The sequence below is a fragment of the Sorex fumeus genome, unplaced genomic scaffold (genome assembly GCF_029834395.1).
Source record: "Sorex fumeus unplaced genomic scaffold, SorFum_2.1 ptg000231l, whole genome shotgun sequence".
Classification (NCBI taxonomy): domain Eukaryota; kingdom Metazoa; phylum Chordata; class Mammalia; order Eulipotyphla; family Soricidae; genus Sorex; species Sorex fumeus.
The window spans coordinates 1-72,089 of record NW_026606288.1 but is presented as its reverse complement, the minus strand read 5'-3'; the positions used below and the strand labels follow the sequence as shown (position 1 = coordinate 72,089).

Here is a 72,089-nt window from a genome sequence, read left to right as displayed (position 1 = left end):
AAGGAAGGAAGGAAGGAAGGAAGGAAGGAAGGAAGGAAGGAGAAAGGAGAGCAAGAGAGAAAGAAAGGAGGGAGGGAGAGAGGGAGGAAGGAAAGAAAGAAGGAAGGAAGGAAGCAAGAAAGAAAGAAAGAAAGAAAGAAAGAAAGAAAGAAAGAAAGAAAGAAAGAAAGAAAGAAAGAAAGAAAGAGCGAGCACCAAAGAAAGGGGGACAGGCAGTGAGATAGTGCAGTGGGTAGGGTGCTCTCATTGCAAGCAGCTGATATTGGTCTGAGCCCCGGCAGCCCTGTGGTCCCCTGACCACCATCAAGTGTGGCTAAAAGAAAAAGAACTAACAGCAGGGTAACCCCCAGGCAGGCGTCCCTGCTCTTCATTCTCAGTCTGTTCCAGCTCAGAGCCATTTCCTCTTGAACTCTTCTGCTGTGGGTTTCACCAAGACCCACAGACCCCACTCCGTTCAAATCTGCTTTGTGCTCACTCCTGAGCAAGTGGCAGGAAGACCAATGAGGGGGACAATGTCGCCCCAAAAGCCAAGCAGCAAAACTCCACCCCCCCCCCAAGAATTCAGGAATCTCTGAAGTGCCAGAATTTTCCCACAAAGTCAGACTCAGCAGGGTTGTTGTTGTTTTGGGGTTAGGGGGTTGTTTGGGTTTTGTTTCTACTTGGGGGACTTGCCTGGCTGTGCTCAGGGCTTAGTCCTAGCTCTGTGCTCAGGCTTTACTCCTGGGGGTGCAGGGGGACCATGTGTGGTACTGAGCACAAGCAGATGCAAGGCAAGTGCCCTCACACCTGGACTATCTCTGGCCCCAAGCTTTACAGGGTTTTAGAAGAGAAGCAGCTGGGGTCAGAGTGATAATGCAGAGGGTTGGGTGCTTGCCTGGCACGCAGCTGACCCAGATTCAATCCTCGACATCCCATATGGTCCCCAAAGCAGCACCAGGAGTGAAGCTGATGCAGAGCCAGGAATAAGCCCTGAGTATGTCGGGTGTGGCCCATAAACAGAGAGAGAGAGAGTTAGAGAGAGAAAGAGCAAGAGAGACAGCAAGAGAGGGAGGGAGAGAGAGGAAGAGAGCAAGAGAGAGCAAGAAAGAGAGGGAGAGAGAGCAAAAGAGAGCGAGGGAGAGCAAGAGAGGGAGGGAGAGACAGTGAGAGAGAGAGGGAGAGAGCAAAAGAGAGTGAGAGAGAAAGAGAGAGACCAAGAGAATGAGGGAGAAAGAGATGGATGGGGAGAGGAAAGGAGAGCGAGACTGAAAGAGGGAGGGAGAGAGCGAGAGAGGCAGGTGTGGCACTTGCTCTCCAGGGGCTGAGAAGGCAGGGAGTGACTCTGCATGTGAGATCTGCTGGGTTGCAGTGACCCCTGCGCCATGCCAGGTGGCCAGGTGGGGCAATGGTCACTCAGGGCTGACCTGGCACTCCAGGGAGGACAGAGATGCTCCCGGAGGGCAAAGCCAGGCTGCTGGCCCCTATTCCGACAGCCACGTGGCTCCTGAAAGGAGGGCAAGGGTGCCTGTGGCACCTTTTTGGGTGGCTGACGGCAGCTCCCTCCAAGAACCTCATGAGACGCTGCAGTTCAGGGCTGGGCAGCGCTCTCTTGCCATGCCAGAGACCCTGGAAGATCTGAAGACCCTGTGGGACTCAGATCCCAGTCCCCCCCACTCCCTGCTCAGCAGGGCCACCGCAGCCAGTCACTCGCCTTTCTGAGATTGTTTCCTCCTTTTACTCAGAGATGGGAAGAGTCATCTGGAGCCCAAAGCAGACCCCGCTCTAAGGGATAGACAGGGCCCTCAGGAAAGTTCCTTTCCTTCCTTAACAATGCTCAGTAAATCCAGGACCAGAGTGACAGTGGTAGAACCAAAATGCAGCCATCTTAGTTGTTAGCAGTCATCTTGCTAGTCTGTATGAGTATGTAGCTGACAGCAGAACTGGGCATGAACCTGAGACCACATCCGGGGAAAGGCAACAGAACGAACAGATAGTGCCAGCCAATCAGTAAAAAGAAGGAATCTAGTGGTCTGCCAGGCGTGGAAAGAATAGAACACAGAGGCACCCACAGGTGGCACTAACCACTTAGCTTACAAGTCAGAGAGAAATAACAATGTTGTTTTAGGGTGCTTAGACCCTTCCCCGCAGTTGGTGGAAGTCATACCTCAACCGTTTATCTATGGGGTGTGGCCCTGGCCAGTCAGTCTGTACTGACTCTCTCTCTCTCTCTCTCTCTCGCTCTCTCTCGCTCTCTCTCTCTCTCGCTCTCTCTCTCTCACTCGCTCTCTCTCCCTCTCTCTCTCTCTCCCTCCCTCCCTCTACCTCTCCCTCCCTCCCTCTCCCTCTCCCTCTCTCTCTCCCTCTCCCTCTCTCTCTCCCTCTCCCTCATTAATAAAGTTGTTTATTAATGAGCAACTTTCATTAATAAAATCTTTGAAGTCCTTATTGGTGTCTTGTGTTCAAATCACAGATCCTAACAATAGTACAGTGGGGAGGGCGCTTGCCTTGCACTGCAGCTGACCCAGGTTTGATCTCTGGCATCCCATATGGTCCTCCAAGCACCGCCAGGAGTCATTCCTGAGTGCAGAGCCAGAAGTAATTCCTAAATGTTATTGGGGTATGACCCAAAACCCGGGGCAGGGTGGAGCACTCATTAAATCAAAACAATTTCCCCAAGTTGCCCCCCTCCATTCTAAGGCCTGGATTCCGTCTGATTAATAAATAGATAAAAATTCCTTCTGGAGAGGTCTAAGAGATAGTAGAGTCTCCTTGCATGCAGAAGACTCTGGTTTGATCCCTGGTACTGCGGAGGGTCCCCCTGAGCACCACCAGGCGTGATCCCTGAGCACCAGAGTCCAGAAGGAAGCCCTTGAACACTTCCGGGTGTGATCCAAATCCCTCTTCCCTGCTAAAACCAAAACCAAACCAAATCAAAAAAACCCTCTTTGTGGAAAGGAAGTGGGAAATAGGAAGTGAAGGCAAAGAACAAGAACAATGGCCTCTGGAATTTATTTCTTTGCAGCAGGGGTCACCCAGGCCATGCTCAGCGGGTCCAAAGGCCCCCACTATCCATCCCCAGACAATCATGGCAGGGCAGTTCACAGATCAGCGCAAGGGCTGAGGATGTGGTGATGCTGAGGAATGACCAAAGCCACACTGGGGTTGTCCAGGCCACCCGGGCAGTGCTGGGAGCCTCTGGGACACACCCAACGGTGCTCATGGACCCCTCGCCAGGCTCCCGAAACCGTGCAGTGCAGGAATGGAACCCAGGTGAGACACACGCTAGGCACGTGCCATAATCTCTGTACTCACCGTCTCCCATCCCTGGAGTCAGTCCCCAAGCAGTGCTCAGGGACTACCCAGGCCTTTCCCAGTGGTGCTGAGGACAGGCAAGGCATATGGTTTCAGGGATGAAACTTGGAGCTAGGTCTGCCCCACCTCCAATGAGCTGTCTCCCTAGACCTGGCTTCCAGTTTTGAGAAAGTTAGGAGACAGTTGACTTTTCCTGGATTCAATTCTCCCCCACAAACACACAAGGAGTCTCACTAGGTCATGATATTCCCTGCCACAGTGGTCCCCTGGCTGATTCCTTGGACCAAGAGCAGTAAACTGTTGACAAGACAAAGGTGCAGACACTACTGGGATATTCTGCCTATTGTAACCCATGTTTTCTGTGGGTAGAAAAGGCAGTGGCAGTTCACTGAATCTCTGGGGCTACTGACTGATGCCTTATGAAGAAGATGGACACCCAGGGCTAACCAACCACTGCAAGGAGGCCCCAGGCCTCGCTGGGGACAGGCAGATGCAGAGAGAGAAGGAATGTAGTTACCACATTCCCACCTGGGATGGAGCATCTGCAGGAGCCCTCTAGAGCCTCCCAGCTGGTCTGACTCAGCCGAAAGCAGCCCCCAGAACAGCTGGCGATGTCTGGCCACACTGAACAGAAGCAGCTTCTGCGGTGGGAGGTCCTGATCCCAGGACAGCCAGTCCCAAGTCGGACGTAAGATGCTTCTCTTTGCCCAGTCTGGCCAAGGCAGTTGCCCACAGACAGGAAGTGGGAGGCTTGTGCCAGTTGGAATTGCAAGGCCAGCGGGTGGGAAAAGACCCTTACACCTAAGTCCATCAATATCTTTCAAACCAATTAGTGCCTGGTACAGGACCTAAAACTGGGGCTCCCCTACCCCCACCAGACCCCAATCATGCCCCCACCAGGCCCCCACCAGGACCCATCACCTCATACATGTGTGTCTCTGCCTCTGTGCTTCCAGTTCTCTGGGCTACGAAGGGAGGTTATGGGGGGTTTTCTGGTGTGTGTGTGTGTGTGTGTGTGTGTGTGTGTGTGTGTGTTGATTTTTGAGTCACATCCAGCAGTGCTTACTCCTGGCTTCATTCTGAGGGATCACTCCTGGCAAGACTTAGAGGGCCATATACTATGCCAAGAGATGGAATCTGGGTTGGCTGTGGGCAAGGCAAACCTCTTACCCCTGTACTATCTTCCAGTCCCGAGGTGGGAGGTTTCGAGCAAGTGGGAATTCAGGAGCTCTTGCTCAGTGCACCCACTCTTTTACCCAGTCGAGGTCTCAAGCCCAGAGAATTCCCTCAATGTGCCTGTGCTCCTCTCGTTCAGTGGTGAGACCCAGCTCTAAACTGGTGGACGTCTTTGGGCAGAGTCCGCCATAAGGATGCAGGTTTCTCTGCCACCCAAGGCCACCCCTCGAGCTCATGCAGTGAAATTCCAATCAAATGGTGAAATGCAAGGGAACACACAGGCTGCCTAGGATCTGCTCATTAGGTAGTCCTTAAGGACCAGAGATATGGTACAGTGGGAAAGGTGCTTGTCTTGCCCGTAACCAACCTGGATTCAATTATCCCCCACAAACACACACTGCATGTGGTTCTACAGGTTCCACTGGGAGTGATCCCTACGCACAGAGCCAGGAGTAAGCCCTGAGCACAGCTGAGTGTGGTCCCGAAAGAAACAAACAAACATATGTATAGAGAAAGATGTATAGATATGGGTATAAGGATAAAGGTAACATCAAGGTTTAGACCCAAGTACCTAAAATGTGAGAGTAAAACACCCCAGGGATGTGTCACTTATCACCCAGTCTAAAGCATACCAGAATATCAGCTCAGGCCGGGAAGTGAATTCTACGCTATTTAATCCGTTCCAATTTGCTAGCCAGCAAGGTTCTTTGAATGTATAAGACGAAGTGAGTAACTCTTAATGGGCAGACAGAAACTCACTTCCCTTTCATTGATCTGAAAGCCAAAAATATAATTAGACCCTAAAAGACTGCCCAGCCCAGAAGGGTGGGGACAGCGGGGCAGGGCAGGTGAGGCCGCCACACCTAGTCTCCAAACCACTGCCAGGTGCAACCAGGCCTCCTCCCCCAAGCGGTGCGGTGCAGTTCTAGGATGCTTCTCAGTGTGAGAGGCTGAGCTTCCCAACCCAGAGATGAAATGTTCCAGACCCTCACAGACTGTAGCTGAGGCACTCCCAAACAGTGGTGGGCACCAGCACAGTATAGGGCCAGGACAGAAAAGAAAGGACCCTGGAGAAAGTGATAATTCATTCCCAATCAAGTTTGCATGGGCATATAATAGGGTGTTTGTTCCCACCATCATGAGGATACTGATTAAGCAAACTCTTTTTTTCTTTTTTTTTTAGGCAATGCACAGGGGTTATTCCTGGCTTTGCACTCAGGAATTACTCCTGGCAGTGCATGGGATGCTGGGGACCGAACCCAGGTCGGCCGCGTTCAAGGCAAATGCCCTACCCGCTGTGCTATCACCCCAGCCCCTGATTAAACAAACTCTTAACCATTAGAAATAACACATGCGGGACCAGAGAAATAGTACAGCAAGCAGGGTGCTTGCTTTGCAAGCTGTTAATCCAGGTTCAACTCCCCTAGAACCCCATATGGTCCCCTAAGCCCACCAAGAGTGCTCCCTGAGAGCAGAGGCAGGAGTATGCCCTAAGCACCACTAACGGTGGCCCCCAAACAGCAACTACAAAAAAGAGCAGATGTACACACAGAGTCAGAACAATCTAGAAAATAGTGTTAAGAGAAAAGTCTCAGCAACAGCACGGAGAGCAGGGCGGAGTACTTCTTCAGGGATGGGTGTACGGGGCACTGGGCCAGTGGTGGGGTACAGTGACTATACATCACGAACATTCAGTCTAGTGTAACCACGTTATTTAAATTATAATTAAAATGCATCAATGTCAATAAACAGAGGCGCTTGAGGAAGAGGGTGGTGGCGCCTGTGGTGACTGAGAGAGCCCAGTGACAGGATGGCAGGGCACAGAAATCCGAACTATTCAAAACAGAATGTCATGACTGTTGGGGAGTTCAAAATTGGTTCGATCTGCGGGCATCAAGTGATTCAATGGGGAGACGTGGCCAGCTTGGCTCTGCTGGAGAGGCAGTCGGGATGTGGACATTCTTATCTCGGGACACATACACAAAGTTGAAGCATTTGAGCATGAAAAGAAATTTTGCATTAAGCCAAAATTTCTTGGTTCTTCTGCCACTGGAGCACATGCCTTGGAAACAAATATTACTCATTTGTGTTGATGGACAGTCAGGCTTCTACAGTTATTGCTTATATATGTCCACTGGAGATGATGTGAAAATAGAACAAAGTGAACTACAAAAATAAAAGGAAGCTCAGATAGAGAAGAGAGTACCAAATGAAGGGTGTTGTGAGGGTCCTCCCAGGGTGGGAGAAGCATGCTAAAATAGTCGATAGACCAAACATGATTGCCACTCAAAGCCTCTCTTGCAAAACACAGTACCCAAAAGAAGAGAGAGAGAACAAGGGGGAATACCCTGCCACAGAGGCAGGATGGGACGGGGGGGGGGGGGATGAGGGTGGGGAGGGGGATGCTGGGACCCATGGGGATGGATGACGGGCACTGGTGGAGGGATGGGCACTTGATCATTGTATAACTGAAACCCAAGCACAAAATTTGTAAGCCTATAACTGTACCTCATGGTTTTTCACTAATAAAAAAAGAAAAAAAATCTTAAAGCCAAAAAAAATGCATAAATAGGAGACAGAGCAACAGTACAGCAGGTAAGGCACTTTCCTTGTACACAGCCAACCTGAGTTCAATGCCTAGCACCGCATATGGCCCCATGAATACTGCCAGGAGTCATTCCTGAGTACAGGGTCAGGAGTTAGTCCTGAGCACTGCTGGGCATGGGCCCAAAACCATAAGCAAATAATTCAAATTACTGTAAAGGATAAAGAAAATGTGTTTTATGGCCAGAATGTAAAACTTCTGAGCTATAATATATATATATATGTGTGTGTGTGTGTGTGTGTGTGTGTGTGTGTGTGTGTGTAAGTATAAGGCACACTGCCATTTATAACAACCTCAGTGGAACCAGAGGACAACACTGCACTAAGTGACATGTTGGACAGAGTAAAACACCATCTGATTCCCTTCAAATGTGGTAAAGCAACAAAACACAAATAAATTCAACTAAAATTCAACAAAACCAAACTTTCTGTCAATGAGAACTAGCATCATTATTTGAAAGAATGGGAGGGGGAGACGAATGACTCTGGTCAAATTGGTCAAGTAGCACACTGATGAGTGGAAAATAGAATTCTGGTTGGAAACATCATGTAGCATATAGATGTTGATTTCAAAGGCTATGTGCCTGAAATCTATATAATGTTACAAACCAACATTACTTCAATCAATAATTTTTTAACTTGAAAGATGAAGGTTAATTTAAATGTAAGTGGAACCTCTGAGATATATATTGAAAATCCATACTTGTACTTCTAAGAAAGGTTAGGGCCATGAGTCTGAGAATATATGATAATTAAATGTGATGCAGTTAGTGGGCATGTGATCTTGGCACACAACAGGATGGGAGATACAAACTAAGGGAAACCAAGGACATTAGGGAAGACAGTTAATGGCAACGTGTCAGTATTGGTTCATTAATTGCCGCAAGAGTGCCACAGAACTGCAAACAGAAGCCAGTGTTAGACAAATGCTGGAAAAGGAGTAGGTTAGAATTTGAATTTTTCTATAAATTATTCTTCACCACAAAGTCAATTATAAAAGCAAAGCCATAAAGCAAAAGCAACTTTCAGCACTTTTTTTTTGGCTTTTTGGGTCACACTCAGCGATACACAGGAGTTACTCCTGGCTCTGCACTCAGGAATCATTCCTGGTGGTGCTCGGGGGACCATATGGGATGCTGGGAATCAAACCCAGGTTGGCCGCGTGCAAGGCAAATGCCCTGCCTGCTATGCTATCGCTCCAGTCCCAACCTTCAGCACTTTTAAAAAACACAGAGCACTGGAGTGTTTTGCCAATGGAAAAAGCATCTGTGATGTATGGGGGACATTTAAATGAACAACCAGGGGCTGAAGAGATAGAACAGTGGGTAGGGCTATTGCCTTGCAAGGAGCCAGCCAGGGTTTAATTCTCTGTACCCTTATGGTCCCCCCAGTCCCACTAGGAATTATCCCTGAGCACAGAACCAGGAATAAGCCCTGAACACTACCAGGTGTGACCCTTCCAAAATATAAACAAATAAACAATCAGTGAGTCCTTACTGGACCAAGAATAACAACCTTCCTGACAGACAAGTCTGATGAAATCTACACTCTATCAGGGCAATGCCAAGAGCAATTTTTCAAAAAGAGAGAAATGATAGCACGTGACATTGAGGCTCACTTGAGTGGTGGGGGCTCAAATGAGAGAAGGTTCCTTAGGAGATTTAAAAAAAATAATAACCTAGAAAATCCTCCTGATGGAATTGTTCATATGGGTTGAGGCAGGGAGGGAGGTAATGTTGTCTACACAACCGGACAACAGTGCCAGGATATATACCCCCAACCCAACACAGACAGTCCTGGTGATCAGTTACCCCTTTCACCCCCCCACCTCTTATTTCCAGTCAAAGTTAGAAAAATCCACTTGTAACTCAAATGAAGCAGGCAGGGAAGGGGGGGCAGGGAGAGGAGCAAAGGGCGATACTGTGATTGGAAAGTACAAGTGTACCAAAACAGATGCAAGTGAATTTTTATATCAGCGATAAACAATTTTTTTCATAGAAGCAGGTTGATGACATTGCATGGGGCATACTTAGGCTAACGAAGTATTTAGTATTGATCTGAAAGTCCAATTTAATTTAGGCATCTTGAAACTGGCTAAATCTAGCAACTCTACATAAAAGGAATAATCACAGTAACTTTCGTGGTGGCTGCTCAGCTGCCTTGTTTCAGCCTCATAGCAACACAACAAAGCCTGGATAGTTATTTCCCTTTCATAGACTTTGACTTGATAGTACCGAGTTGCTTGCCCATGGCAGTGAGGTGAAGCTGATACCAGGCCTGGGATGGGAACATCTGTCTTCCAACCCCATGGCTCACCTGATCAAGCATGGTGCTGTTGCCAGCCTCTCCCCCTACTAGCCAAAGACAGCATGTGCTCTGCAGATCTCCAGGGCCCCAGAACCAAACATAGCTAAGACCCAAGCTTTATGAACCCTTCCCACCAGACCCCAACTGAAGGTGCCATGTAAACTTTGGGTCCAAAATAAAAGAAGTGGAAATCATTTAAGTGCATTAACGGCCAGGATTGAGAGACTCACAAATGAATCTTGGAATCAAGCAGTTCGCTGCAGGGATGGCTCTAGACCTCAATTATTTAAACTTTTAGAAGCCTAGGAGTGTGCAGCCACAAAAGCAGCCACACAATATCTCATACTATTTTTTTCTTTTTTTTTTAATCACTGTGAGATAGACCCTTATAGACATCTTATACTATTCATAGCAAGCAATACAAAATAAATTATCTAGCATGTGCCTATAAGCAGGCTTAAATGGAGGTGGGAAACTTTCATATAATGGTGGTGGGAAGGTGTAGTGGTGGTGGGATTGGTGTTAAAATATTGAATGTAATTGATTATGTGAACAAATTTATAAAAATAAATTTTTTAAAGTGAAAATCAACAGTCCTGCCAGAAGGAAGATTCCTGGGGCCCAGGAAGAGGGCAGTCTCCCTTTGTTGGAAAAAAAGACCAAAGATAGGAACAGCTTCTGGGTCAAAACTCAGAAGCAGCAACATAGGTGGGGTGACAAAGTTCTGCGCTGGTCCACATGCCATCTTGTCTGGGGACAGAGACAAATGCATGAATAACCATAGGGGTGCCTTCCAGTTTGGGAAGAGTATTAGCCTGAATTTTACAAAATATGTTTCCGATGATATGGCACCCCAGCTTTCAGGAGAACATCTTCTAAAATAATCATAATGAGCATTTATTGAGTGCCTACTAAATACCAGGCATCATCCCAGATGCTCCCATTGATGTAAAACTACATCTGGGCATCTGTTATTTTTCAGACGAGGAAACTGAGATACCAAGGGGTGACTTATTTATTCAGTGAACACTCATTGCGCACACACCCCTTTACTGTTTACACTGACTGGGGATACAGCAGTGAGCCAAATAAAATTCTTGCCTCCATGGGGATCCCGATCAAAATTTTAAAAAATTCTATCAGGTTAATATTTCAGGTAACAATGCTACATGCAATAAAGTAAAGCAGATTCAAGGAATCTCCAGAGTGGTAGGGGTGGGGTAGTTTAGCTAAGGTGGTGAGGGAAGATGCCTGGAAGAAGGTAACATTTGAGCAGAAGTGTAAGGGGAGCAAACAGGTATGCATAGGTCCAGGGAAGGGTTTATGAGGCCAAGGGACAACCAGAACAAAGCATAACTGACATATAATCAAGATAAGGCAACTAGACGAAGCTGGTGAAAGAGGGTGGAAATGATAGAAGAAGCACTTAGAGGGAATAACAAAGGCAGCGTATTTTAAATGATCACTGCAATATGGATAAATATATGGCTAAGTAAGTGGCCTCATGACTAGGTGAGCATCTGCATGGAAAGATGGATGGATAGACATATGTGTATGTGGGAGAGTGGAGGGATGGATGGGGTGAATGGATGCATGGATGGACAGATGGAAGGATGGATGGATGGATGGATGGATGGATGGATGGATGGATGGATGTGTGAATGGATGGGTGGAACAAATGGGTGGGTGGATGGAAGGATGGATGGTGGATTGTCAGATAAAATGATAGATGGATGGAAGAACAGGCAGAAAAATGGGTGCTTGGATGGATGGGTGGGTGGGTGGATGGATGGATTGATGGATGGAAATATCTATGAATAGATGAATGTGAGAGATAGATGGATATTGTAGATAAATATATTTCCATGGCTTATTTTAGATTGATATGGCACACAGATAAGAATATAAATTAAAAATATATTCTATGGTGCTGGAACAATAGCACAGTGGGTAATGCATTTGCCTTGCACGACGCCAACCCAGGTTTGATTCCCAACATCCCATCTGGTCCCCTGAACACCGCCAGGAGTAATTCCTGAGTTCAGAGCCAGGAGTACCCCTGTACATCGCCAGGTGTGACCCAAGGGGAGGAAATGATATATATATGTATGTGTATATATATATATATACATATATATTCTATGAACACACAAGTTGGTCAAATACGCCTGATTTTCAGTTCCCAAGTAATCAGTTCCCTCCAGGGGACCCAGCTAGACACAATCCTTAATGAAATAAATCCCCTGTAGGAGGATCTTGACTTGGAGTTCCAAAGGCAGCCCAGTCGTCACCCCAAGGAACCATTACTCAAAGGGATGAAGAGCCAGGAAAGACGCTCTCGCTTTTCATCTCAAACTAGATCATTCTCCATAGGGCAGAGACACATCCTCCCTGGTCCCCTCACTGCTGGGGATGAGGCACTAGCTCTACCCAAACACCTCCTCCAGTCCTGGGGCAAGAAAATCTGGTTTGTCTACCAGTAAGGCACAAGAAAGGGCCACCTGTGAGAACAAAGCCAGGGCATTCACAGGTGACCGGATGGCCAGGAGCCCACCCCCTTCCTAGGTCGCATGATCACCACACGCCAACCTCACCTCCAAATCCTTCTCCAGCTCCAGCCCAGCCTCCATCAGGTTGTGCTCAAACTCCTCTCGTTGCTCCTTCCTCACCTCCTCCTGGGCATCTAGTGGCCCCAGTTCAATGTCCCCCTGGCCCCCAGCATGGGCCTCTTTGCCCGTTTCCCCATTGGAGACAATGGCCGCGCCATGGCCCGGGGAGCCTGGGTGAGCCCCACGTTTCCGGTAGTGGTAGGCGAGCACATAGTCCACCTTTCTCTGGTTGTCGTAGAAGTGCATGCGGCTCTGACGGGCCTCCGAGGACCTGGGGTCATTGACATCCAGGTAGTTATTGATGACCTGGACAGAGACAAGAGAACAGGGACAGCAGGGTCACATGAGGCCAGGGTGAGAGGCAGAAAAGGCAAGTTGGGTGCCCTGGGCACAGGAGATGCCCTAGGAAGACACGCTTCTGGGCTCAGAGGACCCAGGTGCCCCCGAGAAAGAACAGAGCGGTCCAAGCTCATGGGTCACAGCCAACCCACCTAGCCCTCCACCACCCAGCCTGGGCATCATCAGTGCCCTCAGGCCTGCCCCAACCTACAGACACACACTATGCATGCACATAGCAGTTTCCACATGCGGCTGCACGGATACAGAGTCCCGTGTTCACACCTGCTCCACACAGCTGGCTCGGTTTAGAATACACGCACACACACACACACACACATCCGCACGCACACGCATACACTCACACATACACACACGCACAAGCACGCACACCAAACACACACATGCACACACACGCACACACATACACACACACGCACACACATGCATGGACACATACACACACACGCACGCACATGCACTCATGGATGCATACACACATGCACACGTGTACACACACACGCCCACACACACATACACCTACACATCCCCAAATGCACTGCTGCACACAGCAACCCCTCCACGCCCCAGGGCACCCCTGTCCGGTCCCCACCACCTTGCTGGTCTGGACCCTGTGTGCAGACACTGCAGGCTACACAGCCCATACGTACCGGCAGACGCTCTGGATCCATTGGAACAAAGGCCGGTGCCTGATGGCCTGGCCCACCACACTCTCACCCCACGGGATGCACTAGACACAGTGCCCCTCACAGCTCCACATCCTCCTCCTCCTCCTCCTCCACCTCCTCCTCCTCCACCTCCTCCTCCTCCTCCTTTTCTCCAGCCACAGACCCGGCCAGAGATGCCGGGCACTGAGCCTGCTCAGGCTGCTTCTGGAGGTGGGTGGAGAAAGAGCGAGGTGGAGAGGAGGGGAGGGGCCACTTCTTCGCTCCCTTTGGGTGTTTCCCTGTTTATTATGCCTTGATACCCAGCTGCTTGGCCGCCACCTGAGAGATCACCTGGGCAACCAGGTGAAGTGTCGGGCACAGGGGACTGCTCAGAGCCACTGCGGCAGAGGCCCAGCTGCGAGGGCCTGCAGGAGTCTGTGGAGGTCCTGGTTCTCATGTGTCCTCCTGCCCTGAGTAGCCTCGGACTGGAGGACCCTAGGGGTGTTGGGACACGATCATGGAGAGACCCTAACACACACACACACACACACACACACACACACACACACACACACACACTGTCCCCGACATAGAGAGCATCCCATCAAGAGTATCCCTGGGGTCCCCCAAGGGAGGGCCACACCCCAGCCCCCATACTCACAGAGCTAATACTCCTTCCACTGACCAGCCAGCCAGGTGCTTTGGGGGAACGGCCCGGGGTGCCCATGACTTGGGGAGTCGGTGCCTTGAGGAGCTGCTGTCCAGATTGAGGGTGCTGGGCCCCTCTGGCTGCTGCCCGTGGGCTCGGCCGGCGTGGGGAGCCAGGTAACATGGGGATATCTGTTAGGGCAAAGACCGGGAGGCAAAAAGCTTCAGGGAATGCAGACCACGGGCAGGAAGAAACGAGGGCACCGGGGGACAGAGAGATGTGTGTCTCCTATGGCTGCCTCCCGGAACCGTCCTCAGCCCCTCTGAGCCAGGCCCACCCTGGCCACAGCACAGGAGAGAATGAAGGAAGATCAGTGGGATCTCCGCCACACACACACACACACACACACACACACACACACACACGCACATCACACACATCAACACATGCATATATAATGCACAAGTGTTTGCGCACATGAAGACACATGTGTACAAATGTACTTAGTGGGGCACCCCCGATAGAGACTCCTTGAATGAACAGCAAAGGTCTGAGGGTCCAACTGGACCAGCTGGCACCCGGGCCAACCCCACACTCATCAGGAAGAGAGGACAGACCAACTGTGAGCTTGCCAAGAGCAGGGGTGACCTCAAAAAAAAAAAGACTTCTCCCTGCTTTGAGGGGTCTCCACACACCTGCTGTCCCCACCACACCTCCCTGAGCCCCTCTGTTGGAGCAGCCTCCCCACAATCTGCAACGGCTGCCAGCAGCACCCCTAAAGAGAGTGGTACCCAGAGGGTGCTGGACTCCCACACTACAGAATTAGAAGGGGGGATGGAGCAATAGAAGAGCGGGGAGGGAGTTTGCCTTGCACACGCCTAACCTAGGTTCGATCTCCAGCATCCCATATGGTCCTCCAAGCACCACCAAGAATAATTCTTAAGTGCAGAGCCAGGAGTAAACCCTGAGCATCTCCAGGTGTGACTCAAAAGGCCAAAAAGCTAATAAAAAAAATAAAAAGAAGAGGTTGAGGGCTAAGATGCTCCAATAGACAGACTAAGCACAACAAGGCCACACACACCATAATCCCTTCTAAGGAATATTCTCTTCCAGCAGCTGGAACTTCATCTCTGGCACCAGCTAGCTCTGAGACCTCTTGGAGCCTGTTTCTTCTACTGGAAAAGGAGGAAATCGATCCCAAATTCACAGGATTACAGTGATAAGGAGAGCAAGAGCTCTACGTGCAGACCCCAAGGGTAGACTGTGTGTCTATGGGTGTGCACTAAAAGGTGTTACAATTGCTCTTATTATTTTCATGTTAAGCTCCCTGTGGATGAAAGCTACACCTATCACACTCAGCTCAGTCCACAGGGCCTGCAGGATGAATGAATGAGTGAATGAATGAAACAGCCCAGGAACACCAGAGAGTTGGCTTTGTCTCGGTCACTGACCACGTGGTGATGCAGTTTCTGATAGGGGCGCAGCCCCTGCCGGACACTTGTGAGTGGTCTTGGACCTGGGCTCTCAGTATTCTGAAATCTGAGTCTTCCAACAAGCAGGTGGAGGCGACATGCAGGAAGCACAATGATGGCCAATGACTAAAGTCTTCATCTCTTAGTTCAAGTGTGAGCTCTGGTCGCTACTGTAGGAGCCCAGGAAGGCTGGACAGCGACAGCAACCTTCCAGAGGAACCACACTTGATGCTTGGAAAGATGAGTGTCTCCCACAAGACATTCCCTAGGGACAGGGCACAGAATGGCGTGTTGAGAGTGATGGGGGCGTTCCCAGCTTAAGGCATTCAGAGAGATACTTCCTTCCCTGCTCTCCACGTTCCTTCCTTGCCCAAGAATAAAAACTGTCTCCTCGGAGCTCCTGGTACTGTGCTGAAAAAGACCTTGGCAACCCTGCCGAGGAACTGCACAGGTGCTAAAGATGATACTTACTCAAGGCCCGTCTATCTCCATGGACATCAAGATCCATGCTTACAACCTTGACTTGGGACATCCCAGAGTCAATGAGCCCAAAGCATTAGCCAACCCATGACCAGGAGCCACATCCTTTACCAGTGCCACCTGGGCTCAGAGTTGGCTTCCAGGGTTCCCTGAGCTCTCCCAGAGGTGCCCTCTGCTGCTTTCTGGTGCCTAGATCATGGCTGTCCACTGTCATGGCTGCTCTCTGACCAATCCACACTCAACACCCAGTGCATGGTGTGTTCACTGCAGTTCTAGAAAGCCATGGCAGCCCATGATGCGCCCCCCGCCATGCCAGATTGCTGATTTAAATCATGAGATGAAGGGAGAAGGGAGGTGTGTGAGTGGGACTGGGCATTCGGGAAGAATAGAACTAGGGAATATGCCCAAAGGGAATCACAAAAGTTCTGAGAAGAGCGGAAGCGAGGTTGGTGAGACCTAAAGGGCACTGTTGACCATCTGTGGCCCATGTTCCTGTGGAAATCTTTGTTCCTTTGTTGCCCATTCACCGAATTCTCAGCACCTCTGTATGGAACATCAGATCCTTATATACTGGTGGTTTCACCTCCTCTTGGGCCATGAGGGCCATAGGTAGGCACATGCTTCCCCATTGTTCGTCCATCAGAGGAATCTCACAAGGCTTGAACTGGACTCCTCTTCACTCTTTCCCTGGGCTCACTTAATTATCACCTACATGTACATGATTCAGAATGTTACCTCATCCTTCCTCCAACCCCTGGCTCCATACACTCCAGCTCACCCCAGCCTGGTATCTCCACTTACATGCTTCAGATCCTCTTGAAACCAACACATCTGAAAGCCAGGTTATGCTGTCCCCTGCAGCATGATTCTTTCTCAGCTCTCCCTCTTGTGATAAATGCGTCCACCAGGTACTCAGCAGTCCGTGAGCTAGAAACTGAGCCTGATAGCTTCATTGTCTCTTACCCAATTTGTCACCAATCCGATGACGGATTTCTTGGGTTTCTCGCAAGAGTGTCTGTTCTTCATCATATCCAAGTCACCACTCATGGGCCAGAGAGATAGTGCAAGGAGGCAAGGCACTTGTCTTTCATGGACCAACCCCAGTGCAATCCCTGGCACCCTACAGGGTTCCCTGAGCACCACCAAGAGTGATCTCTGAGCACAGAATCAGAAGTAAACCCCGAGCATCGCGAATTATCATCCTAAAATCCAAAACAAAACAAAAGCACCACTCTTTTCAAAGCTTGGAGACAAGAGATAATACTGCAGGTAAGGTGCTTGTCTTGCATGTGGGAGACCAGGGTTCAATCTCCAGCATCCCATATGGTCCCCCAAGCACTGCTAGTAGTAACTCCTAAGTACAAAGCCAGGAGTAACCCCTGAGCATCTCCAGGGGTGACACAAAAAGCAAAAAAACAAAGAATATAGGGGCTGGAGCGATAGCACAGCAGGGAGGGCGTTTGCCTTGCACACGACTGACCCGGGTTCGATTCCCAGCAACCTATATGGTCCCCCGAGCACTGCCAGGAATAATTCCTGAGTGCATGAGGTATAATGCACATAATATAGGTATAACCCCTATACATCGCCAGGTGTGACCAAAAAAAATAAGAATATATATATATATATATATATATATATAGACATTCAGTGTTACTGATCCTTTTCTACATTGTTTTGGGGTCACACTGGCAATGCTTAGGATCTATTCTGGACTAGTGTTTGGGGGTCGCTCCAGTCAGTATTTAAAGGGCAGGGGCCATGGGGATAGGAGTCCTCCTCACTTCACACATGACTCCATGTAAGACTGAGCAAGATCAGAGGGCAGCTCTACCTCCCACCCACCTCATCGATACTGACCACTAATCACTCCTACTCCTTCACTCTCAAAGGGGTGCATATAACCACATTACCCCTCCCTCCATCCCACCCAAAACCCCTCCATGACCTTCCGTGACCAGGCCAGAGTTCTGACAGTGACCTGCAAGCTGCTCCAAATATTCCCCAGCCCAGTCCCTGTTCTCCTTCCCACTGACCCACCTCTTTGACAGTAGGGTTTTTCTGTATGGTTGTACTAGTTTGAGAGGAAGTGGAGGGCACAGGGGCAAAGGGAGTCAAGTCTGGCCATAAACAGTAGGTTAAAAATAATAATAATAATGAGGAGAAGGAAGGACATGGGGGAGAGGATGGTCCCTTCTGAGTATGGAGGGTGGGGAACAAAGGGAGGAGAGCATGTTCTGGTCTCCATCAACACAATGGGAGCACCTGCAGCTCCCCTGAGTGCAAGGCGAGGGTCAAGCCTCTCAGTCAGGCTGAGATAAGAAGCACCAGGTAGTGGCTGGACCACAGATGAGCTGCATCCAGTCAATCTAGCTACAGTGAACCACTGCAACCACGAAGTGCTCCTTGGTGCTCTACGCCCCCTCCATCCCCAGACCTGGCCATCCACATGCTATGCATGGCCACAAAATCAGGAAAATCTTGGATTGTTCTGAGTTTCATTTGTACTGCTATGATTTTTGTGGGCCCGGAGGGGGAGGTGGAGACATTTCTTGCCTCAGAGGGTTAGTGTAGAAACGTAGAGTGTTCAAAAGCTTTGGACATCGGAGTTGTAAAACATAGGCAGAATCATTGAATAACAATTCCAACTGGAGTTTCAGGACCGGTCCCCTTTCTTTAAAAAAAAATGTTATTCTTTTTTATTGAATCACTGTGAGATATGGTTACAAAACTTTCATGTTTGAGTTTCAGTCATACAAATGATCGAACACCCATCCCTCCACCAGTGCACATTCTCCACCACCAATGTCTCCAGTATCCCTCCTCCCTCCTCCCACCCCTCCCCCTGCCTCTTTGGTCTGCCCCCTTTCATCTCTTTTTGCCCTCCCCGACCTCTCCACTTCATTCCAGCCACTCTGCCCCAACTCTGAACATTCCCTCTAATCCTCCCCACCCATCTGTTGATGAGCTGCTTCCTTCTGGAAATTCCAGCCAGGTACAAGAAGCCCAGCCCTCCCTCTGGAGAGATACAAGGACACCAATTTCCTTACTCATCTGGGACCACCTCACACCTGGTTTTGCCCTTGAAACGCCTCTGGTTAGAGACAAACTAGTCCCTTGCTACTTGTTGCAGGGTAGCCAACCCCCACCATCACTGAAGGCAGCAGGTTAATAACACGGGCCAATGAAGAAAGTGCAGGACCCACCAGTCTGGAGGAGACCAAGAGAGCTGGAAGCGGCAACTCAGAGTGAAAATAGGGATAGGCCATGTTTTCAGAGCGTCTCACCTTCTTCCTTTCTTGCTGTCTGAGGAAAGTAATCTGTCCAAGGTTCATATGCCCAGATAACGCCCTTTTCTAGCTACACAGTGCCAGCCATGGTGGTCTTTAGAATCCATTTATTCTTTGAGGGCTGATTGTCTTGCCTCAGAAGCTATTAGAAATCAAAGCAAAAATAGCCCCACTGATCCCCAAGACAAGGTAAATGAGGTGTTTTGAAAACTCGGTGGCCAGGGCTGGAGAGATAGCACAGCAAGTAGGGCATTTGCTTTGCATGCGGCCAACCCGGGTTTGATTCCCAGCATCCCATAGGGTCCCTCAAGCACCACCAGGAGTAATTCCTGAGTGCAGAGCCAAGAGTAGCTCCTGTGCATTGCCAGGTGTGACCTAAAAAGCAAAAAAAAAAGAAAAGAAAACTCAGTGGCTATGTACACCTCCCACTCCTACCAATTTATAGGGCAGGGGAGGGACATACTTGCCAAGAGAATATTCTGCAAACATTGGCCTAGGGGGAACCCATGAGGTGGGGGTTGGGGGAGAGGTGCTGGCTGTCGAGTGCTCTTCTGAGACCTTTCAGATTCTCAGGCTCTCTGCCACTTTGTCTGGAACATTCTAGGCCAGGTCAGATTCAGAGGGGCATAGAAGAGACTGCGGGACCCAGGGAGGGCAGGAAGCTGGAGACTCGGGGGAGAAGGAGATACAGCTAAGAGCAAGCAGGGATGGGTAGGTGGGCATAGAACAGGAAGAGAGTTTGGACCAAGGCTCAGAGGTGAGTGAGTGGGTGAGTGAGTGAGTGAGTGAGTGAGTGAGTGAGTGAGTGAGTGAGTCAGCCAGGCCTGGGAGGATTCCAGAGCCTCCCCAATCCCCAGAGGAGGAGGTTTCCTGCAGGAGAGAGCCGGACTTCAGAGCAGGGCTCTCCCGAGCATCCCCTCATGGTGTCATTAGGCTCTCATTAATCACCACTGTCAGGGAAAGTGTGAAGCTCTCTGTATCCCGGAGCCGTTTAGCTCAGCAGCTTCTCACAGCCACAGCACCCGCAGAGCCCAAGGGGACACTGGGCAGTCACATTCTCCGGCAGCCAAGAGCCAGAGTCCAGGCAGCGAAGGCAACGAGGAGGGCTCTGTGGGGAAACTCGGAGAGAGCCTGGCAACTTTGGGACTCCCCCTGCATCCTCCCCAAGCATCCTGGGATGAACAGGTGCCCTTTCAGAGAGGCTTGTACTGATTCTGAGCTTCGACCTTGGCTTCCTGACTGAGTGTGACCCAGAGCAACAGTTAAAGTTGAAAGGGGCTGAGCCTTTAAAGGCTGGAGCCTTTGGGTCCCATAGCTGAAGCCCCATCCTCGGCTCCTCCTGAACAGTCTTTGAGAGCAGCCAAAGCAATGGGATGACCCTCCAGCCTCCTAGGCACAGCAAGAACCTGTGCTGTCTCTCTGCTCACCTGATTGTTCTGGCTCAAACTGTCCTTTCCCAAGGGCTTCACCCACCACCACCTGCCCTCACTCCGTAACTAGACGAGAATGAATGATCCTCTCATTGCTCCACAGCTTGGAAGCCAGCCTCACACGCTGGGGGAAAAGGCAGCTCAGATAGAGAAGGGACCACCAAGTAAAGGATGCTTAGAGGGCCCACTCGGGATGGGAGATGTGTGCTGAAAGTAGACTATAGACCGAATATGATGGCCACTTAATACCTGCATTGCAAACCACAACACCCTAAAGGAGAGAGTAAAAGGGTATGCACCTGCCACAGAGGCGGTGGGGGGGGGACAGGGGGGATGGGGTGGGTGTGGCGGGAGGGGGGATACTGGGAACATTGGTGGTGGAGAATGGGCACTGGTGGAGGGATGGGTACTCGATCATTGTATGACTGAAATGTAAGCATGAAAGTTTGTAAGTCTGAAAAAAAAAGTTTGTAAGTCTGTAACTGTACCTCATGGTGATTTATTTATTTATTTAAATAAATAAATAAATAAACCTGCCTTCAAATTTGTTCTTACTCGGTGACTTGGTTCCCGCATCATTCCCTGTTGAGAATGTTCTCTCCTGGGTCTATGTTTCAGCCACTGAAGCCCCATTCCTATACTCCTCCTTCCACCAAGCCTTCCTTTACCCCTAAGGGAAGTGAGCAAAAGTTCAGAAAATATTCCTCTCGGCAAGCTACCGAGAGTATCTTGCCTGCACAGCAGGGCCTGGCAAGCTCCCTGTGATGTATTCGATATGCCAAACACAGTAACAACAAAGTCTCCAATGGAGATGTTACTGGGCCCGCTCGAGCAAATCGATGATCAACGGGAGGGCCTTTACTTTACTTACTTACTTAAATATATATATATATATATATATATATATATATATATTCCTCTCATAGCACAGTGGTAGAGCGTTTGCCTTGCACGCAGCCAACATGGCCGACCCGAGTTCGATTCCTCCGCCCCTCTCAGAGAGCCCGGCAAGCTACCGAGAGTATTTCGCCCGCACAGCAGAGCCTGGCAAGCTACCCGTGACGTACTCGATATTCCAAACACAGTAACAACAAAGTCTCCAATGGAGACGTTACTGGGCCCGCTCGAGCAAAAATCGATGAACAACGGGAGGACAGTGACAGTAACAGTGATTCCTCTCATAGCATTGTATTCCTAGCGCATGACTCTACATGGAAGAGACTCTCAATACACATTTGAAACTCACGATGTAGAGAATTAAAGAATGCATCTTTAGCATGAATTTTGAAGCATGGGTTTCCCTCTGGATGAAACTCAGGCCTGTTGCAGTCATAACCACAGCTGATTATCTCAGCTAGGCACTACTGTAAGCACTTCACAAGTATGACCCATTCCATCTTCATGGGCACCCTGTGAGGTAGGGTTGCCATCCACATTTTACCAGTGAGAAAATCGAAGCACATAAAGTTCAGCTAAGTCACCCTAGTCACCTAATAGTGCTCTCAGTCCAGAGTTTAGGCACTCAGGTGGATTGTGGAAAGGAAGGAACCCATCAGACTACTTAATACATCCTCCCATCCTCAGTGAACTTTCCTAATGTCCCTCAGCCCTTTAAAGCCCCTTTCAGGGGCTGGAGAGATAACACATCAGGTAGGACATTTGCCTTGCACATGGCTGACACAGGCCTGATTCCCAGCATCCCATATGAACACTGCCAGGAGTGATTCCTGAGTGCATGAGCCAGGAGTAACCCCTGAGCAACACCAGATGTGACCCGAAAAGCAAAAAAGAAAAAGTAAAGACACCATTTCAAGGGGCAAGGAGTAAGGGCCCTAGGTACAGAAGTGGTGTAGAGGAGTGATATAGTTATATACTCAAACCACAGAATCAACAACACTAAAAGCATGAGATCCAAACCACAACAACCAAACTTAAAATGCTCCCTCAAGAAGGCAGACTGTGGTACTGGCGGAGAGGGAAACCTGGGGACACTGATGGAGGCAAGTTGACTCTGGTGGTGGACTGATGCCTGAACACTATATACCTAAAATTTTGGGGTTGTTTGTTTTCATTTGGGGACCACATCTGGTGATGCTCAGGGCTTCTTCCTGATTCTACACTCAGGGATCACTCCTGGCAGGTTTTGGGGACCATACAGGGTGCTGGGGATTAAACTCTGGCCGGCAGCATGGAAGACAAGCCCCCTGCCCACTGGCCCCTGCATACCTAAAAATTAATTATGAATCACTATATCTCTCTGGCCCTGTATCTCTCTGTAGATATTTATTTATAAATAATTGTGAATCCCTATATCTCTCTGGTTTCTGTTTTTCTGAACATTCATTACAAATAACTTTGAAAATCACCATGCCTTAATACAAGTTTAATAATAATAATAAAGGCACCATTTCACAAATGGCATCAACAGTCATTATTCAGAGTCAAATTCCTACATCCCAAGTCCAAGAAAGAGAAAAGAGTAAGAACTTCATTTCAGGGGATGCTTTCTTCAGTGACAAAAATCCACAGGCTGGGCATTGGAGGAACTGCCCAAGTCAAAGCTACTTGTTGTTTGTGGTTTGAGGCGTCGCTGATGAGATCAGAGTATAAACGTCCCTCCCTCTATGCCATGAGGAAGGAGCCCATCTCTCACACAATTGGTCGGAACTCTTCTGTTAGTTAATTCCAACCTGTCTTGCAACTAGAAAGACATGAAAGAGCATGACGATGCAGTCACCAGCCCCGTGTAATCCTCGCCCAACCCCTAAGCCCCTTGATATACTGCACACGCCTCGCTGCTGGGCTCAGTCATTCCTCTCCTGAGTATATATGGCAGGGCTTTCCCAATGCCCCTTTTCCTCCTCCATGACCCACAAACACTCCCCACGGATGCACCATCTCTTCCTTCCTCAGGGATGTAATCAAGATTAGTGGTTGCTTGCTTAGTCCCATCTCTTCCAGGAAGGTGGAATGGGTTTCTATTGCCCTAAAAAAACCAGGTCTTGGGTCAAATTCTAAAATACTTTAATCAGGCTGGAGTGATAGTACAGCAGGGTAGGCATTTGCCTTGCATGCGGCTGACCCAGGTTCGATTTCCAGCAGCCCATATGGTCCCCTGAGCACCACCAGGAATAATTCCTGAGTGTAAAGCCAAGAGTAACCCTTGTGCATCACCAGGTGTGACCCAACAAGCAAAAAAAAAAAAAAAAAAAAAAAAAAAAACTTTTATTCAGTCATACCATCTCCCTTCAGGCTGTGAAATCTGAATAAGTTGCTAAGGGCTATCAAGGGACTCAACAGATGCAAGGAATCTGAGTGAACCTGAGAATTGTAAGAACTATTTTGAGTTTAGTTTTCATTGGGAAATTACCCAAAATATCCTCTCCATTATAACTTTGTTCACTGATGTAAAATTTCTATCACACTCATAGAAGGTATCAATTGCTACACTGGATTCTGCAGAGAAAGTTGCCTGTCTTGGTTACCACTGTATCCTTGACCCCAAGCAAGGCAAATGGCATAAAAAGGGTTATGAGACCCTTCCCACAGCTTGAGAATAGAGAAGGTTCCATATTGAGCATACCAACAAAGATGACAACACCATGTGGAAACTTGGAGAATTGTTCATGAAAGCCCTTGAGATGCTGAGTCAGATCCTGTCTGGTTCAGCCTCTAGGGAAAACAGTATGGAGACTCCTCAAAACAGTAAGAACAGCGCTCACATATGACCCACCAATTTCATTTCTTGGCATTTACTTCCAAAACACAAAATCATTAATTTGAAAAGATATATGAACATTTTATTAGAACAATAGTCAGGCTGTGGGATCAACCCAAATTTCCAACAACAGATGAATGGATAAAGAATTTGTAAGATATTCATATGCGTGTATGTGTGTACACACAATGAAATACAATGCAGCTACAGGAAAAGATGAAGCAATTCAGTTTGCTACAACATGGATGGAACTGGGAGGGGGGATATATCATTTTAAGCAAAGTCAGAGGAAGAAGGACAAATACCAGATGATCTCACTCTTCCATGAAATAAGGAGCAGCAACCAAGGGAATAGATAGTGTCAAACAATTACAACCCCTAGACCTTAAATTACAAAACTCACTAACAAGCATTGGGAGAAGGGATGGGGTAGGGAATGAAGATCAGACCAGCAGTAACCTAGAACAGTGGAGAGGGTTATAGGCAGTTTGGTGTTGGTTGGTGTATAGTGACTTTTTATACAAATACTGTAGCACTGTAGCACTGTCCTCCCGTTGTTCATCGATTTGCTCGAGCAGGCCCAGTAACATCTCCATTGTGACACTTGTTACTGTGTTTGGCATATCGAATACGTCACGGGTAGCTTACCAGGCTTTGCCATGCGGATGAGATACTCTAGGTAGCCTACCAGGCTCTCCGAGAGGGGCGGAAGAATCGAACCTGGGCCGACCGGGTTGGCCACATACAAGGCAAATGCCCTACCCGCTGTTCGCTTCAGCCCAAATACTATTAACTTAAATACTATTGTAATCATATTACCTAAACTATAATAAAATTTTTCCAAATGAAACGATTATATTATTCTTTTAAAAGTCAGCTGCTTTGGTTTCAAGTAGGTAAAGGTAAAGGTAAAGGCCCTCCCGTTGATCATCGATTTGCTCGAGCGGGCCCAGTAACGTCTCCATTGGAGACTTTGTTGTTACTGTGTCTGGCATATCGAATACTCTCGGTAGCTTGCCGGGCTCTCCGAGAGGGGTGGAGGAATCGAACTCGGGTCGGCCATGTTGGCCGCTTGTAAGGCGAACACCCTACCGCTGTGCTATCACTCCAGAAGGGAACTAAATATTTCAAACTTAAAAGAAGTCTCATTAAGCCTTCAACATCATTTCTTAACTCACACCAGCCAGATACCACTTTTAACTTTTTAAAATTTTGCTTTTTAAATATTTGGGGGGCGGGGGATTGGTTTAGGTCATACCTGGTGATGATCAGAGGTTACTTCTGGCTCTGCATTTAGGAATTATTCCTGATGCTGCTCAGAGGTTGCTGGGAATTCTATTCCGGGTCAACCGCATACAAGGAAAATGTTCTACCCCACTGTGCTATTATTGCTCTGCCCTCTAGAATGCATTTTTTTAAAGAAGCAGCTGAATCTGTTGACCAATAACTATCACACCAGCTCACCATGAATTGATTCATTCAAAAACTATTTAACAAATATTTATCATTTTTGGTGCTGACTCTTAAAAATCTTAGAGCCCACTTGGGGAGACAAGTATGCAAAGCTGTAACTTTGATGCTGCAGTAAACTAAATGTGAAGAAGCTACATGACACATAGCATTTTTGTTGGTCTCTGTCACAGTCTTCTAGTGGCTTACCATATCAGGGTTTCCCCTTCTTCCCAGTTGGAACATTCTTTCTAGCTAGAATACACAACTAGAACATTCTAGCCTCCCTGCAACCCAAGAGGCCATGAAACTGGGCTCCACCCAAAGGATCCTGGGCAGAGTGAGAAGAGCTATCTCCAGGCCTGACTCTTCCCTGCGTGCTCCTTCCTCCACCTCTGTTCTCTCTCTCTCTCTCTCTCTCTCTCTCTCTCTCTCTCTCTCTCTCTCTCTCTCTCTCTGATCAGTGGAGTCCATCTCTTGGGCCATTTGGAACTCAAAGTGGAAGTGGGCTGTGCCTCCATCCCTCTGGGTCTCTGAACAAAACCCTCTCATCAATTTGTTTACTCACCCCAGGAATATTACATTGGCAAGAAGTACTTGCATTTGACTCATTCTTTTTCTTTTCTTTTTTTCTTTTTTTTTCTTTTGGGGTCATACCCATCGATGAACAGGGGCTACTCCTGGCTCTGCACTCAAGAATTACTCCTGGTTGTGCTCGGGGAACCACATGATATGCTGGGAATCGAACCTGGGTCGGTCACATGCAAGGCAAATGCCCTACCCACGGTACTATCGCTCCAGCCCCTTGATTCATTATTCTTCAGTCCATTTGTTAGGGCAACTAGCTAAGCACTTCCTGAATACAGTACCTCTCGTGACCCTTGTAAATAATAATAAATAACTGTATTTTATATGTGGAGAAACTCAGCTTACTTAGATGTCAAATACTCAAACTTTGGAGCTTTACTCCACATTTTTTCCAGCCTGACACATTGAATAACTTTTCACCTGCTTTTGAGAGGAGGGAGAGAAACTCAAAAGATAGGGACTGGGTATTTATTTGGGTCTTATAGCCACCTGGCACATAGAAAGTATTCAGTGACAATTTGGATTACACATTGACATTCTGAAAAGATGATCAGGGGGCTGGAGCGATAGCACAGCGGGCAGGGTGTTTGCCTTGCACGCGGCCAACCCGAGTTCAGTCCCCAGCATTTAATATGTCCCCTGAGCACCACTAGGAGTGATTCCTGAGAGCAGAGCCAGGAGTAAGCCCTGTGCATTGCTGGGTATGACCCAAAAAGCAAAAAAAAAAAAAAAAAAACACATTTTTTTAATTTTTAAAAAATGATCAGAGGGCTGGAGACATAGAACTTTCAGTCAGACACTTTCCTTGCATATTATCAACCCTAGTTTGATCCCTGGCACCACATATGGTCCCCTGAGCACTGCCAGGACTGACCCCTGAGCATAGAGCCAGGAGTAAACCCTGCGCAGTGCTGGTGTGGCCCAACCCACCCCTCCAAACCATACCTCCCCCCAAAAAGATGAACAGAGTGAAGTTACTGGGAAAAGCTATATCATCTCTGCCTTGAGGTACAGAATCTTGGAGCTTTGGATGAAATTGAACTCACATATTTCCGAACAGCAACAGCATTGCTTTTTAAAAGATTATAGAAGTTTAATCTTGGTCTACCAACCTATCCCATAATTCAACTCTCCCTCAAGACCCAAATTAAGGTTGGAATTGTAGCATCTCACCAAAGCTAACAAAATTACGCTCCTTTTTAGATCCCAAGGATAACTCTTGAATTCCTCTTTGAGAGTCCTGTCATTTCTAGCCCTTGCCAAGGAGCTCCATCTGAAACCATTTGCTAATAAGATACTCCTTGATTTCAATCCTGCTGGCGAGAACCCCAGCTTCCAAGAATGGAAAAAGTCCTGGTGCCGGAGGAGACATCCTTCCCCAAACAACTATAAAACATGAGTCAATGAAAATAAAATGAGTCAACCCTTTTCAGACCCCTCACCACCAGCTGCCAAGAAGGGTAAACCCCTAGAACAGATACTGACCCAGGTCATCCCTGAAGGCCAACTGGTTGACTGGGGTTCAGAGAACCAGAGTCCCTGGAAAGTCAGGTGAGCCCACTGGAGGAAGGAGGTAGGACCAAGGCTTGGAGCAGCTCACTTAGTTAGAGATGATGAACACCAGGGAGAAAGGACCTGGGCAGGAAGGTCCCTGGAGCTCTCTTTGGGGAGCTTTTATGAGTCATGGGCTGACCACAGGACACCCGACACAGAAGGATGATAAACGAGGCTGAGGCTGGAGGTCAAACCTTCCTGGGAGAGGTCAGAAGAACAACCCAGCCAAAGTGCAAGAGCCTGCTGGCACGGCCCAATACTCCAGTGTCCAGCTGAGACACCACAGGCCCACTTTCAGAGTAAGAACCAAACACAAGGGTTTGGTCAAAAAAGAAAAAAAAATATCAAACCCTGAAAAGATGACTCAGTAAAACAGAGTTGATCAGTTAGATTTTACCACGCTAGAGCATTTGGAGAAATGGGTCGTAGATGTCCCACAAAGTAGAAAAAAATAGTGTAAATAAGTGTCATGGGAGATCAGATTGTCATGGAAATGCCTGCTAGGAAAACAGAGAGAGAGAGAGAGAGAGAGAGAATTTTTCTTTTCATTTTTCTTTTTTTCCTTTCTTTCTTTCTTTTTTTTTTTTTCTTTTTGGGTCACACTCCTGGCTCTGCACTCAGGAATTATTCCTGGCAGTGCTCAGTGGACCATAAGGGATGCTGGGAATCAAACCCAGGTCAGCCGCATGAAGGGCAAACGCCCTACCCACTGTACTATCACTCCAGCCCTGAGAGAGAGAGTTTTTCAAAACATATTTTAGGGACAGGAGAGACCAGGATTAAGGGTCTTTCCTTCCACACATTCAACCCCAGTTCAAATCCCTGGTACCATATCTAGCTCCCTGAGCATAGCCCCTGAGTGCTGCAGGGTGTGGTCCAAAAACAAACCAAAATGAGTAGGATTAAAAATGAAGAAGTAAAAATATTTTTCACCCTCCTGAGAGGATAATAGTGTATCATACACCATATCCATTTAACCACCAAAATTGACCAGATCTACTCCCTTAAAAAAGACAGGAAACAGTGGTCCATGAAAGATGCCAAGTGAGGAATAAAATCTGGCATCTAGATGTTTCAACCTGCTCAAGAAACACCTGCAGCCAATTTCCCCCACCCCCACCTACTTGAAATCTTGATCAAAGAAGGTTCCTCAAAAGAAAAGGCTCCCATGCATTCATCTGGGGAACATAAAGTAACAAAATGGGAGACTAATACCCAGGAGTGGCCGAGATTAGTACCAGGAATTTTGCTCCATGACTTAGAGGCCAGCCACACGTGCTAGGGGAAAAGGAAGCTCAGATAGAGAAGGGAGCACCAAATAAAGGGTGTTGGGAGGATCCTCCCAGGATGGGAGAAGCATGCTGAAAGTAGACTATAGACCAAACATGATTGCCACTCAATGCCTCTCTTACAAACCACAGGATCCAAAAGGAAAGAGAGAGAACAAAGGGGAATGCCCTGTCACAGAGGAAGGGTGGGATGGGGGGACGGCGGGTGGGAGGGATGCTGGGACCCTCGGTGGTGGAGGATGGGCGCTGGTGGAGGGATGGGTACTTGATCATTGTATAACTGAAACCCAAGCACAGAAATTTGTAGGTCTATAATTGTACCTCATGGTGTTTCACTAATAAAAAAAAAATTAAGGGGAAAAAAAAAGGCTGGGCACAGCTGCTGGGTGGCATGAATCTCTCTCTCTCTCTCCTTCTCTCCCTCCCTCCCCCCCCCCCACACACACATGCGCGACCCCGAGTTAGGGGCTAGATAGGGGGTTTGCTGCATGATGCTGACCCAGGTTCCATCCGCAGCACCACATAGGGTCCCCAGAGACCCGCCAGGAATGACCCCTGAGCACTGAGCCAGAGGTAAGCCCTGAGCACTGCCGAGTGTGGCCCCCAAACAAAAACAGAGCCTGAGCCAATCAGGTGCCGACAAAGGCACTGAGGGCCTCTCTCATCACCCCTTCCAGCATCCACTGTCGTTGCATCTCAAATAAGCCAGAGATGATCCCACCTGGCACAGCCAGAGCAGCATCCCAGCAATTCTGCCAACTGGGCTCCCCAGTGCCACCAAAGACAGGATGTGCTCATGGCACTTGGGCAATGGTTGGGGGACTAAGCACAAGCATGAGGCTACGGGTCAGTCCCCAGAGCCTTCCATGAGCCCGGAGCATGGCCCGAGTGGCTATCCTGTCTAGGATGGGACCTGGGGGTGGGGGAAGGGTGGGCACAACAATGGTCTCTAGCCAACACAAGTGTGAACACCACAGCGACCCCTAGTGGGTGCTATGGCCAGAACACACATGAGTGCATGAGCCCCAAAACTCAAGTTGTGTGACCCTCAGCAAGTGTCGCAACCAGATTCATGGGCCCCACAGCCAACCTGCACATTGTAATGAGCAAAAGCAATAAAGGGGAGAGAGAGGGGGTAATTTAAAATGTTTCAATACGTATTAAAAACCTAGTCTTAGTAGTCCTCTAGATTGAGTTTCCCCATAAGGTCCTCTGAGCCCTGCCAGGAGTTGATCCCTGAGCACAGAGCCAGAAGTTCTGAATGCCACTGGGTATGACCCAAAACAAAATGAGATGTGTAGACGCATTTTCATATAAAAAATTAATCTTGACCCTTATCACACGGTCACGGTCACGGTCCCTGTCCTCCTGTTGTTCATCGATTTGCTCGAGCGGGCCCAGTAACATCGTGAGACTTGTTACTGTGTTTGGCATATTGAATACGTCATGGGTAGCTTGCCAGGTTTTGCCATGCTGGCAAGATACTCTCGGTAGCTTGCTGGGCTCTCCGAGAGGGGTGGAGGAATCGAACTTGAGTCAGCCGTGTCAGCCGTGGCCGCGTGCAAGGCAAACGCCCTATCTGCTGTGCTATTTAAGAGAGCAAAATGGCAAAGTTATAAAAAGGGAAAGCAAATTTATAAAATTAAATAATTATTAGGTCATTTTAAAATCAGGATTAATTGGGACCAGAGCAATAGGATAATAGGTACAAAGTTTGCCTGGCACAAAGCTGACCCAGCTTCAATCCCCAGCACCTACAAGGTTCTCTGAGCCCCACCAGGAGAGATTCCTGAGTACAGAGCCAGGAATAAGCCTTGAGCAATGTGGGTATGGACCCCCAAAATACGAATCAATCCCCAGATGTGTGTGTGTTTGTGTAAAATAAATGTCCCTGTGAATCATAATATTCTTTCTAAAAACTTACTCATGGGCCGGAGCAATAGTATAGTGGGTAGGGCCTTTGCTTTGCACGCAGATGACCAGAGTTCGAACCCCCACATCCCATATGGTCCCCAGAGCAATAGAGCTTCACTGGGTGTGACCAAAAATAAAATAAAATAATTTTTTAAAATTTCGAGTAGGGCGTTCGCCTTACAAGCGGCCAACATGGCCGACCCGAGTTCGATTCCTCCGCCCCTCTCGGAGAGCCCGGCAAGCTACCCAGAGTATCTTGCCCGCACGGCAGAGCCTGGCAAGCTCCCCGTGACGTATTCGATATGCCAAACACAGTAACAACAAAGTCTCCAATGGAGACGTTACTGGGCCCGCTCGAGCAAATCGACAATCAACGGGAGGGCCTTTACCTTACCTTACCTTAATTTTTTAAAAAACTTACTCATGGAACTACAATACATTATATAGGGAAATATTTGACAGAAAGATTACTGTGCCTGAAGTTGAGTGGTGATAAATTCATCCCTTGCATCAGACAAGAGATCCGTGGTACTTATTGTCCTTTTTCTGCCCGGGCTGTCAGGATGGACACAAGTTTTTCTCAGTAACTAGCTCTTCTTCATCTAGGTTTCATTAATATAGTCCCCTGATCCTAGTACCTCATTATTTGGTATGTGTTTTTTGCTTTATTGTATCTAAGTGTTCTCCTTTTTTTTTTTTTTGGTATTTTGTTTGAAGGTTAATGAATAACTAGAAATGGAAATACTATTTCTTTTATTGACAAAGACAAAAATGGGTTGAAATGAAATCACCTAATGTCCTAAAACAAGTGTGCAAAGGGAAAAATAAAGAGAAGAATAAATAATCAAAATATTTGGAGGAGGGGAGTCCTTCCTCCCATTGGTGTTCAGGGATATAGGGTCTATTCCCTACAATCTGGGCCCCCAAGTGGAGGTCTGATGGCTCCATGCTTGAAAAATGCTTCTTTGTCAGTGGGTTAATCAGAAAATAGGTCTGTGTGCGCAACACTTGTGTTTGTAAACAGTGAGAGTGTGATCCCAGCTCAGAGTGAGAACCGCCAAGTGTGGGCAATTCCAGCAGAAATAAACTGAATGAAGATCTATTACCAAACAGACTTCCAAGTTCTTCTTCTGCTGCTTCTGGAAGAGGAGCAGGTTGGTCAGTAAGAGTCATAGAAAGCCTTTTAGTGGGGCTTGAAATACCTGAAGTTCAGCCAGGACGACTTTCTGATCCATGGGGGTGATCTGGGTAAAATCCAGGTTTGACCCACCTGCTCCTTCCACATCTGAAAACAGTACCCGACATTCAGGTAGGTATGACTCCCGAAGTGTCAGTGTAATACCAGGAGCCTAGAATGTGAGGCCTTGTGTGTACCTACCTTGAACTGGGGGACCCAGCCCTGAGCAGACCAGTTAGCGTGGAGGAGGGTGGGGAGCCCAGAGGGTGCTTTCTTTTATTTTTTTTTAGTTACTGATTACTGTCCTCCCATTGTTCATCGATTTGCTCGAGCGGGCCCAGTAACACTGTGAGACTTGTTACTGTGTTTGGCATATTGAATACCTCACGGGGAGCTTGCCAGGCTTTGCTGTGTGGGCAAGATACTCTCTGTAGCTTGCCGGGCTCTCCAAGAGGGGCAGAGGAATCGAACTCGGGTCAGCCATGTTGGCTGCGTGCAATATTTTATTTTTGATTCTTACAATACTAATTTTCTCACAGTACATGCACACTGCATTTGTATGACAACCTTTATACAGAAAATGTGATGTAAAAAAATACTTTGAGACTAGGAGGATCCTCCCAGGATGGGAGATGCATGCTGAAAGTAGACTACAGACCAAACATGATTGCCACTCAATGCCTCTTTTGCAAACCACAACACCCAAAAGGAGATAGAACAAAAGGGAATGCCTTGCCACAGAGGCAGGGTGGGATGGGGGGATGGGGGTGGGAAGGATACTGGGATCGGTGGTGGTGGAGAATGGGCACTGGTGGAGAGATGGGTGCTCAATCATTGTATAACTGAAACCCAAGCACAAAAATTTGTAAGTCTAGGGGCTGGAGCGATAGCACAGCAGGTGGGGCGTTTGCCTTGCATGCAGCCGACCCAGCTTCGACTCCCAGCATCCCATATGGTCCCCTGAGCACTGCCGGGAGTAACTCCTGAGTGCAGAGCCAGGAGTAACCCCTGTGCATCTCTGGGGTATGACCCAAAAAAAAAGCAAAAAAAAATTTGTAAGTCTACAACTGTATCTCATGGTGTTTCTCTAATAAAAATTAAAAAAAAAAGAAGTGAGCTCCATTAATTTTTGCAAGTAAGATTTGGAACTTGGTACCCGCTGTCTGCAATAGGTCATCTCATCCAGAGACAAACATAAAACGCATCTTCAAAGTTCAACTTCCTCGGGGAAATAATCTTTCTAGTTGTATTGAACTGTGTCCTGATAGGGAGTTCTACTAACTTGCCTATCTGGACAGTCCTTGGTGAATAATTGCCTTACTTTAGCCATGTGCTTTATTTCCCAACTTAAGGAACATTCTTTCTTAGAGCACTGTAACAAGTCAACCTTACAATTCTTTCTGTCCGGTACACTGGAGGTTTAAGTTTGGGGAGGTTATACCCAGTGAAGCTTGCTTAGGAGTGACCCTTGGTACAATACTGTGGAATCGAATGAAAGTTGGCAGCGTGCAAGGCAGGTCAACCACAGAGGGTGATTTCAGGTCTAATCTAAGCTGCCCTTATTGTCAAGTAGCACTGTAGCACTGTCCGCCCGTTGTTCATTGATTTGCTCCAGCGGGCACCAGTACTGTCTCCATTGTGAGACTTGTTACTGTTTTTGGCATATAGAATACGCCACGGTGAGTTTGCCAGGCTCTGCCATGCATGCGGGATACTCTCGATAGCTTGCTGGGATCTCCGAGAGGGACGGAGGAATCAAACCCGGGTTGGCTGCACGCAAGGCAATGCCCTACCTGCTGTTCTATCATTCCAGCAAGAACCTCCCTGACCAACAGAAATGAGCCAGGTTGCTAGAGTCTCATCCGAGGCCTCCCTGGGCAGCCTTCTGTCCCTGGTGCTCTGGAGGTCAGTTTCCCAAGGATCTCTGAATCTGAGTAGCACCCAGTGTAAAGACAGTAGCACCTTCTCTTAGAAGCTCAGTTCTGACAGCCAGCCTTAGGATGCCATAAAAGAACTGAGTTGTGATGGTTCCAGGCTGGACACTGTGTCAAGGCATGTCTCACCTGGAACATGGCCACAACCTTTACTTAATCATCTTTCACAACTTTCTACCCATGTCTTCTGTCTCCACTTGCCAGCATCTATGTTTATTTCTAATGGCTTCTTAAATTTGTTTCACTTGGGGAGGTCTACCTGTTGGTGCTCAGGACCTACTCTTGGCTCTGTGCTCAGGAATCACTCCTGGCGGTGCCTGGGGAAATCCTAAGCAATGCCAGGAATCAAACTCAGGTCAACTGCATGCAAGGCAAGTGCCTTGTTACTCTGACCTATTTCTCTAACTCCTCGAATGATTTCTGATGAAGAGAACAAAAGTAAGGTGAGCTGGTGGGGAAAAGAAGCCAGGATCTCCACTTTCTCCTTTTATGACCATTTGGTGGTGACCAAAATCCAACTGGCATCTTTCTGAACCTCTCCACAGGTTCTTCTCCAATGAAATTAGCTTAATCCTGATCCCCAAGGAATCCCGACACCTAACCTGGGTCAGGAAAAGAAAAGATAGTTGATAAAGATGGACCTTCCCTTTCCCTTAGAACACCAAGAGCATAGCCTAAAATTCTAGACCTATCACCCTCCCTCGGGATCACTCTGCTTCAATCACCTGCTGTCCCCACTGCCCTAGGATACTTCTGGCCCAAAGTCATTTTCCTCTCCTTGCTGGATAGCTCCCTGGCTTGGCACTTCACTTAATGGCACATCTGTTCACGATCCTCTCTTTCATGAGGCCTCTCCTGGCTGTCTTGGTGACAAGTCGGGGTCAATTGGATCTTAGAAACTCAAAGCAATATAAGTGGATAGTCATGGAGAGTACCATGCTAAGTGAAATGAGTCAGAAAGAGAGGGACAGACATAGAAGGACTGCACTCATTTGTGGAATATAAAATAACATAATATGAGGCTGATACCCAAGGACAGTAGAGATAAGGGCCAGAAAGATTGCTCCATGGTTGGAAGGCTGCCTCATGAGCTGGGGGAGAAGGCAGCTGGGATGGAGAAGGGATGACTAAGTCAATGTTGGTTGGAGGAATCTCTCGGGATGAGAGATGTGTGCTGAAAGTAGATAAAGGACCAAATGCGGTGGCCTCTCATTTCTCATTATTGCAAACAATAATGCCCGTAAGTAGAGAGAAAGAGGAAAATTGTCTGCCATGGAGGCAGGGCAAGGGGTGGGATGAGGATGGAGTAGAGGGATACTGGGGATATTGGTGGTGAAAAATGTGCAATGGTGGCGGGATAGGTGTTCAATCAGTGTATGACTGAAACTCAAACATGAAAGTTTTGTAACCGTAACTCACGGTAATTCAATTAAAAAAATTTTTTGAAAAGAAACTCAAAGCAAGAGTCTCTAGCTGTCAACTTTTTCCCTTCTCCTCTTTCTAGGAGGGCCAAGATGTTTAAGATGAGACAAAGTTCCCTAAGCCAGTGAAAGCACTCACCTGCTGGATGGATTTCCAGAAAAATGCAGTCCCCTCAAGGAAAATTCTAGAAAATTCTAGTAGAGCCTCTACCAGAATATGGGAGAGAAGGTGGATGTTGAACTGTAAGCTCAGGTGAGTGAGGAAACTCCACCTATCTTTCACATGGCTTTATCCAGTCAGCCAGGTTGGGGGGAAACCCACCCCCAAATGATTGGTGAATGGCAGAGCACTGGCCACAGAGGTGCGGGGTGGGGGGGGGGGGGGAGGTGCTGGCAGGGGGGAATAGTGGCCACTGAGCAGGGCTCTGGTTTGAGAGGCCAGCACCAAGTCCAGGTTAGAAGTGCCCAGCAGATATGACAATCCTCAGAGAGAACCAACCCGCTTTCTGTCTAAACTCCACCCCGGCTGCCACTCACTCATCTTTGGGGTTCACTCCTCCCCGGCTCACTGTCCCAGACCAGAGCTATGTGGTCCCTGAGTGCCTCTGGGCCCCCACCTGTCCTCTCCATCTAGGGAGGATGACTTGATGTATGCAGGACAGGGAAGGCCCCCTCCCAAGGACCTTGCAGAAAACAGGAAAAACAGGAACTGAGGCCTGAAAAGACCCTCACCTACTTACAGCCACAGACCCAGAGAAGCTGATGCAGGAACAAAAGGCCAGGAAAGGAATTTCAAAGAAGACCATCACCATTCTTAATCCCCTGATAACCTCCTTAGCAATGAACTTTGACCTAGGTAGAAGCCCCACAAGGAGACAGGTTGGAGAAACCCTATAAAAGCCAGCTTGCACAAAGGAAGGGAGCACAGATGCTGCCCGAGCCCATGTGCTGCTTGCACCCAAGTGGCCGAGCATACTAGGTGCCTGAGCACATGTGTTGAGCACATGTGTCGCATCTCGCCTCTTGAGATGTGTACTTTCATGTCTAATGCAGGGATGTGTGTAGGACTCTCTGCCCTTGGAGAAGCCCTTGTTCTCTCTTGAGCGCCTCTCTTTCTCTCTCTCTCTCTCACACACTCTCTCTCTTTCTCTCTCTCCCCCCCCCAACACACAAAAACCCTCCAAATAAAATCTGTTTTACTTCACTGTTCATCTACTCCTGAAATTCCTTTCTGCGAGGTGAGACAAGAACCCAGTAACCCTGGGTCCCACGTGGCAGAGGCAAATCGGGAGAAAGTGACCATCTTTCTCCTCCCCGCTTCACATGAGCCACCCGTGGGGCCCAGCAACATCAGACTGACAGCCCCGGCCTATCCCTTTGCCTCACCGACCAGGTGGCCATCTCCCCTGGGTGCCCGCCTCAAAAGACCACCCGAGTCCATTTGCCAAACACACCTGTGGAGACAAGACCATGTTGGGGTGCAGAAGAACCACATCCTCCAACCCCCATCAAATCCCACTTCTTTTGTTTTTATTGGAGAGGTGGGGGTGTGTCACACCTGGCGATCCTTAGGGCTTACTCCTGCATCTGCACTCAGAAATTACTCCACACTGTGGTCAGGGGACCGTATAGGATACTGGGGATGGAACCAGGGTTGGAGCCCAGTGTTGGAAAGTGCTAGGCAAGTGCCCTCCCTGCTGGGCTATCAGACCAGCCCTCTCCCTCAGCCTGTTTTGTTTCCTTTTGTTTTTCCTACAGGATGGTCCTGAGTTTAGCATTTACCCAGGGGTGTTAAAACCAGCAGAGCCCTTCCTGAGGGCAGTGGGGAGGGTGAAAGAGACTTCCTGAAGCCACAGCGACACCAGGGAAGACCCAGGGGCAGGTAGAACCTCAACCCTCATCTGCTGCAACTCAGACCCTGCCCAGAGGTCCCAGAGAACTGCCCCTGCGGGAAGGGGAGAGAGGAGGAAGCCCAGACATTCTAGAAGGAGCCTCTGCCAAGAAGCAGCCCTCCTCTTCCTCTCCTCCTTTCTCACTTCTTGATTTTACTTATCTGGGGTTTGACTTACACCCCACAGTGTTCCGAGGCAATGATGGGGCTCACTCCTGGGGCTGCTGGGGGCTGGCACCATATGCAAACTGGGTCGGCTGTCTGCAAGGAAAGCACCTCCATGATATATTTTTTTTTCTTTGCTTTTTGGGTCACACCCGGCAATGCTCAGGGGTTACTCCTGTCTCATGCACTCAGGAATCACTCCTGGCGGTGCTCGGGGGACCATATGGAATGCTGGGAATCGAACCTGTGTTGGCCATGTTGGCTGCGTGCAAGGCAAACGTCCTACCCGCTGTGCTATCGCTCCAGCCCCTCCATGATATTTTTTAATTATTTTTTTAAACAATGGCTTCACTAGTGGCTTCCAAAAGCCATTATTATTTTTTTAATCGAATCACCATGAGCTACACTTACAAAGCTTTCATGTTTGAGTTTCAGTCATACAGTCATTGGACACCCATCCCTCCATCAGTGAGCGCACATTCCCTACCACAAATGTCCCCAGTTCCGCCCCCCCTCCCATTCCTCCCCCTGTGTCTATAGCAATTCCCCCCCCCACACTCTCTCTACTTTGGGCCATTATGGTTTGCAATACATATAGTGAGAGGCCATCATGTTTGGTCCTTTATCTACTTTCAGCACACATCTCCCACCCCGCGGGATCCCTCCAACCATCACTGACTTAGTGATCCCTTCTCCATCCCAGCTGTCTTCTCCCCCAGTTCATGAGACAGGCTTCCAACCATGAAGCAATCTTCCTGGCCTTGTCTCTACTGTCCTTGGGTGTCCATCTCATATGATGTTATTTTATATCCCACAAATGAGCACCTCCATGATTTAAAAAAGAAAAAAAAAAAAGAAACACCTGCAGGCCAGCGTGATAGCACCGTGGTAATACAGCATGAAAGTATAATATCAAGATAGTACAAAGATAGATAGTTCAAGGAAAGCACCCGAACCCCCAGGAAATCTCTCCGGAGCAACATTCCATGATTTAAAAAAAAAAAGAAAAAAATTTAAAAAGTGGGCCAGGGTGATAGCACAATGTATAGAGCACTTGCTTTGCACCTGGTTGAGGCTGACCCGGCTTCCAGCTCCAGCTAAGCACCAGCAGGGGAGATCCCTGAGCACAGAGCCAGGAGTACAGCCTGAGCAAGGCTGGGTGTGGCCCAAACACCCCCCACCCCTCACCCCCAAAATAAATAACAATAAATAAGTGCCTGGGAAATTGTTGAGTGGGGGAGCAGGGAGGAAAGAGATCAGCTTCAGGCTCCTGACCCCACCACCCTCCTTCCCATCCCTTAGGGGTCCCTCTTCCCCCCTCCAGCCCCTCTTCCGCTGACAACTCCAGAGATGCGGACCTGGGTCCGACCGACCGGGACACTCACCGCGCAGCCCGGGCGTGGCCATGGCTTGGGGCCGCTGCAGGGTCACAGAGCCCCGCTGGGCAGCTCCCGAAACCGCACAGCCGACCGCAGGGCTAATTCCATCGCGGCTGAGCCGGGGCTGGACGTGCCCGCCCCTCGCCGCCGCTGGCCACAGCCTCCTCCCCCCATCCCTCCCGGGGCCACCAGACCGGCGCCACCAGAGCCAAGCCGGGGGCTGGCAGCGCGGTCCAGGTCCCCCGTGCGCGCGCGCTCGCGGTGGGCTTAGTGGCTGGGACACACTGGGAACAGAGGGGACAGCCAGCCGGCCGGCGCTGCCCACTCGCTCCCACCCCCAGAGGGGCCTCCTAACGCGGGTGCAGGGGGAACAAGCCTCGGGATTATCCCATGAACCGTCTGGCTGATTAGTTTCCAATCCCCAAGGCAAAGCCTCCTCTGAGCGGCTCCCCTGCCCAGAACGTTTGTCACCCGGGATGGGGGAGGGAGGACCCCTTAGCAGCTGTCCTCACTCAGCTGGGCACCCCCGTTTCCAAAAAAAGAAGCAGGAAGGGCACATCTGGATGGATGCTCGTGAGGCCTGGCGGGAGGGAAGAGGGGCTGAGTTTGGGAAAAACCTGGAAGTGGGCATGGTGGAAGCTGGTGCCAGGACCCCCCCAGAGACACGCAGCCTAGGAGTGGGCAGGGCTGGAGCCCTCAGGGGACGCTCCAGATGGACGAACTGCCACTCCAGTGCCTGCTGTGGGACTTTCTTTTCTTTTTTTTTTTTTTTTGACCTTTTATCAAACAACTTTTTTTTTGTTTTAATGAAGGGCTAGAGCGATACCACAAGGGTAGGGCATTTGCCCTGCTTGCAGCCAACCCGGGTTCGATTCCTCCACCCCTCTCAGAGAGCCCGGCAAGCTATTGAGAGTATCTCGCCCGCACAGCAAAGCCTGGTAAGCACCCGTGGCATATTCCATATGCCAAACACAGTAACAACAAGTTTCACAATGGGGACGTCACTGATGCCCGCTCAAGCAAATTGATGAACAATAGGATGACAGTGCTACAGTGCTATTATAATTATTTTTAGGGCTATTTATTTTAATAAAATCACCGTGAGATACAGTTACAGACTTACAAACTTCCGTGCCTACGTTTCAGTCATACAATGATAGAGTACCCATCCCTCCACCAGTGCCCATTCTCCACCACCAATGGTCCCAGTATCCCTCCCCCCACCCCCACCCCTGCTTCTGTGGCAGACACATTCCCTTTTACTCTCTCTCTCCTTTAGGGTGTTGTGGTTTGCAATGCGAGTGTTAAGTGGCCATCATGTTCGGTCTGCTTTCAGTACACATCTCCCATCCCGAGCGGGTCCTCCAAGCATCCTTTACTTGATGGTCCCTTCTCCATCCCAGCTGCCTTTTCCCCCAGCTTCTTCCAAGCCATGGAGCAATCCTCCTGGCCCTTATCTCCAGTATCCTTGGGTGTCAGTCTCCCATTCTGTTACATTGTCACTGTCACTGTCCTCCCGTTGTTCATCGATTTGCTCGAGCGGGCCCAGTAACGTCTCCATTGGAGACTTTTGTTGTTACTGTGTTTGGCATATCGAATACATCACGGGTAGCTTGCCAGGCTCTGCCGTGCGGGCAAGATACTCTCGTTAGCTTGCCGGGCTCTCCGAGAGGGGCGGAGGACTCGAACTCGGGCCGGACATGTTGGCTGTGTGCAAGGCAAATGCCCTACCGCTGTGCTATCACTCCAGCCCCTGTTACATTATATTCCACAAATACTACAGGAGCTGGAAGGGAACTGGGGGACAGCCACTGACCGCTTCGTGTGAAAGGCTTTAATCTGCTCCACCAACGAGGAAGGTCACGGTGGCCGCTTCCCTGTGTGCTGGGTGGGACACCCAATACAGCAGCAGGGACAGGGTGACACAGCAGCCAAGCAAAGGGAGCAATGAGGGTGTGTGTGCCTGGTCGGGGCTCCAGGCATGACCTGGGCTAGGGGCCAGCAGGGCTGCCCGCTTGTCTGTGCTCATGATACTGCTCTCCCGTCTCCCCTCTCCCTTCCAGAACCCTCCTCTTTGTCTTTTCAATGTCAAGAGGAGGGGGGAACTTTTCACCTGGGTATCATCCATTCTCTCCACCCCCCCCCTTTCCGCTCACCTCCGCCTCCTTCCTTTACTTTCCCTCATTGGAAAAGGGAACAAAAATAGTCACTTTTGGGGGAACTGTGTCTCATCGGGTCTGAGCATGAGCAAATAAAGAGTCCCAGTGACCAAAGGTGGTCCCCGCATTTGGAATTCCTGCAGTAGGCGATAGGAAAGGCTTCTAAAATAGTCACACGCACATACACACACACACACACACACACACACACATTCACATGCACAAATGTGCACATGTGTGCACACACACACACACACACTGCCTCCTCTTTCTCCCTCTGCATCCTGTTATTCTTGTAACATAGCCATTGTCTCTATTTTTGTTTGGGCACCACACCTGGTGGTGTTCAGGGCTGACTCCTGGCTCTGGGCTCAGAGAATCAGTCCTGGCAGGGCTCAGGGGACCCATGTGAGGTAGTCACTGTACCATCTCTCTGGCCCCCGGATATTGTTTCCAAAATCACAATGTACCATTTGGGTCAACGTTTTCTTCTGGCAAGCGCATCGTCCTGTTCATAAATAGGAGAAATCCGGGCCGTGGAGCACAGGCAGCTGGAAAATTGACACCTGGGGGTGAGGAGGCCTCGCTTCAGAGTCTCTTGGTGCCTCCAATAACAGCCCATACCAGGTCCCAGGGAGCGTGTTAGGCGATCAGTCGGGAGAGAGACAGGTCATCCCCTAGCCCTGGATCTGGTTTCCTGCAGAGCCTTTAGACACCACGCAAAGTTGGAAGCAGGGTGATGGACGGATAATCCATCCGCGGACTTTAAATTATTGAGCGGTTATATAAAACGGTGTCCGTTCCTCCTGCCGTCCACACTGCAGAAGCCCCCACCACACTTAGCAGCACCTCTGGGCCCCTTGCTGGTACCCAGCGTCCCTGGAGGTTTAGCCCCAGCAGGAAGAGGAGCAGCTGGAACTGTAGAAATAACAGCGTCCCTGAGTCCCCCGACAGCAAGAACGTGTTCCTGGCTAGGTATTGAGGCTCCTGGGTCCTCATCCGGACTCTGTCCTGCTCCCCTGTCTCCCTTTGCAAAGACACAGATTTTCTGGGCTGCTTCCATCATTTCTCAAGGGGCAGGGGAGAGGTAGGGCTGTGGATTAGACTGTGTCTAAATCTGCTCTGGTTCCATCTTGCGTTTCTTTCTTTCTTTCCTTCTTTCTTTCTTTCTTTCTTTCTTTCTTTCTTTCCTTTCTTTTTTAATTGAATCACCATGAGCAACACTTATAAAGCTTTCATGTTTGAGTTTCAGTTATACAATGCTCAAACACCCATCCCTCCACCAATGCACATTCCCCACCACCAATGTCCCCAGCATCCCCCATCCCCATCCCACCCCTCCCCCTGCTTCCATGGCAGACAATTCCCCCCATACTCTCTCTCTACTTTGGGGCATGATGGTTTGCAATACAGATACTGAGAGGCTATCATGTTTGGTCCTTTATCTACTTTCAGCACACATCTCCCATCCCGAGCGATCCCTCCAATCACCATTGACTTAGAGATCCCTTCTCTATCCCGGCTGCCTTCTCCCCTAGCTCATGAGGCAGGCTTCCAACTGTGGAGCAATATTCCTGGCCCTTGTGTCTACTGTCCCCTTAGGTATCAGTCTCGTAGGATGAACAGGGGAGGTCTTGCTACTTTCAATGCGTTGAATCTCTCCTGCATTAATAAGATCAGGGATGAAAAGGAAAAAAGGAAAAAATAAAACTATCAATTCCCCTGCCACTTCCTGTCACATATTCAGAGCATCACCTTTATTCCCCAACTAGAGCCCCACCGTCTGGGCACCGTGTGTATGCCTGTGAACTTCCACGTAAGGTGTGCTGGGTCTTTTTCCTGCTTTTGAGGGCCACATCTGGTGATGCTTAGGGTCTACTCCTGGCCCCGTGCCTTAGGGTTCCTTCCCAGCTCTGCTCAGGAGTCCAGGTAGGGGCTGGAGAGATAGTACAGAGGGGACGGCACTTGCCTTGCACATGACTGACCCGGGTTCTAGCCCCAGCATCCCATAGGCTCCCCAAGCACCACCAGGAGTGATTTCTGAGCACAGAGCCAGGGGTAACACCTGCATATTGCCAAATGTGGCACCAGAACATAAAAAAGGAGACCATGTTGTTCCAGGGATGAGACTCAATGTGCCCCAGCTGTTGAGTCATCTCCCCAATCCCCACTATGTCCTCCATAGGTGTCCCCTCACACAGCCCCAGTTAGCGGCTTTGGGCCTAAGCCTCTCTGGGTACGGGGTCGGGTGCACCAGTTTTCCTGCCAGTAAATGATGTCTGGAGCTGAAGGGACCTTGTCACCCAACAGGAACCCAGGAGAAACTTCCTCTCCATAGCTCAGAGCAAAGGCCACATCCTTGGTTCTCAGCCATCAGACACTCACCCCTCTGAGCCCCAATGTCTCCATTCTGAGCAGGAGCCCGTTTCCTGGCCAGGGCCTGGGGACCCTGGTGCATTCAGAGCTACCGTGCTCCCCTCAGCCCAGTCTCCTTCCTTCCCAGCTCACAGACCTCTGCTCAGGACACACACACTCAACCACCACACACACACACAGAGTCACACACAACCATACACACAACCACACATACCCACACACACAAGCACACACAACCACACAACCACACACAAGCACACACACAAAACCACACACAACCACACACAACCACACAACCACACAACCACACACACAAAACCACACACAACCACACACACATAAGCACATACACACAAAACTACACACACAACCACACAGACACAACCACACACACAACTATGCACACATACAACCACACACACAACCCCCACACACAACCACATACACACAACCACAAACACAACCATACACACAACCACACACACAACCATACACACGAACACACAAACACACAACTATGCACACATACAATCACACACAACCACACACAACCCCTCACACAAAACCCCATACACATAAGCTCATACACACAAAACCACAGACACAACCACACACAACTATGCCCACACACAACCACACACACAAACCCCACACACAACCACATACACACAAACACACAACCACACACATAACCACACACAACAACACAAACATCAACCATGCACACATACAACCACACGCAACCACACAACCACAAGCACACACAACCACACACACATAAGCACATACACACAAAACCACACACAACCACACACACAACCCCTCACACACAAACACACACACAACCACACACACACACAACCACACACACTCCACCACTAGGCTTTTGCAAAAGAGCGCGGCCTTTATTGGGGGCCAGGAGGGCCCACGAGACCGAGCGTGCAGGGGGAGCCAAGCAGCGTCCTGGAGAGGGGTCGCCCGTCCAGGGGCGCGGCGGCCTCACTTGCTGCACTTCCGGGGGCTGCACTTGCACTGCAGCGCGTTGAGGATCTCGTGGTAGACGACGGAGCCATTGGTGCAGCGCAGGGGCACCCGCATGGGCTCCGTGCGGCTGGGCGAGCAGCAGGAGCACTGGTCCTGCACGTCCTCCGTGTCGATGGAGTACACGGCCTTGCTGGCACACTTGCCCTGCGGGAGAGCAGCGTCAGCCTCCCTGAGGGGCCCTGTGCCCCATCTGCAGCCGGGAAACCCAGCTTGGGGGGAGGGGGGTGTCTGTGAAAAGGGACAGCCCCCCAGATGCCAGCGCAGTCTCCCTCCAGACCCCTCCCCCCACGCGGTGCCCACGCCCGGGGTCTTGAAGGAACACTGCAGCCTCTGCAAAGGAGGTGCTGGTGTCTCTGGTCTCCTCTTCTTTGTTTTTAAAGTTCCTAATTGCCCGGGCCTCCTACCCCTGTTCTCTCTGGCCTTGGAGGACTGGTCAATGGTTGGAATCTATCACAAGTGTGTGTCGGGCAGAGGGAACAGAGGGCAGGTAAGATGAGAAGGAACCAATATGACAATAATAGTTTGGAATGATCTAGCTGGACAAGAACTGAGTGTTAAAAGGTAAAGGGATATTCCAGATAACCTGTAAATATCTATATTGCAAACGCTCAAGCAAATCGATGAACAACAGGAGGACAGTGACAGTGACAATGACCAAAAGGAGAGAGACAGAAACAAGGACAGAGGAAAAGAGGAGAAAAGTGCCTGCCATAGAGGCAGGTTGTGTGTGTGTGTGTGTGTAGGGGTGAGGGGTGGGGGTGATGGGAGGGAACCTGGGGACACCGGTGCTGGGAAATTTACATTGGTGGAGGGATGGGTGTTGGAACACTGTAGGGCTGAAATCTAATCATGAACAGCCTTGTAAGGGTCCATCTCACAGTGATTCATTTTTAAAATGAGTACTTCCAGGTGTAGCCTAAAAATAATAAGGAAAAAGAGGAGGAACAGGATAAGGAGGAGGAAGAAGAAGAGGAGGAGGAGGAAGAAGAAGAGGAGGAGGAAGAGGAGGAGGAGAAGAAAGAGCAGGCGAAGGAAGAGGAGCAGGAAGAAAGGAAGGAAGAGGAAGAGAAGGAAGAGGAGGAGGAGGAAGAAGAAGAGGAGAAAGAGGAGGAGAAGGAAGAAAGGAGGAGGAAGAGGAGGAGGAGGACAAGGAAGAGAAAAAAGAGGAGGAAGAGAAGGAGAGGAGGAAGAGGAGGAGGAAGAAAAGGAGGAGGAAGGAGGAAAAGGAGAAGGAGAAAGAAGAGGAGGAAGAGGAAGAGGAAGAAAAGAAGAAGGAGGAGGGAGAAGAGGAGCAGGAGGAGGAGGAGGAGGAGGAAGAAGAAGAAGAAGAAGAAGAGGAGGAGGAGGAGGAGGAGGAGGAAGAAGAAGAAGAAGAGGAGGAAGACAAGGAGGCTACTTGTCTTGCTTCTACTTCCACTTCTTTTTCCTGTGAATTTCTCGCTCCTTCAACATGCAACACAAGAGAAGCGAACAGCTAAGGATGCTCACTCTCCCCCACTCCCACCAGCAGGGTCCTTCTGAAGCCAAGACCCTCACCTGGCAGTAATGAATGTCCACTTCCACTTCCGACTTACAGCTCTCCACTTTGACATACTGCAGCCTGGCAGTGATGTCCTTGCACTCAGGTTCCTCACCTACAGAACGGGTGAGAGTGGGGATCTGGGGGGCCAGCCGGGCTTCTGTGGTACCCCTTCCCGCCCACACAGAGGGAGCAGAGTGAAATTCTCCCGTTCACTTCTGCTGGCCCCAGCCCTTCCTGTCCAGAGGCAGAGCTGACACTGGGTTTAACTCACTTATCGGGGCCATCTTAATTGCAGGCGTAGCCTAGATTCCCCAAGCCTTGATGAGGGAGATGGATGGATATTGGCTTTTACACAGTTGCAGACTCTAAATATCCAATCATGAGGGCAGCTAATGCCACTCTCTTATGCTTATAACTATATCCAGAAGCTCGTGAGCAATGAAAATAGCCAATAAGTAGAATTAATTTCTATCCACTCCTGCCTATAGAGAAGAGGCAAGGCCAATGTCACGGTCACATAAGAACAGCCACTGCCAAGACGATTCTCGGGAACTTCCCTCCCTACCCCCACCACAATGGACTCTTCTCTCTGGGCACTGTCTTGTCTGGTCACTGGACTGTGCTTCCTTCCAACCAGGGGTTAGTGGCAATCAGATCTAAATTCTACACTTGGCGCACCAAGATTTTTAGAGTTCTGAGACTGAATGCCAGCCTCAGCATGCCCTACCCCACCCCTTCAGAGCCTGGGAGTTTTTTCCTTTAGATTTGGATGGCTCCAAATCTAAGTCAATGCTAACTACATATTGGAATCGTTCCACTTCCAAGTAATTTCATTGAGAAGTGAAAGCCTGCCAAGGATATGAAGAGAACTAATAAATTTGCAAACATTGGGGTCAACAGGCTGTATTCCCTGGCTATTGATTTCAGCCCCTAAGCCTGGTCTGTCACCCTTTGGAGGGGCCTCTCAACAGGCCAACCTCCTGGACCAACAAACACCCCTTGTTAATTTTGCAGAGAGTGGTCTCCTTGCCCAGTTCCACGTGTGGTACACTGAAGAGAATTCATCTTCTCTGACCAAGTCCTGACTTGACACACTTAAACCCTTCAAAAAGAGATGCTAGAAAGATGCTTTCTGGGTCTCTGATCTCCACCTATCACAATTTGGTCGCAGGAATTGGTTTTCAGAACCATCAGAGTAAACACTCAATGACTAACCATCAAAGGGACACACAGTGATGATTCTGTAACTGCATCTCATGGGAATTCATTTTAAAATATTTTTAAAAAATTAAAAAACTTTGAGGGCTGGGGTTATAGTACAGCGGGGACGATGTTTGCCTTGCACGTGGCTGACCCGGGTTCGATCCCCAGCATCACATATGGTCCTCCAAAGCACCGCCAGGAGTGATTCCTGAGTGCAGAGCCAAGAGCAAACCCTGAGCATTGCTAGGTCTGACCCAAAAAGCAAAAAAAATTAATTAATTAATTAATTAAAATTAAAATTAAAAAAATAAAATTAAAAAAACTTTAAAGAGACACACATTCTCATTCTCCCTATACCCACTCCCCAAAAGGAGCGAAACAAAATAAAGGGAAGGAAACTAAATGAGAAACAAACCAAAAGTCATTCGTTAACCCAGGCAAGCCATCATTCTCTGTAGGAAAGGTTGCATTGACATTAGGATTCTGAAAGTCATGAGTGTGCATGAACCAGGGAGATGTGTGAAGTGTCCTTTTGGTATGCAGGCTTGTGGGATGCATCTCCAGAGCTTCTGCTGTGAGCTACTGGGATCAATCTCTGTAACCTAGCTGCAGGGTCAAGAGAGGCCAAGTGTGAGCAGGAAAGAGGACCAACTTAGACCCGCCTTACAAATCCTAGAGAGGGCAATGTTCTTTATAGCCCCACAGAACATAGTGGGGGCAAATGTTAACTGGTTAGTCTTCTTCATGCCCAAAATACCTGGCTGACATCCCATAAAGAATAAATGTGGGCAGGGCCGGAGTGATAGTACAGCGGGTAGGGTGTTTGTCTTGCACGCAGCCAACCCAGGTTCAATCCCCAGCATCCCATAGGGTCCTCCAAGCACTGCCAGGAGTAATTCTTGAGTGCAGAGCCAGGAGCAAACCATGAGCATTGCTGGGTGTGACTCAAGAAGCAAAAAAAAAAAAGAAGAAGAAGAAGAAGAAATGTGGAGCCAGAGAGATAATACAGTAAGGTACCTGCCTTGCACATGGCCAATTGGGGTCTGATCCCCGGCACCATGTATGTCCCCCAGCACTGCCAGGAGTGATCACTGTGCACAGAGGGTGTGGCCCAACTAGCAAAAATAAGGGAAAGTGTACTTAGTATCTGCTTTCTCAATATGGATCAAGTGAGTCTGTCTTCAAGGAACTCTCGTTGAAGAGAGGAGATAATTCTCTATGAGCAACTCAGATTCTATCTGGGAAAAGATCACTCAAGGCTAGGCAATAAGAAGGGAATCAGGGGGGCTGAAACGATAGCACAGTGGGTGGGGCGTTTGCCTTGCACTCGGCCAACCCGGGTTCGATTCTCAGCATCCCATATGGTCCCCCTAGCACCGCCAGGAATAATTCCTGAGTGCAGAGCCAGGAGTAATGCCTGTGCATCACCGGGTGTGAACCAAAAGGAAAAAAAAAAAGGGAATCAGGGAGGAGACCATGCAATTGTCTTTTGAAAGGTCTAAGCCAGGGGAAATCTAAGAGGACATTCAAGAACTATTCCCATTGATCATGATCACAGGCCAATGATGGAGAAATGGCAATTGATTAAGCTGACTCCAAAGATCAGTACCTGCACTTGGTCTGATGGTTTGCAAGAACAACGACTAGGGATGTACTTACAGGTGTCACAGCAGGTCCCGGGTATTTTCAAGACTTTTCCCTAAACAAACAGAAAACCCTCAGGTTAGGCACAAAAAGGACACAGGTCACTGCAGATCTCTGGGCTCACGGCCCTGAGTTTATGTCCCCAGACCTGAACCATGGTTTCCCAGGACAAATTTGAGCAGACAGATCTCCCCGCCTGCGCAGACTGAAACCATCCCGATTATGCTCAATCGCTCCCAATTTTGTCTGTGGGATAAGCATTCCCAGAGGAGCATGGAAATCCATTCATGTTCCACAGGCCCACGCAAGGATCTGAGATTCAGTCTCCTGGGGCCTGGGAGGGGAAGCTTATAGTTCTCTGAAGCACTGTGGAGCATAACGTTTTTGTCTCTCTGTCCAACTTTGATATTACAGTTTCAAAAAAATTTCAAAATAAGTCAAGGACCTCCCCGAGCCCCTGAAAAATCCCGTGAGAGCTGCACTGCGTGCTGTTGCCTGGGACCCTGTTCTGAGAATGGAAAGTGGAGGCTGACTGGGGAAAGCAGAGCCTGAGCTCCGCCACTCACCCCCTCGGCCAGACACTTCTGCTCATCAAAGGGAGGGCAGCCCGTGACCCTCTTCTCCCAGATGTACTCTCCTCTCTCATTGACCTTGCAGAAGTGGGTGTCACAACCATCCTGAAGTGTCTCATCACGCTGAAAGGAAAGAGCAGAAGTGGGGCCGGAGTGTAGTACAGCAGTAGTACAGTACAGTTTGCCTTATATGCGGGCAACCCGGGTTGGATTCCCAGCATCCCATATGGGCCCCTGAGCACTACCAAGAGTAATTCCTGAGTGCAGAAGCAAGAGGCAACCCCTGAGCATTACCAGGTATGACAAGAAGAAAGAAAGAAAGAAAGAAAGAAAGAAAGAAAGAAAGAAAGAAAGAAAGAAAGAAAGAAAGAAAGAGAGGAAAGGAGGGAGGGAAAGAGGAAGGAAGGAAGGAAGGAAGGAAGGAAGGAAGGAAGGAAGGAAGGAAAAAAAGGAGGAAGATAGGGAGGGAAGGAGGTAGGGAGGGAGGAAATAAAGGAAGGAAAGAAGGAAGGGAGGAAGGGAGGAAGGGAGGAAGGGAGGAAGGAAGGAAGGAAGGAAGGGAGGGAGGGAGGAAGGAAGGAAGGAAGGAAGGAAGGAAGGAAGGAAGGAAAGGAGGGAGGGAGGAAAGAAGGAAAAAAGAAAGGAAGGGATGGAAGAACGAAGAGAAGGAAGGAAGAAAGGAAGGAAAGAAGGGAGGAAGGGAGGAAGGAAGGAAGGATGGAAGGAAGGAAGGATGGAAGGAAGGAAGGAAGGAAGGAAGGAAGGAAGGAAGGAAGGAAGGAAGAAGGAAGGAGTGAGCATAAGTGAGTAGGGCACACTCCAAGAAAATACTTGGGTTCCAAGGTTTCTTCAAACCATGATCTTGACTCCTTGGAGGAGTTTGGAACAAAAGAGAGACAGGGTTGCATCTACACACCCAGGAAATAGACTAGAGATGGAATCCCAGTTGTCCAATACATTTACTAGAAACAGATGCATAAATAGAGTGTGTCCCCAGGACCTCCGGGCCACTTGGAACCCTCATGACTGAATGCACAGGAAGAGCTAACATCATAATCATAATCAAGATCTGAACAAGAGTGTTACTCTTGGGTGATAGTGCCTGCGTCACCAGCAAATTCAGACTTTCATAGGTCAGAGTTTACTTCACCCTGATTGCTTGTCCAGTCTCACTGACAAATCAAAGCTGGGAAAAAAATCTAAAATCTCAACCAACTCCTGGGGGTATGGTGCCGCAGCAGGTCAATCTGTACCTGTGAGGCGAGTGCATCAGCAGCCTGATGGCGCCTTCAGACTTCCAGATACCCCAAAATTGCTGCTGTGCCTTTGGCCAGACCCCAAAAACTTGGGGCAAAGTTTACCAAGAAAGTAAATGGCCAAAAGTTAGGTATGTGGGAGACACACCCACAAACCACCTCCAGCTCAGCTATATAATTGGAGGCATGGCCTCTCTGGTTCCTGATTGAACTGCTTAATGGCCATGAACCCAGAGACTCAGAAACAAATCTCGAAACCCTGAGGCTTTTGGCAGAAATGTGTCCAGTCCCTGCAGTAGGTTACTATGCTGGGCCAACCCAGGTGGGAATAGATTTCGTGCCTTGGCCTGTTCCCCCTGACGGCCCAGTGGCCACCATCCTCCAGAGGCCACTGGACAGTCAGATTTGGGCCAGCAGTGATGAGATACGCAGGGCCTCATGGGATGGGGGTGGAGCCGGTCCTGTCCTCCCCACTCCAACAAGACCCCAAGTCATCACCCACAAACGGCCTCTCTGGCTCCTGATCAAGCTGCTTAACGACCATGATCCCAGAGGCTCAGAAACAAATCTCGAAACCCAGCGGCTTTCGGCAGAAATGTGTCCAGGCCCCACAGTAGGTCACTGTCGCCGCGTCACCCCAGGGGAGAAAGGGTGTTGTCACTCTTCCTACTCCCCCTTGGTGGTTCGGTGGCCGCCATCCTCCAGAGGCCATTGGACAGTCAGGCTTGGGCGCACAGTGACGAGACACGTTGGACCTCATGGGATGGGGGCAGAGCCGTCCTGTCCTCCTCACCCCAACGAGACCCTAAGTCATCGCCCACAAACGACCTCTCTGGCTCCTGATCAAGCTGCTTAATGGCCATGATCCCAGAGACTCAGAGCAAATCTCGGAACCCAGCAATTTTTTTGGCAGAAATCCCTCCATATTTAAGTGTTAAAATTTCAAAATTTCAAAATCGCTTGGCCACTACTGCAGCCACGCAACATCATATGTTATTCATAACCAGCAATAGAAAACAAATTGTCTACTGTTGCCTTTTCAGCAGATCTGAGTGTTGGGATAAAATCTCAAAATACTGAATGTGATCAAAGTAGAGAGAGAGTAATGTGGAAATTATCTGCCCCACAGGTAGGGGGAGGGTGTGGGAGGGGGGTATACTGGGGTTGTTGGGGGTGGAGAATGGGCACTGGTGAAGGTGTGGGTATTTCATTGTATGACCAAGACTTAGACCCGAAAGCTTTGTAACTGCTCTCACAGTGATTCAATAAATAAAATTATAAAAAATGAAAAAAATATGTAAGGTGGAGTTCATGCACAATTCAATCAGTTAATCAGTGGCTGAATAAATAGCAGTACTCCTACATTAAAAAAAATATCAACCAACTCCAAGTCATGGGACCATCCACCAACTACCCTCTTGTTGAGAAGAATGACACAATCACCAAAAGATGAAGGTCTATGCCTTCTCCGAGTGAGCCATCTTCTCTTTGCAAAATCAAAATGAAGCTGAGATGCACCCAAAGTTTGCCAAAGAAAAATTTTGTCCCATTCTCTTGAAGGAAAAAATCCCCAAACAGGAAGTGGATGGTGACAGGAAGTGGAGTTCCTATGCTCCCACCTTCAGTGTGAGGGTCTGTCCTCCCCGAAGCTGAATGGTGCAGGCTGTCGGCAGGCACCTTCCACAGCATTCTCCTTGGACCTTCTCTTCCTCGTAGGCCTGGCTCCAGGAGAAACAACAGGCTTAGTGATACTCCCACCTGAGGCCAGTTAGATTCATTTTGCCAGTCTCTCATCTTTCTCTCCCAGCAATTTACTAGATCTTAGAATGCCAACACCCAACTTCATCACATGTCCCCAAGACAGCTTTCCCTCCCTCCACCTGCTGACACTGCTTACCCTCCTATAACCTGAACTCTCCATCACACCTCCCCCTGGGCTCCAGACATACAGATTCAGTTGTTTATTTAACTGGCATTTCAAGAATTGTGTCCAAATTAGAGCTTGACCTTTTCCTCCCCCAAACCTAATCCTTCTTCAGTTTTTCCAATCATTCTCCTATCTCAGTGAATGGTCTTTATCTCCAAGTTGCTCAAGCCAGAAATCTGGGAGTCATCCATGACTCTTCCATTTTTCTCAACACAAAATTTAGAAAAGTGCATTTCAAACTCATCCACCGTTTGGTCACAACCAAAGTAACTCTGACACACCCTAGTTCAAGTAAATATATCCTACAATGGACTCTGTAATCATATTGATTTGTCTTCAAATATTGATTTATGCCCTTCTACCAGATGTTTCCCCATGTAATGGCAGAGTAGTTTATATTAAAACCTTATATTTATATTATAGTTATACTTTATATATTAAACTTACACGAAACTTCTGCACATAACAATTATAAACTACTAACAATGTTTTTCTTGCTTTTTTGGGTCACACCTGGCATTTCACAGGGGTTACTTCTGGCTCATGCTCTCAGGAATTACTCCTGGTGGTGCTCAGGGGACCATATGGGATGCTGGGAATCGAACCCAGGTTGGCCGCATGCAAGGCAAATGCCCTACCCACTATGCTATCGCTCCAGCCCTAACAAAATATTTAAGACAATTATGTAAAGACACTGGGTAGCCCAAATCAAGGATAAACCCTAGAAAATTTGATCATTGAAATAAGAAGTGATATTCATATTTATCTACACAATGGATTACTATGTCACAGTCACAGTCATGATCCTCCCATTGTTCATCGATTTGCTCCAGCAGGCCCGGTAACGTCTCCATTGTGAGACTTGTTGTTACTGTGTTTGGCATATCGAATATATCACGGGTATCTTGCCAGGCTTTGCCGCACGGGCGAGATACTCTCGGCAGCTTGCCAGGCTCTCTGAGAGGGGCAGAGAAATGGAACCCGGCTCAGCCGGGCCAGCTGTGCACAAGGCAAACACCCTACCGCTGTGCTACCGAGAGTATCTCGCCCACACAGCAAAGCCCGGCAAGCTACCCATGACGTATTCAACATGCCAAACACAGTAACAACAAGTCTCACAATGGAGATGTTACTGGGCCCACTCGAACAAATCGATGAACAACAGGAGGACAGTGCAGTGCTACAGTGCTCTTCATATTTAAGTGGATTTCTCAATGAAGACAGATTGTGTGTCATGAGACAACTGGAAATCAAGCACAAATCTGTCATTTTTATTTACCGGATGAGTCAGGGGACAGAGTTTGAAATGTCTTGAAAAGCTGGAAACGGAAGGGGCAAATCTCAGGAAGTCAGAAAAGAATACCCAAGACCATGCACAAAAAAGTCATTCAAATATTTGATTGAGCCCTGATCTATAAAAGCATGGGGGAGGCTCAAAGGATCTCTGGGGAGAAAAAAAAAGTGAGAGGTAAACATCAGAGCAAACTGAGCAAAATTTCCAGCTGCGACACAACGTAGAAGGACGATAGTTTACAGCCTGCTTCCCACCAAGCTCGAGGGGCTACAAAGAGTTCAGGTTTCCACTAACATTTCAGAAAGGCCAAACCTTAGTAATGAAGATGAGATAACAAGACAGAAAAATTCACCTTTAGACAAGAGGAATACTGAAATAGAGGCTCGCAAGATAGCTTAAAATCTAGCTTTCTTGAGTATGAAGTGTACTGTACTTAGAATAATCTAGTCACCAGCTAAAAATCAGTTTTAACATTCTTCAAAAGAAAGAAAAGAGGCGGCTGGAGTGATAGTACAGCGGGTAGGGTGGTTGCCTTGCACGCAACCAACCCGGGTTCGATTCCCAGCATCCCATATGGTCCCCCGAGCACCGCCAGGAGTGATTCCTGAGTGCATGAGCAAGGAGTAACCCTGTGCATCGCTGAGTGTGACCCAAAAAGCAAAAAAAAGAAAAAGAAAAAGAAAAAGAAAAAAAGAAAGGGAAAGAAAGAAAGAAAGAAAGAAAGAAAGAAAGAAAGAAAGAAAGAAAGAAGGAAGGAAAGAAAGAAAAGAATCACGTCTCATCAGCATGTCCCTCATGGTAAAATGTTTTATGCTAAGAAGTTGTTTAAAACATGATCTAGGGGCTGGAGCGATAGCACAGCGGGTAGGGCGTTTGCCTTGCACACAGCCAACATGACCGACACAGGTTCGATTCCCAGCACCCCATATGGTCCCCTGAGCACCGCCTGGAGCAATTCCTGAGTGCATGAGCCAGGAGTAACCCCTGAGCATCGCCGGGTGTGACCCAAAAGGCAAACAAAAAAAAATGATCTAAGTTTCAATCTTAAGAAATTAGTAAAAACCCACAGTAACTAGAAGTAGGGAAAAAATAAAAGTAACAGAAATAATAATAGAAGAGAAATATAATCAAAGGTTAAAATGACTAAAATAGTTTTGTTTTTCAGATCTTTAAAACCTTTGAAAAGATAAAGATAATAGATCTCTAATTTGACTTGTCAAGAAAAAATACAGATTACCAATTTAAGAATGACAACCTTTACATAACTACAAAGGACACAGATATTAAAAGTATTCAGGAGGCATAAGGAAGATATTATGTAGTACTGCAGCACTGTCCTCCCGTCGTTCATCTATTTGCTCGAGTGGGCCCAGTAACTTCTCCATTATGAGACTTCTTGTTACTGTGTTTGGTATATCGAATACGTCACGGGTAGCTTGCCAGGCTTTGCCGTGCGAGCAAGATACTCTTGGTAGCTTGCTGGGCTCTCCAAGAGGGGCAGAGGAATAGAACCCGACTTGACTGGCCAGCTGTTTTCAAGACAAACACCCTACCACTGTGCTATCGCTCCAGCCCAAAATTTTATGCGAATAAGCTTAGTTAAAATAAACAAATTCCATGAAAAATATTTAGCCAACTCAAGAAGAAATTAAAAAAAAAAAACCCTAAGGACTCCATTTTGTTTACAAATTTTAATTTTTGTTTGTTTGTTTGTTTGTTTGTTTGGGGGCCATACCCAATGATGCTCAATGGTTAATCCTGGCTCTGCACTCAGAAATTACTCCTAGCAGTTCTCAGGGGACCATATGGCATGCCAGGGATTCACCCTGGGTTGAGGGCATGCAAAGCAAGCGCCCTTCCTGTTGTACTATCTCTCTGGCCCCAATTTTAAAATGTTTGTTTTTTGTGTTTTAGCTATGCCTGGCAATGTTCAATGCATATTCCTGGCTCTGCACTAAGAAATTACTCCTTGTGGGGCTCGGAGGACCATATGGAGATTGGACCCAGGTCAGCCACATGCAAGGCAAGCACCCTACCAACTCTACTATCTCTCCGGCCCAAATTTTAATTTTTTAGTACAAAACTTTCCACCTGAAAAGTCAGACCTGAGGATTAATTGGTGAATTTTATCAAAAATCTCAGAAAGACAGTGGCCTCACGCCAGTGAGATTGGTCTATAATCAAAAAGTCCATCAAAGTAACGTGATTGTTGGTGGGCCATAAAGGAAAAAAGAAAGAACTTTTATCCACTGCTGGGGGGACTAGAGTTAGGCTCAATTCCTCTGAAGGAAAGTTTGGAGATGTCTCAAAAGTTAAAAATTCCACATGTCCCAGCATGTCCACTCCTGGGCATCTACTACACCAAGAGCACACAAACCTGAATCTGAAGGCCATTGACACACTTATGTTCTTCATAGGTATGCTATGCTATTCTTTATATGGTATGCTATGCTTAGAGTATCATGCTTCACTCAAGTGAGAGAAGGAATCCGGAGTTCCAACCTCCATTGATGATCGAGGATCAGGGACGCTGTCTCGTTTACCAAGATGTCAAAAATCAGATGGGCTGGGTATGTAATGCAATCTGAAGACAACCGCTGGACTAGAGCCGTTACGGACTGGATCCCACGGGATGTCAAAAGAACGCCTGGCCGCCCACCTATGAGATGGTTGGACTTCTTTCTCAAGACCCTGAATGAATAGTTTGATGCTTTTTGTGTTCCTGGAGCAAGCAGATGCCATTGGGCTACACTAGCACTTGGGAGAGACGAATGGAGATGTTACTGGCGTCAGCTCGAGCAAATCGATAAGCAATGGGATGACAAGTGATACAAGTGAATTGATGTTATTCACCAAGATCTGGACACACCCAAGTGTCCAGCAATAGAGGACCAGACAAAGAAATTGTAGTATAAACACCCACTGGAATACTACTCAGCTCTGAGGAAAGATGAAATCTTGCAATTTTCTACAACTTGGATGGAATTGGAAGGAGTCCTGTTAAGTGAAGTGAGTCGGAAAGAGTATGGTGGGTAGGGCACTTGCCTTGTATACATAAATCCAGGCTCAATCCACAGCATCCCTTATGGTCCCCCAAACCCCGCCAGGTGAGATCCCTGAGTACAAAGTGAGGAGTAACTCTTGAGCGTCACTTGGTGTGGCCCCCAAACAGAAAACAGAAAGACAAGAAAAAGGCAAATGCCAGATGCTCTCATTAATACACAGTGTACAAAGAAATAGAGCAAGGGATTAGACCATCCTCAATGGAAACGAACCTTGAGATATGGTCAAGAGAACTATGCGTTAAGGATGCTAAGAGAGGAAGCTGAGGGAGGGACCATAGGATTGGTAAACAGAATGCAGCAGCACCACAAACACGAAACAATAATATCGGTACTCTTATAAAATAGCAACAATAGGGGCTGGAGCGATAGTACAGCGGGTAGGGCGTTTGCCTTGTACGTGGCCAACTCAGGTTCGAATCCCAGCATCCCATATGGTCCCCTGAGCACTGCCAGGCGTAATTCCTGAGTGCAAATCCAGGAGTAACCCCTGTGAATTGCTGGGTGTGACCCAAAAATAAAATAAAATAAAATTGCAGCAATAAATATTTTTAAATTTGGAGGATATAATAGCAATCTCACATAAACTCTTCGGTCAATAGAAGAGAAGAGGAAACAAGTCTGACATCTCTTATTGATTCCAGCATGGCGCTGGTACCAAAACCTCACAGATGTGTTCAAAGAGAAATAAATTAGAGACCTGTCATTCTTGATCATAGATTTAAAAAAATCTTTAATGCAATGTTGGCAAAAGGATCTTACAGCAGATTAAATTAAAAGGGATAACACATCATGGCAAATGGGATTTATCAAAAGAATGAAAGGCAGTTGGCAATCTAAAATCAATCAATGCAATTCCTCTTGTTAACAGAATGAAGGGAAAAAATCATACGATCATCTTTCTATGAAAGTAAAACTGCCTGACAAAATTCAATACCCATTCCAGAAAAAGAAAAGGTGCTCCATTAAATAAGGGATATAAGAGAGAGTCTTCAATTGGAGAAAAGGCACACAGATTTCCTATTTAATGATGAAATGTTGAATTAATTCTCTCCCTGGTCAGAAACAAAACACCCTCAATGCATCTAGTCAGCATTAGCCTGCAGGTAACAGCCAATGAAAGAGAAAAAAAAGGAAAATATACTGCAAAGGAAGAAGTGAAAACAAACGTTCTTTTACAATATTATCCAAAACATATAAAAAGTAGGGAATCATGTTTAACAAACTGTGTGCAAGACACCTACATTAAACCCCACAAATGACCACAGACGAATAGTAAAGGTCTCCATAATGGAGGCATGTGCTAAGTATGACCATATTGCCAAGAGGCCCACGCTTTCCAGATGGATTCAAAACAGTCCCGCACACCTCCAATGAAAGCACGTTTCTATAAAACTGGAGGAGATGGCTGCAAATTTATAGGGAAAGGGAATGGACCTAAGATAGACAAAACAATCTTGAAAAAAGAAGAAAGGTTGAAGGATTTCCACTTCTGGTTTCAGGACTTAACTATAAAGCTCCAGTAATCAAGACAATGTGTGGAGCTCACCAGGGGCGGGAGGCCAGGGAACTCAGCCAGGAGATCAGGAAAGAGCGTGGAGCCACAGAAGGGCACACGCAGAGCCAGCTCCAGCGTTTTCAACTTTCAGTCCATTCATTTTTTTTTTTTAAACAAAGGCGCCAACTAAACCCACTAAGGAAAGGGCAGACTTGGAACCAATGATGGTGGAAACACTAGTCACTGCATTGGGGCAGGAGGCAGGAATCACCTCAATCCCTACTGCACACAGTTACTTTTTAAACACAGAAACATTAATTCCTGGTGGTTCATAGACATGAAAACAATAGTACTTCTCCAATGAAACATAAAGGAATCTCTTTCTGATCTTAAAGTAGACCAGAATTTCTTAAATGGGAAATGAAAGTCACAACCTATAAAAAAAGAAAAAAAAGAAAGAAAAAAAAAGTAAACATTGATAAGCTAACCTTTATGAAAATTGAAAACTCTTAAGTCTTCAAAAGACACAATGATGTTTGAATTCATTCCCCACCCCTACACTTCCCTACACACACAGACACACAGAGAGATACACAGATGCGCGCGCGCGCGCACACACACACACACACACACACACACACACACACACACCACTAGGCAGACAAAGAGCAAGAAAAGACAGAGGCCAGGCGTGACTGGAGGAAGAACCAGAGGGGTAAGAGGGTGTGGAAGGGAGTAGAAGGGACCATGATTTTAGGAGTGCATGAAGCTGTCCACTGCAGAACCCACTCACACATTAAAGGGAATAGCCCTTCCAGTCATGGTCTACCTGGCGGAGGAACACAGCTTCACATGTGACAGAGGCCGGTCACCGTGGACGCCTTCACGCGTCCGTAGGCTGCCATAGGCAAAGAATAGTTCCAGGTGGCCTAAGGTGGAACAGTCAGATAGGAGTGGCCCCTTCCTCAGCCTGTGGACCCAGGTTCCCAGTCAGCCAGCGAGAGCACTATGGGGAACCGTTCCCCACCCCCCACAGTGAGCTCTGCCTTCCTCCCCTCCAGGACAGCCATCCCCTAAACCTGGGGCCGAGGCACTTCTTGGACTCCATGTTGTAAACTGGACTTTTGCTCAAGACCTTCTGGTCTTGTCTCTCCTGCATCTCTCTCAGTGGCTCAATTCCTCCCCATTTCTCCCCCTGGAAGAAGTCGACACTCAGGGGCCAGAGTGCTAGCACAGCAGGTAGGGCATTTGCCTTGCACGCGGCCAACCCGGGTTCAATTCCCAGCATCCCACAGGGTCCCCTTGAGCACCGCCAGAAGTAATTCCTGAGTAGTGCAGAGCCAGGAGGAACCCCTGAGCACCGCTGGGTGTGACCCAAAAAGAAAAGAAAAAAAAAAAGTCGACACTCAAGCCAAGACTCAAGGTAAGCGTGGGGTCGTGTCCCTCGGGATGCCTTTTCGACACTCCATGTCATCTCTCCCTTAATGTTCCTTGATACCATCCACCAGGGCATGCCACCCTCTGCAGGCCTTGTCTCAGGAAAAATTGTCTGCTTTGGAAGCAAGATGGGTTCTGTGACACCAGGTGTTGATGGCGACGCCCACACTTTATCCTAACGAAAGCCCTTCCAGCAGAGCTGCTCTCTCCACTACCCGACACTCCCAATCCGTAGGAGGCCTCCGTGAAGCTTTTTCTGGCAGAGGATCTTGACCAGGTTGATGCAAAGGTATTTAGAAACCGATGTGGAGGGGCTGGAGTGATAGCACAGTGGGGAGGGCGTTTGCCTTGCACATGGCCGACCTGGGTTCAATTCCCAGCATCCCATAGGGTCCCCCGAGCACTGCCAGGAGTAATTCTTGAGTGCAGAGCCAGGAAGAACCCCTGTGTATCGCCGGGTGTGACCCAAAAAGCAAAATAAATAAATAAATGATAAAATATTCTAAAAAGAAAAATAAAACCGTTGTGGAGGGTGGAGAAAATTGTATCACCTTCTGAGCTGGCAGGCTGCAGCTCCCTCCAAGGCTGAACCACATGGAGATTAATCCCCTGGTCCCCTTTCTCTCCCCCTTGATCCTCACTGCTCAGTGCTCTCTGAGGCAGCATGGATGCAACTCCCCACTCAAGCCCAGATGTAAGTATTCAGGGGCGAGGGGTGGAAGTGTGTTACATGTAACATCAAACACACACACCAGCACATCCCAAACACTTAAACACTAACTGAGTTTTTTTGTTTAGTTTGGTTTGGTTTGGTTTGGAGGCCACACCAAACAGTGCTCAAGGCATACTCTTTTTTTACTCTTTTTTTTTTTTTTTGGCCTTTGGGGTCACACCCGGCGATGCACAGGGATTACTCCTGGCTTTTGCACTCAGGATCCTGGCGATGCTTGGGAGACCATATGGGATGCTGGGAATCAAACCTGGGTCGACCTCGTGCAAGGCAAATGCCCTACCCAATGTACTATCACTCCAGCCCCACAGGGCGTACCCTTGACTCTGCTCTCAGGGGTCACTCCTGTAGTGCTCAGGGGACCATACAAGATGCCAAGGATCCAACTGGGGCCGGCCATATGCAAGGCAAGGGCCCTTCCACTGCACCATCTCTCTAGGCCCAACTTGATTGTTTTAATTTTTTAAAAAGGGAGCGGGGAGAAGCAGGTCCTTAACTGGAGTTAGCATCTGAATTCACGGAGGCAAGCACATCGTCTCTGGAGCATCCAACCAGAAGCGAGACTGGAGCAATATATTCTTCAGGGACTAAGGTGCTCACCTTCCAGTGAAGGGGTCTCTGGTTTGATCTCCAGGGCTCGCTCCTGGGGCTGGAGCGATAGCACAGCAGGTAGGATGTTTGCCTTGCACGCAGCTGACCCGGGTTCAATTCCCAGCATCCCATATGGTCCCCCGAGCATCACCAGGAGTAATTCCTGAGTGCAGAGCCAGGAGTAACCCCTGACCATCGCTGGGTGTGACCCAAAAAAGGGGAAAAAAAAACACTCCAGGGTAGCTCCTGAATCAGGAACAACCTATGAGCACATTGGGTGGGTGAGGCCCAAATTACCACCACCATCACCACCTCTCCCTAAGAAAAAAAAAAAATTCACTGTGGCCCTATAGATGCATTTGCTCCCTGTGTATCTTTCCAAGACCGTTCTCAGAACAACGCCGAGGCCATGAGGACTGCAGATGAGAAAAGGAGCTCCTGGCCCAAAGAGTCTCAAGGGCACCTTCCTGTAGGACCCACACCTGTCGTCCATTCCGCTACCTCTGGGCATCTATACTTCCTCCAGACAAATTGCCAGACGCCAAGCCCCACAGCACTGCGAAATGAGGGAAGTAAAGGGGAATTTTCCTCTGATTTTCTTCCTCCTCTGTGCTGGAGTGATAGCACAGCGGGGAGGGCATTTGCCTTGCACGTGGCCAACCTGGGTTCCATTCCCAGCATCCCATAGGGTCCCCTGAGCACCGCCAGGGATAATTCCTAAATTCAGAGCCAGGAGGAACCCCTGTTCATTGCTGGGTGTGACCAAAAAAGAAAAAAGTACATAAATAAATATAAATAAATAAATAAATAAAATGCAGCAAGAGCATGTCAGGAACTGGAAAACGCCCCGATAATCATTTCGACGAGGGGCAATTTGGGCAGGTGACTCCAAGTATGCCAGTGGCTCTGTCACACTTCCTCCGACGACAAGTCCAGCCGTGTCCTACACACACCCCACCTGGCCCGCCCGGTCCATGCGTCCCGAGTCCTTACCGGCGGGCAGGCCTTGCACGTGGTCTTGCTGCATTCCAGCTTGAACCCTGACACGACGCCCTCCTCCAGGGTGCAGTGGCAGGAAGTGCACACGTCAATCATCAGGCTCTTCCCGGGCTGGAAACACACACGCGCGGGGTTCAGGCTTCCAGCCCCACAGCCCTGATCATCCTCGGGTCCCACCTCAGGACAGCGAGGGCGAGTGGGTTTTGGTGGGAGCCTTACAGATGAAAAATAAGGGGGTGGCTCCAGCATCTCTGGAGAAGGTATCTGACTTTGTTTTTCTTTTGGGGTCACACCCAGCGATGCTCAGGGGTTACTCCTGGCTCTGCACTCAGGAATTACTCCTGGCGGTGCTTGGGAGACCACATGGGATGCTGGGAATCGAACCTGGATTGGCCGCATACAAGGCAAACGCCCTACCTGCTGTGCTATTGCTCCAGCCCCTGATATCTGACTTTGTGCTGGCTGAGCGGATCCCCTTTTCAGCACTGCCCGCTCCCCGACTCCCCCTGCCCCTACCCGCCTCCTGGGGCAGGACAGGTCAGCAGCTCACCCCGATGATGGTTCCGTTGAGCACGCAGGCTTGCACAGGCTCTGGGGAGAGAGGAGCACCCAGGCTGGTGTGTGGGGGTCACAGGGTGAATTTCACCCACGGCAGCTCCCTAGGGGCCACCCCGCCCATCTGGAACCCCTCATCCCCCCAAGTCCCTGAGGGCTCTGGGGGGTCTTCCAGGAACTTGCTTTGTTGAAGGAACCCACACAGATAGTGAGAGTTGGAGAGTCTGGGCTTCTGAAAGAATAACGTTCCAGGGACCAGAGAGAGAGAATAATAAGCTGAGCATCCACTTTAAATGCTTGAGGTCTAGGTTTCATCTCCAGCACCCCAGAGACCCCCTGAGAGCAGCCAGTAGCGAATATTGGAGCACAGAGGTAGGAGTAGCAAAGATGCAGCAAAGAAAGAGAAATCACTGTATCACTGTCATCCTGTTGTTCATCGATTGCCTCGAGCAGGCCCCAGTAATGTCTCCTTCATCCTAGCCCTGAGATTTTAAAAAGTGCCACATTCGAGGCTCTATCAGGGTCAGGAGAATGAGACCCATCATTGTTACTGGTTTTCAGCATATTGAATACGCCATAGGGAGTTTACCAGACTCTGCTGTGTGGGCAGGATACTTTTGGTAGCCTGCCAAGTTCTCCAGAGTAAGAACTAGATAATAAGATGTTGCGCAGCTGCATTCGCTTCCAGGAGCAAGATTTTATAGTCTCTGGGTCTTGGCTGTTGATGGGAAAGAAAGAGAAGGAAGAGAGGAAGGGAGGGAGAGAGAGAGAGAGAGAGAGAGAGAGAGAGAGAGAGGAAGGAAGGAAGGAAGGAAGGAAGGAAGGAAGGAAGGAAGGAAGGAAGGAAGGAGAGAGTGGAAGGAAGGAAAGTGAGAAAGAAAAGAGAGAAAGAAAGAAAAGTGAGAAAGAAAAGAGAAAGGAAGGGGAGAAAGGAAGGAAAGGAGGGAAGGAAAGAGAAAGAAAGAAAGAAAGAAAGAAAGAAAGAAAGAAAGAAAGAAAGAGAGAGAGAGAAAGGAGAGAGAGAGGAAAAGAGGGAAAGGAGGAAGGGAGGGAGGTAGGGAGAGAGACAAAAAAGGAGGGAGAGAGAGAGGAAGGGATGAGAGGGAGAGAGGGAGGGAAGGGAGGAAGGGCAGGGAGGAAGGGAAATAAAGAAATTAATTCTCCTTGGCAAACTCTACATTGCAAGACAGAGATGCAAGAAGAGCAGAAAAGGAAGGGAGAGAGGTGGGGGTTGGTCTTGCGCTGGTTGACTGGGCCTGGACTGGGCGTTAGAACAGTGCCCCTTGGCAGAGGGTGAGAGTGAATTGGCAAAGGAGTGTGAGTGAATGAATGAATGAATGAGTATGCCAGTGAATGAGTGCGTGAATAAGCGAGAAGTGTGAATGAGTTCAGGCGTGGTTGAGCGAGTATGTGAATGAGTGAATGAGTGAGTGGGTGAGAGGGAAGGAGGTGTCCCGATGTCTCCATCCTCTCACTCACGGAAGGTGGCCCAGACCAGCCTCCTCTGTCCACAGTGGGACGGGGGAGCAGAGAGAAGTGGACACAGCGCTGAGCGACCCCCTGGGACCCCGCCCCTTCTCCCAGTAACAGCAGTGGGGAGCCAGGGCCCCGCCCACCCCTGGGCCCCGCCCACCTCCACGGCCCCGCCCACCTCCCTGGGCCCTGCCCACTCCCCCACCCAGCTCACCACAGCGACACACAGGGCAGCAGCCCTCCGTGTGGCAGGCCAGCTGGAAGCCCGTGGGGCAGGCCTGGACGTCCAACTGCGGGCAGGAGACGTTCTGCTGCTGCACGAAGACCTCCTCGTTGACGCGCACGCACTCGTGAATGATGCAGGGGTCCCGGGGGGAGGCCCAGCGAGAGCCCACCTGCAGGCAGAGCGAGCCACCAGTGGCCCGGCTCAAGGTCTCGTTCAAGGGGCTCAAGGTCTCGTTCAAGGGGGGCGTGGGGCCCTGCTGGGTCCTTGGGGGAGATGGGGGGTCTGGACCTGCCTAGACCAGCTCAGTGCCGAGAGTCGGACAGACACGGCCCACCCCCCAAGCCCGGGGTCAGCAGCTCGAGGGAAGTTGGAGGAAGCCCCTCGGCCGTTGGCTGCAAATAGGGCTGAGACCCCGGGCACAGTGGTATGACAGTGGCACTTAAGGGTGTGTGGACGGGAACCAACTCCCCTTGCCCAGCTGCCTCCTCGAGGGGTCCCCAAGGCCCCCAAGAGGACCACAGCGGGTGACCTGGAAGGCTGAGACCCCAACAGGCCAACGTGACTGGGTGGGATTGGGGGAACCCGAAAGGCAAAACACATGAAAGGTGGAAAACCAACCCCACCGCCCGACCCCCACTCGCGGAGAGGAAACTGGTCTTCTCCCCAGCTTTACAAACGTGACCCACAGCTGGGCCATCCCAAGCTGACCTGGGACCAACCGTGCCAGTCCCCCCCTCTCCCTCCCCACCACACCACCAGGCTCACATGCCCCCTTGAGGGTGTCAGCCCAGGGTCGGGAGCCCCCTGGCGCCCCCCCCCCCCCCGTACCCTCCTTCCTGCCACAACCTACGTTCTTCCAGGAAGACTGGGAGTCCCCCCTCGGGGAGCCGGTCATCACCTCACAGGCCGAGGGCAGGCACCGTCCACAGCACTCGCCCTCGCGCAGCACGTAGGTGAAGCCCTGGGGAAGAGGGGGCAGGGAGGTGTGAGGAGGGGCGGCTGCGGGGCTCCCAGCTGCCCCAGAGGCTCTCGTCTCACTCCGGGTCCCCAGGGCCCTCTGCCCTGCACCCGCTCCAGAGGCACCTTGCCTTGGGTGCTTTGAAGCCTTGCTCCAGAGCCCCCCCTAGAGGGTGCCCGTGGAGTGCTGCGTGTGTGCGTGTGTGTGCTTGTGTGTGTGTGTGTGTGTGTGTGTGTATGTGTGTATGTGTGTGTGTGTGTATTCTATCCACCCGGAGCCCCACATCCAGTCCCCAAGCCAGTGAAAGACGTCCCCGAGCGCCTTAGCACAGCCCACTGACTTGGTCTTGGTGGGGTCCACCACAAGGGCACCTCTCTGGCCGAGGGAGAACATTCCAGAAGCCTGGAATCTGCTCTGAGCAAAAAATCACTCTCCTGACAATGGGAGTGCCTGATTCCACCCACCCCGCCCACACACACGCGCACGCGCGCGCACACACACACACACACACACACACACACACACACACACACTTGCTCAAGTTCAGAGGCAGATGCCCCAGGGATATCACCCTGAGTTCCCTTGGCCATGACCTGGAAATATGGGGCACATAGAGAGACCCAGAGTTACAAGGCTAAGACCATCCTGCCCACCCACCATACACATACACACACACACACACACACACACACACACACGCAGAGCCCCAGAGTTATGGAGTCAAGATCATCCTGCCCCCAGCACCACACACACAGCCTGCAGGGAGAGTAGAACCCTGATGAGGGTTACCTCCAATCAGGCCTAAGCATGCAGCACTCCACGGGAACCCTCTAGGGGGCGCTCTGGATCGAGGTTTAAGAGCACACATGGCATGAGCAGTGTTCTGGGTACCCCAGGGGAAGGGCCCTGGCCCCCTCTTGGAGCTCTGTCCTTTGAAACAAGAAAGATCTGTCCACCTGGACAGGTGTGGGTGCCTCACCTACGCAGCCTGTACGACCTAGAAGGCCAAGCCAGGAGACACAGAGTGCCCGGCCATGGCTGCAGTCCCAGGGGAGAAGCAGGAGCTCTGGAAACTTGGCTCCACTTCACAGTCTCCAGGGGACCTGCCTGTACCCTGGCCCACGTCACGGAGGCGTCCCACAAGCGAGTCACCGGCCCACACCTCAGAACGCTGCTGACAGCACACCCTCCACTCTGACGCAGAACACGCCCGGGACCAGTGGGGAAAGACAGAAGGGCGTCCGCAATGCAGAACCAAGGGATGTGGATGCATCTTTCCCGTGGGCTGCCGTCTGGGACAGCTGTGGGTGCCCCGACCCAGCTGGAGTCCACAGACCCAGCCACCTTGCTCAAGCTTGGGTGACACCACCACACCACCCATCCTGCTTGCTTGCTTGCTTTTTTTCTTTCTTTCTTTCTTTCTTTCTTTCTTTCTTTCTTTCTTTCTTCTTCCTTTCTCTTTTTTTTTATTTAATGAATCACCGTGAGACAGTTACAGACTTCCAAACTTTTGTGATTTATGTTTCAGTCATACAATGATCGAGTACCCATCCCTCCACCAGTGCCCATTCTCCACCATCAATGTCCCCAGTATCCCTCCCGCCAGCCCACCTCATCCCCCCACCTCTGCCTCTGTGGCAGGCACATTCCCTCTTACTCTCTCCTTTTGGGTGTTATGGTTTGTAATGCAGGCCATCATGTTTTGTGGGAAGCCAAGAGCCCTCTCATAGACCCTGGCCGTGGTTCTCATGTTAGGAACTGCTTGGGACAGACATTGGTGACAGTCTCCCAGGACTTCCTGATCTCAGCGGATGCCTGATCTATAGCCACATAACATCAGGCTGACAGTTATCTTATCTGGCCTTATCTATAGTAACCTCCAGGATGTATCTACTGCCCTAAAACCCTTTGATATACAAATGTAAAACTCAGGATGCACCTACCGCCATAAGACCCTTTGATGTACGAATGTTTACCTTGAATGTTAGGTAAAGCTCTTGTTGCTGACCTTACCATGTATGGTTATATTGCTTCTGCTCCTGACTGGGCTGCCCCGACCCTATATAAACAGCCTGTATCCCTCAATAAAGGCTGTCCCTTTTTCTCTCTGTTTCTAAACTGTACTCTGTCTCTTGTGTCTTGTGTTCATTCGGTTGGTCCTTCCCTGCACCTACGGATCCTAGGGCCACCTCTGCGGGCCGGAGAGTGGTTTTGCGGGCCCCCCGCAATATTTGGTTCATAGTCTATTTTCGGGGCTGGAGCGATAGCACAGCGGGTAGGGCGTCTGCCTTGCACGCAGCCAACATGGCCGACCCGAGTTCGATTCCTCCGCCCCTCTCGGAGAGCCCGGCAAGCTACCGAGAGTATTCGATATGCCAGACACAGTAACAACAAAGTCTCCAATGGAGACGTTACTGGGCCCGCTCGAGCAAATCGATGATCAACGGGAGGGCCTTTACTTTACTTACTTTACTAGTCTATTTTCAGCATGCATCTCCTATCCCTAGCGATGCCTCCAACCATCACTTACTTAGTGGTCCCTTCTCTATCCCAGCTGCCTTTAACCACCCCCCCCCCCCCCGCGCGTGCGCGCACACACACACATACACACACACACACACACACACACACACACACACACACACACCCTGCTAGCCCTATTCACTCAGTTTAGACCTTGGACCTGTTTCCTCTGCAGTATTTCCCCAGACCCGATGGGGACAGAAGATGCAGTCCCCAGGCCCAGTTGAGCCCCCCGACTTCTCTCCATGAGAAATTCATGTCTCTGGGGCACAAAGATAGAATCAGACGGCTGGGACGGGGATGGACTCAGATGTAAAAGCCAATGGGGGCTTAGCTCGGATTCAAGTAGACGGTGGACCAGAGACGGGACGACGCCGAGCCTGCTTCCGGGGAAGAGTGGGAGCTGGGTCAGGTGGGCAGAGAGAAGCAGTGACAAACGGAGAGAAACGTTCCAGGAGCCCTGTGCATCCCTGCCCCACATAACTATGCTCCCCCGCGTCCCGTGTGAGCTGTGACACTGCATTTGGACGCATTCTCTGCAACAGCCCACCCATCCTGGAGCGCAGGCGACAGGCCCGCGGTGTGGAAATGGCTCCAGGAGGGCTCCCTGCACCTTGCTGGCAGGTGATCTCCCCGGTCCCCGTGGCCTGTGGGAGGAGATGGAGACCAGTGGGTTTCCAAAACTTAAGAGCTCCCCACGGGCACCCCTGGATACCACAGCATCATCCTCTCCCCCGGGGCCGGCAGCTTGGCTCCTCCCGGCCTCACAAGCACGGCAGGGCGAGCAGTTGCGGGCTCCAGCCGCCCCCCCACGCCCCTGCCCCCACTGCGGGGCTAACTCTCGGGCACCTCCACTCCCCACGCCAGCATCCAGCCATGCACTGCCCAGCCAGCACCTTCAACACCCTCTGCAAAAGCGCCCACAGGTGACCCAGAGCCGCCTGCTCCAGGGAGCCTGCTTCGATTTGGCTTGGGGGGAGCACATTCCTGGCTCCGCACTCGGGGATCCCTCCTGATCATGCATGGGGGGTCCCAATGGGGTCTGAAACCACAGACTGGGGTGGCCGGGTGCAACAGGTACAAGGCAAGCACCCTGCCCGTTCGCTGTACTCTGGCCCTGGTGACCTGCTTTGAACCTCACTGCCTCCCAGATAAGCAGGGGCCAGAGAGGAAGCCCAGTGGTTAGGGTACTTCATTTGCGACTGACCCAGGTTCAGTCCCAAACACTGCAGAAGCCCCCACCCCAGAGCCCCACCATGAGTGATCTCTGAGCACAGAGCCAGGGGTAAGCCCTGAGCACTGCCCAATACACACACACACACACACACACACACACACACACACACACACACACTCACCAGAAAAAAAACAGTAAACGCAATAAAACTCAGCCAGCCCAGCCGCAGCCACCACCCTCCCCTCAGCCCGACACCCCCTCCTAGGCCAGATCAGACCCCCCTGCACCAGGAAAGGGCTGCAAGTTCAGTGTCACCTGCTCTGGGATGAGACACAGGCTCGGGAGCACCGGGGATGTCTACCAGACCTCAAATCGAACACGCAGGGGCTGGAGCAATAACATAGCGGGGAGGGTGCCTGCCTTGCACGAGGCCGACCCAGGTTCGATTCCCAACATCCCATATGGTCCCCCAAGCAGACCGTGGAGTAATTTCTGCCAGGAGTAATTTCTGAGTGCAGAGCCAGGAGTAGCCCCTGTGCATCACCGGGTGTGACCCCCCCAAAAAAATTAATTAAATAAAAGAAACGCAAGAACAAAATGGAAGGAAGTTCACAGCCCAGCCCAAGGCAGAGTCCCTGCATTCAGCCCCAGGAATAGCAAAAGAGAAATTTAAAAGGAGATCCCTGAGCTAGAGAACTGGAAGTAGGGCATTTGCCTTGCATGTGGCCGGTCCAGGGTTGATATTAGGAACCCCATAGGTTCCCCTGAGCACCGCCAGGAATGACCCCTGTGCAGAGCCAAGAGTAAGCCCCGAGCATCACAGGATGTGGCCCCCCAAACAAAACCAAACCAAAATATTTCGGGACCTCTGCAACAAGAACTTACAAAGATGATTTCCTTAGTATCTCTGGTTTTGATTCGGGAGCTCCTCCCAGATGTTCAAGGAAACCTGCATTTCAGGGCTTTGAACCCAGAGTCCTCACCTAGCAAACTACATGCTCCAGTCCTGAGAGCAAGCTCCTTGGTCTTAGAAGTAGTTTTTACGTAGCACTGTAGCACTGTCCTCCCATTGTTCATCGATTTGCTCGAGAGGGCCCAGTAACGTCTCCATTGTGAGGCTTGTTGTTACTGTGTTTGGCATATCGAATACATCACGGGTAGCCTGCCAGGCTTTGCCGTGTGGGCGAGATACTCTCGGTAGCTTGCCGGGCTCTCTAAGAGGGGTGTAGGAATCAAACCTGGGTTGGCCGCATGCAAGGCAAATGCCCTTCCCGCTGTGTATCGCTCCAGCCCAGTTTCTACGTACTCTTCAAAAATATGTATTGTGGGGGCTGGAGCGATAGCACAGCGGGTAGGGCATTTGCCTTGCACGCAGCCAACATGGCCGACACAGGTTCAATTCCCAGCATCCCATAGGGTCCCCCGAGCACCGCCAGGAGTGATTCCTGAGTGCATGAGCCAGGAGTAACCCCTGAGCATCACTGGGTGTGACCCAAAAAGCAATATATATATATATATATATGTATTGTGAGGCCAGAGTAATAATACAGTGCATAGAGCGTTTGCCTTGCACACAGCCTACCCAAGTCCCACCCTTGGCATCCCATAGGGTCCCCTGAGCACCACCAGGAGTAATTCCTGAGTGCAGTTAGGAGTAATGCCTGAGCATCACTGGCTGTGACCACAAAAAGGTCACTAATAATAATAATAATAATAATAATACATACATACATACATACATTATTTGGGGGGGACTTGGGGATGATACAGGAACTGAGGCAGTTTACTTTGTAGGCAGGGGATACAGGTTCAATCCCCTGCACCTCATAGGGCCCTCATGAGCACCCATGAGTCACTCCTGAGCCCAAAGCCAGGTACTCCAGGTGTGACCCTGCCCCCAAGAAATCAATTAACATATATATATATTCATTTTTATTTATTTATTTATTTATTTTTGCTTTTTGGGTCACACCCAGTGATGCTCAGGAATTACTCCTGCCTCTGCACTCAGGAATTACTCCTGGCGGTGCTGGGGGACCATATGGGATGCTGGGGATCGAACCCGGGTCAGCCGCATGCAAGGCAAACGCCCTACCCGCTGTACTCCATTGTAGCACTGTAGCACTGTTCACTGCCCTCCCATTGTTCATCAAGTTGCCTGAGCGGGCACCAGTAATGCCTCCACTGTGAAACTTGTTGTTACTGTGTCTGGCATATCGAATACACCACGGGGAGCTTGCCAGGCTCTGCCGGGCGGGCGGGACACTCTCAGTAGCTTGCTAGCTTGCTGGGCTCTCCAAGAGAGACGGAGGAATCGAACCCAGGTCGGCCACATGCAAGGCAAACACCCTACCCGCTGTGCTATCGCTCCAGATATATATATATATATATATATATTTTTTTTTTTTTTTAATGAAATAAAGAGAGAGGTTGCCAGGTTGCCAGACCCTACTTCTCCCTGGCTCCAGTTCCTGGTTCCTCCTACTGCCTACCTCAAGCCTTGAACCAGAGTGGCCGGACCCTCGCCCACCCCCAGCGTCCCCCACCCACCCCCAGTGTCCCTCACTCACCCCAGCATCCCACCCCCATCGCCCCCACCCCCCACCCCCAGCGTCCCTCACCGAGCGGCAGCTGTCCTCGCAGGGCTTCTGGGAGCACTGGGCCACGCGCAGGCCCAGCACGGCGTCCTCCAGGTCCGTACAGGTGCAGGTGTTGCAGCCCTCCTCCCAGAACTGGCCCACGGGGTAGACGGTGCCGCGGTGGACGCACACCTGTGGACACAGGTCCAGGTGAGCGAGCCCGGCGGGGCGGCGCCAACGCGGCGGGAGGCAGCGCCCCCGTGTGGCGGGCGCGGGGAGAGGCGGAAACTGCCAGTGACTTGGCCTCTCCGTGTCTCCATCAGGTACTCCTAAGGTGGTTTCCACTTGCAGCTCAGCGAGAACTGTGGCTTACTCGGGGAAGTTCTAGTGATTCACTCCCCATGCAGTTCTCGGGATCACGCCAGGCTGTGTCCAGGGGGGCCACACGGTGCTCGAGATTAGGACCACATGCAAAGCAGACCACTGAGCTCTC

General features: G+C 49.5%; 2 protein-coding genes across 2 annotated transcripts in view; both read right to left on the bottom strand.

Annotated features, from left to right (window-relative positions):
- ANO2 (anoctamin 2) overlaps positions 1–13,096 on the bottom strand; it is a 393,938-nt gene extending 380,842 nt beyond the window's left edge. Inside the window, exons 1-2 of the mRNA XM_056108654.1 lie at positions 12,995–13,096; positions 11,973–12,293 (exon numbers count right to left, since the gene is read on the bottom strand). Of these exons, the coding sequence (XP_055964629.1) occupies positions 11,973–12,293; positions 12,995–13,015 (342 nt within the window). The 5' untranslated portion in view covers positions 13,016–13,096. The remainder of the gene's footprint in view (positions 1–11,972; positions 12,294–12,994) is intronic.
- A 31,198-nt stretch (positions 13,097–44,294) lies between these two features.
- On the bottom strand, positions 44,295–71,788 carry VWF (von Willebrand factor; the record flags this gene model as incomplete). The annotated part of the gene is made up of 10 exons (XM_056108652.1): positions 44,295–44,514; positions 45,907–46,004; positions 48,755–48,794; positions 49,306–49,434; positions 52,187–52,285; positions 62,100–62,216; positions 62,656–62,696; positions 64,348–64,528; positions 65,210–65,320; positions 71,639–71,788. Coding segments are annotated over 10 exons (1,155 nt in total), but the record flags the coding sequence as incomplete, so codon positions are not given.
- Positions 71,789–72,089: the final 301 nt, after the last annotated feature.